Source organism: Salmo salar, chromosome 05 (genome assembly GCF_965601325.2).
Source record: "Salmo salar chromosome 05, fSalSal1, whole genome shotgun sequence".
Lineage (NCBI taxonomy): Eukaryota > Metazoa > Chordata > Actinopteri > Salmoniformes > Salmonidae > Salmo > Salmo salar.
In genome coordinates, this window is record NC_138295.1 from 76,880,889 (window position 1) to 76,951,837 (window position 70,949).

The following is a 70,949-nucleotide window of genomic DNA, read 5'->3' on the forward strand; positions in this document are numbered from 1 at the left end:
TGCTTACCTTGACTTGTCTGTTTCAAGTAGCTTAAACCAAGAAAAATCTAGAGACAGATACTATTTTCAATGAGTTTTAATTACAAATTCATTAACAACAACAAAAGTTTTCATACCGTAACAAAAAGGACGTCAATCAAAAATATGGATCTGTAGACAAGCAGTTTGAAACAAGTGCTGAGTACATGGGGATGATGTAGGGAATGTAGAGACATGATTCTGGCTAGATCCCAAACTGCTTCCTTTCCTCCACCCCAGGCCTCATGACTGCTGAGAACAGTGTATGGATGGGCTGGGTAGGTCTCCGGCTATCTATACTGCTGAGAGATGTCCAGTCCTTGGAGATCAGTGATCATAGAGTTAAGAAGTCAAGGAAAATATGTAAGAATGCTGGTTGGACGACCTACAAAAAGGAAACTGGGGTACGCTGTCATTGGCTAAGCTACACCATTTCTCCCTTGCCTGGTTAGCCGTTGTAGTGGATGCTGATTGGATGACGGTATGAAAGTTTGATCTAACTAGTGACTTAGTTCTTTTTCTTGCCCTTGCTGGCAGCCTTGGCTGGCATTACCGTGGGAACGGCTGCCTGGTACAGAGCAGCAGACACTTTGTTGATGTAGTAGAGGGCGAACAGAGAGAATATCAGACTGGAGAGAGAGAACAAAATGAAACAGTCAGCACAGCACAATATGGTTTGAGAAGGAAAAAAAACTTCACCCCAAGTTCATTGATAGTAGTACTGTTACTATCATCACTATTCCTTTTTTCCTATAAGATGTTATTTTATCAACAAAACATACACAAACAAACGACGACATCATACAAACATCAACTACATCACTCCTGCCCAGACCCACTAATCTCCAGCGCCTGTATCACTTTCCGCCACATGGCCTCAAACGGCACCAATTTGGTTCTCTGTCACCTGCGCACTTTCCATTTTAAGATAGTAAAGCATTTGACCTTTCCATTGCGTGAACAGCGGATGATTGGTTGATTTCCAGTTGAAGTATATGTTTTTTAAGATGATTGATGAGAAAAGTGTTGTCCTACCCATTGGGTATCTCACTGCACCCTCATATGCCATGTCTTTAAATATGCAGACGGACTAATTAAAAGCTTGTTTACATTGTAATACTTCTGAGCCGTCTTTCCAACTCCACCCATAACTTTTGGATTTTATAACATTTCCAGAAGGTCATGAATTAGAGTCATTAGTAGTTTTACACTTTAGACATCTCTGCTGTTGTCCTGTAGAATTTGTGAATTTTGTCTCTTGTATAATAAATTCAATACATGAGTTTATACTGGATTAAGCATACATTTTGTTAACTGTAATGTCATTAGTTATGTTCCAACATTACTTCCATCTTGTGCCAATATCAGTTATTTTTAAATCTTGGTTCCAATAGTTTCCATTTTTTTCTATGAGATTGTCAGTTGGATAGGCTCTCTGTTATTCCATAAATCCTTAATTTCATCACTGAGTTCAGATGTCAAGAGTTTCTGTGTTTGGTGCGCCTGGGTTTGTCAGTAGTCTGAGTTCATACTTACCATGTGGTGACACACACACGGTGCACCAGCCCAGAGGCAAACAGAGAGAGGCACAGGCACACCAGGACTGGTGGAGAGGAGAGAAATGAACACACGTTAAAACAGGACCGAGTGCGTGCTGAGCCGCTATACTACTCAGATGTACCCATACACATGACAAGAGGCTCAGTGAATGTGTGTGAAACACAGGAAATAGATTCTATGCATCACTCTGTAGTTGTGAAGACAGACTTACTCTCTGGGAAGATCTTGACCTGGAATCCCTTGCCGAAGATGAGGTTTTCCAGGTTATTGAAGGCCTGGTTGGAGAAAGGGTTAAGGAGAGAAACACACAGTGGGAGAGAAGAGACACCTAATGTGGTGGCTTTATTAGACCTTTAGACATTCAGTGATCCTTACTGTATTTATTTATCCCCATACTGTATTTATTCATCCCCATACTGTATTTATTTATCTTGCTCCTTTGCACCCCAGTATCTCTACTTGCACATTAATCTTCTGCACATCAATCACTCCCGTGTTTAATTGCTATATTGTAATTACTTCGCCACCATGACCTATTTATTGCCTTACCTCCCTTATCTTACCTCATTTGCACACACTGTATATAGACTTTTTTTCCTACTGTATTATTGACTATGTTTGTTTATTCCATGTGTAACTCTGTTGTTGTATGTGTCGAACTGCTTTGCTTTAGTCTTGGCCAGGTCGCAGTTGTAAATGAGAACTTGTTCTCAACTAGCCTACTTGGTTAAATAAATGTGAAATAAAAAATCCTGCCACCATGACTCACAGTGCTGCAGGTGGACTATAGAACCAACCAACTGACTGTCTGCTTCCATCACTTGGGAACTCAAGGGAGCACAGAACATAAACAAAGACTTTAGCTGTCTTGCTTTACAAACAGCTTACTCTGACAAGTTTACAACCCTAAGCCTATCTGAGGTCTACCTAGACTGCATTGTATGCAGTGCTGCTATGTTGTGGTGTGTTTTGGTGTAAGGAGGATACAGTGAGGGAGCAGATGAAGAGGACAGAGCCCAGGAAGCCTCCCAGGATGGTGAGCAACTCTGTAGAGCCCAGCTGTCTGCTGAACATCTGCATCCCAGCAAACACCAACACAGAGAACAGACTGGACAGAACCAGGGACGTGCCTGTGTTCACCGCTGGAGGGAGGGGAGAGGCAGATTACACATAGTTTGTGACAGTAGTAGCACAATCATCTAAGGGGCTGCAGCTGGACTGAAGATGCCAGATTCTAACAGAATAATAATATCAACAATTGGGTTTATATTTCATATTTGAGTGAGAAACATAAAATAACTAGCCTATACGAAACATTTCACTGCATCCTAACAGCAATCTTTACGCCACGTCAGTGTACTCTTGAAAGATTCCGTGTGGAAACACCCTCTCTCGAATACTGAAAATACCTAGCTAGGTAGCTACAAGAAAACTTTATCATACATTTTGACAACACAGCCTACCTACCGTTAAACTGAAGAAATATATATTGTTGGCAAGTGTATTCTGCACAAAATAGCCTACGTAACTAACAAAGTTAGCAATGAATTGCAAACTTACCGTTACACAGCTAGCTATCGTTAGCTAGATACCTTTACGTTTTCTATCACTCAATACTTATTTTCAACGCACAAACATTTATCAAAATTAAACAGTAGCCTTGCAGAACTTACCCATCTTTTGATATTTAATCAATAATTACGTTTCTGACACAAAAGATCATGCGTTTTCGATATCCTTTCAAAACACAGGCAGCTCCAGGAACAAGCTCCGTTTCTGCTACCCGGAACTGGTGAGAGGTGGCACACGTAGGAGTCGCATGTGAAGTGCCAATCAGACTCTAGCAACGCAAAACGTGCGTCAAGACTGACACACCCACTGCACACATTTTTCAAGGGGGGTTTATGAAATAAATACTAGATTACACAGGTAAAATACTTTAATCATAAAAAAAGAATAACACTGACATATAGGGGTGTAGCTACCATCAGATATCACCACATTTTAGATTCATTTAAAAAGCATCTTAAAAGGAAGGAATGGATTACAAGTGACTCTACAATGAAATGCAAAACAAACTGGGATAGCTACAGCTTGATTAAACATATTTTTTTTAGGTAAACGTTTTAAAAAGGTGGTACTAAAATCCTATGGTACACAGGACCATTTAGCATGGTGAAGAGAAAAATGGTTACTTGTGTCTATACATTCAGAGTAGCAACTGGGTTCACTACGCTGGAGTTTTTAGAAATCGTCCTCTCTGCCTTGGTACATACAGTAGCTCTGTTTCCATCTACAACATCCACAGTCCACAAAACCGTTGAATCCTGAAACACAGACCACAGCTTAAAATAAATAAATTGATGGATAGATAGAGAAAGGTTGTGTCAAAAGTCAGATTCAAACCTATGCTGTCACCGTATCGGATGCTGCAGCTTAGACCACCCACATCTTAACCAGCTCTTTTGTCTTTGTCACTACGATCACCATCCAACATCACTAACATCCGCTATGTCTCCTTGACACTGTTGAACAGTTACAATGTGTCACACACTTGGACAGGTGTGTACAAGTGCTGGGAAGGATGGACACTACATTCCAGACCGAACATCGATGTGAAACACTGCTCTCGGTTATAGTGGCTTCTTCTTCAGTCCGAACACTGCGATGAAGAGTAGGATCTCCACAAACGCAGGGAGAACACTACAGGAGATAGAGAGGATGGCAGCATTATAAGCAAAGTATCAACCTGCACGATGCAAAAATGACCCAAATAACTCCAGGACACACACACGATGTCTGTCTGTCTGTCACACATACACAAACCTGCAGAAGGCAAAAATAACCCAGTATGTCCAACACTCCCATCTCTGGAAGACAAAGAAAGACAGGGAGACAGATGCACTGCCAACGCTGGAGGACACATCAGTCAGGGAAACAAAATCTCTGAGAATCACACACACACACACACACACACACACACACACACACACACACACACACACACACACACACACACACACACACACACACACACACACACACACACACACACACACACACACTGACCTGCAGAAAGCAAGGATCCACCAGTATATTTCACATGCCCATTGTTCAAACAGAAAGAACAGCAGAGCCACAGAGGCACTGGCATGGGCTGCAGTCGCTAGTGTGTGGATGGAGAGATGGATGAATGGATGGTGTATGGGGAGGGAGTCCTGAGTCAGGGAATCTTAACCAAACCAATAAAAAGATTACTTCGTCAACCTTATATCCGCGTCCATATTAATGTCCCCTTGCTGATCTGAAAGAAGGGTATAACTTCCTGCATATTGCTTACATCTATCGATTCCCTCCCATGTTCTTCACTATTCCTGGAGACACACTGTGTGCAGGCTTTCATTCTTGCCCAGCACCAACACTCAGCTACTCAACAAAACATCAAGACCTTGAGTAGCGTACTTGTTGATGTGACTGGCCACGCAAAATTAGTACTGAGCAAGAACGAAAGCAAACTGTAGTTCTCCAGGACTAGGACTGGTGACCACTGCTGTACTATGCATTATATGTACTTTGGTAATGTACAGGGTTTTGTGGAAGAGTTGAGAACAAGTAAAGGATACAGAGGAGGCCCTGGGTGCAGTTGAACATAGACACACCAGAGAAGAAGCCAGCCAGCTCTATAGCAAACAGACCCATGGTGACTGACAACGCTACCACCAACCTAGAAGAGAGAGACAGAGAAAGATAGAGAGGAGAGAAAAATAGAGGAGAGAAAGATAGAGTGTGTAAGACAAGTGATTTATCAAAACCTATAGCAGTTCTTTTTGGATAGACTGTGTGTGTGCAGGGTTAGGAGTCCTGTCCTGGGTGAAAGATGCTTACTTGGTGTCCTCCTTGTCGTATTGGTCCTGTGTGAAATCCAAAGGCAGGCAAGCTTCAACATTGTTCTCCTGTGGGACAATGAGTATGATTATTTCAGAGATAGATCTACACAGTGTCACTAGATTCTGAGCACGGTTCAAACACAATATATTATAGAAGAGCATGTTGATGATGTCGTGAACAACAACAGGTGTCTTCTAGATGCCAGATACAGACATGAGACATGTCACACACAGAGGATATGGTTTGTCCAGAACCTTGCCAGTACTCAGAACTCGTGAACATACCCGTGACCAGAAAATGGTGATGACGATGACGAGGTGAGCAGTGAGAGTCAGGAATCGAGCCGGGACAAGGCTGCTGACTGCAGACATTGCTCCAGCAAAGATGTGTCTGTATGGCTATTATGGTACCTAGAATAAAGAGGCGGAATAGGCAAACGTTGACAAGTAACGTTAATGTTAATATTGCCAATAGAAACAACAAAATCCGTGTGTTGACTTGAGCCTGCTACAATGCAATACAATATTGGCTGTAAATGTTAGCTAGTTAGCTAGACTACTAACGTTAACATTCATTTGAGTAGTCTTAACGTTAACAGCACGTTATATACAATTTGTAGACTAAGTAACGTTACTATTAGCAATTAAATAAGCTAAATTATCCGCACACTTACCTTGATAGTGCTAACTTAGCTAGCTAATGTACCCAATACAGGACATACGACGTTGTTCAACTCGTTAGTCAATATTTGTAGCCAAAAACTAGCCACATTTGATGATTTATTTACCATTAATTGAAACAACTGTGTCTAGGACTAGAAACAACAGACGCTGCAGGCATGGTTTAGCTCGTTGCTACAACAATTTAAATCTGGGGTGCGTTCAAGAACGTAGAGTTTCGTTAACGATTTATGACGGAAACAGACGAGGATGAGGAACACTTCTTCGTGAACGCATCATTTTAGTAGCGTTTTATAATCTCACGTCGCCATCTAGTGGCAAGAATAAAATCTAATTTTATTGGTCACACATATTTAGCAGATGTTATTGCGGGTATAGGGAAATGCTTGTGTTCCTAGCTCCAACAGTGCAGTAGTTTCTAACGATTCACAACAATACAGACAAATCTAAAAGTAAAATAATGGAATTAAGAATTATATAAATATTAGGATGAGCAATGTCGGAGTGACATTGACTAAAATACAGTAGAATAGAGTACAGTATATTCAGTTGTCCTGAGTCTGCACAACTCTACCAGGACCTAGGATTAAGGGAGACACTCAAGTGTTTTAGTACTATATCTCTTGACACAATTATGAAAATAATCATGGCCTCTAAACCTTCAAGCTGCATATTGGACCCTATTCCAACTAAACTACTGAAAGAGCTGCTTCCTGTGCTTGGCCCTCCTATGTTGAACATAATAAATGGCTCTCTATCCACCGGATGTCTACCAAACTCACTAAAATTGGCAGTAATAAAGCCTTTCTTGAAAAAGCCAAACCTTGAACCAGAAAATATAAAAAACTATCGGCCTATATCGAATCTCCCATTCCTCAATAAAAATAAAAAAAGCTGTTGCACTGCAACTCTGCCTTCCTGAAGACAAACAATGTATACGAAATGCTTCAGTCTGGTTTTAGCACTGAGACTGCACTTGTGAAGTTGGTAAATGACCTTTTAATGGCATCAGACCGAGGCTCTGCATCTGTCCTTGTGCTCCTAGACCTTAGTGCTGCTTTTAATAGGGGGGTTTTCCTAGCCACCGTGCTTCTACACCTGCATTGCTTGCTGTTTGGGGTTTTAGGCTGGGTTTCTGTACAGGACTTTGATATATCAGCTGATGTAAGAAGGGCTATATAAATACATTTGATTTATTCAACCCAAATTTGTTCCTATTTGTCTTTGTAACTTATTTTTGTTATTTATGAGTCTTATTTTTGTATTTATTTTTTATTTGAATATAGTTTTAAATGTTATGTTTATTTATTTGTGTTGTTCCAAATGTCAGAATAAAATTACCGTTTGGGGGGTGGGGGTGGGTTCGCCCAGGGAGGCATACAAGCTAGAACCGCCACTGCACACGCACACACACTAAGATAGAGCGAGAGAGAGAGCATTTGATCCTGTTTCACTCAGCAGAAATCACCACGCACGCTCTATCCCCCACTATTGAACATCACCTTATCAGCGCGAGCCCAGTGGAATGGGACAGAAGTCAACGCTGCGCACTCCAGACCATATACATCCGGTCAGACTAATATGCGATAGCCTATACCTTGGCTACATATGGTTGATTGACCAAGCTTTTAACGTTTTTCTTTATTCACCCTAGGACAACATATTTGAATATATTACTAGGCCTAGGCTACGATTGTGAATTTGACAGACCAGGCTACATTCGCATCGACACCGCGTTTTGATCCTAAAGGATGGCTGAAGCAGAACTACAGGCGTTTACGTCTATGATGGACGCACTCGTTCAAATCAGCGTAAGTGTGGTGATGATTAATTAGACCTATTTGTTTACCATAAATGTGATGTGGAGACTGGAGCCTATTTTGTTATTCTGTAGGCCACCAGACCTAGGCTATAGCAAACATAAATGTGTTAAGGTTACCTGTATTTCAACTGGCCGTTCAGAGAGAAATGCCTCAGCTAAGCTATATATATATAATGTTATTAATATTGCATAATGTTTTTAGTTAAACTGTGTTTTCAGCACGCCACGTAGGCTAGCCTATATAAGATATAGAGGCCTTCACATCCATTTTGGCATCAACATTTCATCATCCTTCATACATTATTCTTAGGCTATATTTTTCTTCAATGTGAAATGGTCTGCTTTTGTTCTTAGATTGACTAAAATTGAACCAGACATTCATTAATAAGTCTGAGCTATAAATTAGAAATGGGTGGTATTTGGCTCCAACACTTTGGCTTGACGCCAGCGGCTGGTCACTATTGGCTGGTTATTGACACACCTAGGTAGGAGGTAAAGGTGAAAGGAGGATTTAATAGATAGCCAATATATATATTTTTGAAGCCTATCGGTCGAATGCGTACCCCAGCATGCACAGACAAAAACAAGTGGTCCGATGATATGATTTGCTATCTCGCAACACCGTGAGCAGGGAACGGATGATGTTTGTCGCCATAGAAACGGGATTCAGGGAGCGCCAGCACGCGGCGGCGGTCTTGGCTCTCGCGCCACATAGGTGCAGAAACCCCCCAGAGCGCAGAAAGGAAAGGACCCGCTGACACCGGCTATTCTGGCCGAGCCAGGGAAAGAAAAACACATTGATAGACGAGAGAGAGAGGTGTAGTCATTCTTATTGAAGCCTAATCGATGTGAATGCAATTTTCCCGGTAGCCAGTAGCCTTGGCCTATCATGAATCCCATTGATATTTCTACATCCGGCCTAGGGAAGGTGAAGTCGACTAGACCTTGCCCGGTAATATAGCTTATTTTGTGCGTTGAAATCCAATTTAATGTAATTCATTGTTCCCATAAAATGAATCTCTTCTAACCATCATGGTGGCTTGTGTTAACTGAACTGAGGAAGGTTAGAATCAAGCAAATAGTTCTACAACAGAGCTATACTGGGTTTACATCATGCTGTTGGCCAGACAGAGCTGGAATGAAGTGATTAGACTCATATTTAAGGAGACTGGCTGTGGCGCCTTAGTCAGCCCTGGCCTGGGTATTTATACACACACACACACCTGCTTTCTCCTTTCATGTGTCCAACATAAATTCTAAACCAGGAATGGTTCAATAATGTAAGATGCTGTTTCTCTCTATCTCTCTCTCCCTCTCTCTTATCTCGTTCTCTCTCTCTCTCTCTCTCTCTCTCTCCTCTATTTAGAGCAGTTAAGTTATTCCTCTGCCTCATTCTCACTCCTGTTTTCACTTCCCCCTCTTTCCCCTCACACCCTCTCCCCTGCTCACTCACCCTTTATTTGCTTCCCCCCTCCCTGCTCCTCTAACTCCTCTCCCCATCTCTCTTCTATCTCCAACCCCTTATCCCCCCCTCCCTCCTTCTCTCCTCCTCCAGTCTAACATGAAGAGTATGGAGCGGGAGCTGCATTGCCCAGTGTGTACTGAGATGGTGAAGCAGCCCATCATCCTGCCGTGCCAGCACAGTGTGTGTCTGCTGTGTGCTGCTGAGGTGTTAATCCAGAGAGGATACCCTCCCCCAGACCTCCCCCCAGAGCCCAACTCCCCGGCCGCCTCCCCCAACACACGCTCCCCGCGCGGGGCACGCAGACCCCCGCCCAAGACCACCGACCGCCTGGACCGCGTCCTCAGACCAGGTGGGTTAACGTGTGTGTGAATGCTGATGTCGATCTCACTTGTGTGCCAGTGCCTGCAGATGAGAGTGACATCATCATCAGATCAGCATCTGACTTTGTTTTACTGGCCAGTGAAGATGGTTCATACCAAAGCCATATATATATATATATATATATATATATATATATATATATATATATATATATATATATATATATATATATACACTACCAGTCAAAAGTTTGGGGTCACTTAGAAATGTTCTTGTTTTTGAAAGAAAAGCACATTTTTTGTCCATTAAAATAACATCAAATTGATCAGAAATACAGTGTAGACATTGTTAATGTTGTAAATGACTATTGTAGCTGGAATCGGCAGAATATCTACATAGGCGTACATAGGGCCATTATCAGCAACCATCATTCCTGTGTTTCAATGGCACGTTGTGTTAGCTAATCCAAGCTTAACCTTTTCAAAGGCTAATTGATCATTAGAAAACCCTTTTGCAATTATGTTATCACAGCTAAAAACTGTTGTCCTGATTAAATATGCAATAAAACTGACCTTCTTTAGACTAGTTGAGTATCTGGAGAATCAGCATTTGTGGGTTCGATTACAGGCTCAAAATGTCCAGAAACAAAGAACCTTCTTCTGAAACTCGTCAAGTCTATTCTTGTTCTCTATGGCCAGGGCGTTACATATATACAGGGGGTACCAGTACAAAGTCAATGTGTGGGGGCACCGGTTAATTGAGGTAATTGAGGTAATATGTACATGTAGGTAGAGTTAAAGTGACTATGCATAGATTATAAACAGAGTAGCAGCAGCGTAAACGAGGGGTCTGGGTAGCCCTTTGATTAGCTGTTCAGGAGTGTTATGGCTTGGGGGTAGAAGCTGTTAAGAAGCCTTTTGAACCTCGACTTGGTGCTCCGGTACCGCTTGCCATGCGGTAGCAGAGAAAACAGTCTATGACTAGGGTGGCTGGAGTATTTGACAATTTTTAGGGCCTTCCTCTGACAACGCCTGGTATAGAGGTCCTGGATGGCAGGAAGCTTGGCCCCAGTGATGTACTGGGCCGTACGCACGACCCTCTGTAGTGCCTTGCGGTCGGAGGCCGAGCAGTTGCCATACCAGGCAGTGATGCAACCAGTCAGGATGAATCATGTAGTAAGCAAAAAAGTGTTAAACAAATCAAAAATATATTTTATATTTCAGATTCTTCAAAGTAGCTACCCTTTGCGTTGATGACAGCTTTGCACACTCTTGGCATTCTCCCAACCAGCTTCACCTGGAATGCTTTCCCAACAGTCTAGAAGGAGTTCCCACATATGCTGAGCACTTGTTGGCTGCTTTTCCTTCACTCTGCGGTCCAACTCATCCCGAACCGTCTAAATTGGGTTGAGGTCATCACTCTCCTTCTTAGTCAAATAGTCCTTACACAGTCTGGAGGTGTGTTGGGTCATTGTCCTGTTGAAAAACAAATAATAGTCCCACTAAGTGCAAAACAGATGGGATGGCATATTGCTGCAGAATGCCGTGGTAGCCATGCTGATTAAGTGTGCCTTGAATTCTAAATAAATCACAGACAGTGTCACATGCAAAGCACCATCACACCTCCTCCACACATACGGAGATCATCCGTTCACCTACTCTGCGTCTCACAAAGACACGGCGGTTGGTAACAAAAATCCCAAATTTGGACTCTGTCAAGTGTCAGTGTGCAGCGGGTAGGACGGAGTCAGGCGCAGGACACAGAACTGAGTAAAAAAACTTCCTTTACTCGAATAAAACAACAAAATAATTCCACGCAGGGAAACACACCAGCTCACAGAAATCTCGACCACTTAACAACGAACAAACACGCACAAAAACCATGGGGAAAACAGAGGGTTAAATAATGAACATGTAATTGGGGAATTGAAACCAGGTGTGTTAGACAAAGACAAAACGAAAGGAAAATTAAAAGTTGATCGGCAATGGCTAGAAGACCGGTGACGTGGACCGCCGCTCGCCGCCGGAACAAGGAGAGGGACCGACTTCGGCGGAAGTCGTGACAGACTCATCAGACCAAAGGACAGATTTCCACCGGTCTAATGTCCATTGCTCGTGTTTCTTGGCCCAAGCAAGTCTCTTCTTATTATTGGTGTCCTTTAGTAGGGGTTTCTTTGCAGCAATTTGACCATGAAGGCCTGATTCACGCAGTCTCCTCTGAACAGTTGATGTTGAGATGTGTCTGCTACTTGAACTCTGCGAAGCATTTATTTGGGCTGCAATCTGAGGCTGGTAACTCTAATGAACTTATCCTCTGCAGCAGAGGTACCTCTGGGTCTTCCTTTCCTGTGGCGGTTCTCATGAGAGCCAGTTTCTTCATAGCCCTTGATGTTTTTTGCGACTGCACTTCAAGAAACTTTCAAAGTTCTTGAAGTTTTCCGGATTGACTAACCTTCAAGTATTAAAGTAATGATGGACTGTCATTTGTCTTTGCTTATTTGAGCTGTTCTTGCCATAATATGGACTTGGTATTTTACCAAATAGGGCTATCTTCTGTATACCACCTCTACCTTGTCACAACACAACTGATCGGCTCAAACACATTAAGAAGGAAATAAATTCCACACATTAACTTTTAATAAAGCACACCTGTTAATTGAAATGCATTCCAGGTGACTACCTCATGAAGCTGGTTGAGAGAATGCCAAGAGTGTGAAAAGCTGTCATTAAGGCAAAGGGTGGGTACTTTGAAGAATCTCAAATATTAAATATATTTTGATTTGTTTAACACTTTTTTGGTTACTACATGATTCCATATGTGTTATTTGATAGTTTTGATGTCTTCACTATTATTCTACATTGTAGAAAATAGTAAAAATAAAGAAAAACCCTTGAATGAGTAGGTGTGTCTAAAAGTTTGACTGGAACTGTATATCAAACAGTTCGGCCAGGTTTTAGAACATCTGCCATGTTAGCGTATTTATTCTCTAAATGTTGATGATGTAACAATATGAGAGCTCCTCCTATAGTTCCCTATGAAATGACCTGCTGTAAACAAACAAAACAGAACTGTGAATTTAAAATACGTTTTTATTGATTACCATTCTGCATAATGTGCATCCAAGTCTGTACAGTGTTGGTGTGTCTTCGTTGGTTTTGAAAAAATAAAAAACACAATTTGGAAGTGTCAATTATCACTTACCAATAGCCATAGTTGAAGTCGGAAGTTTACATACACCTTAGCCAAATACATTCAAACTCAGTTTTTCACAATTCCTGACATTTAATCCTAGTAAAAATTCCCTGTCTTAGGTCAGTTAGGATCACCACTTTATTTTAAGAATGTGAAATGTCAGAATAATAGTAGAGAGAATTATTTATTTCATCTTTTATTTCTTTCATCACATTCCCAGTGGGTCAGAAGTTTACATAAACTCAATTAGTATTTGGTAGCATTGCCTTTAAATTGTTTATCTTGGGTCAAACGTTTCAGGTAGCCTTCCAAAAGCTAACCACAATAAGTTGGGTGAATTTTGGCCCATTCCTCCTGACAGAGCTGGTGTAACTGAGTCAGGTTTGTAGGCCTGATTGCTCGCACACGCTTTTTCAGTTCTGCCCACAAATTTTCTATTGGATTGAGGTCAGGGCTTTGTGATGGCAACTCCAATACCTTGACTTTGTTGTACTTAAGCCATTTTGCCACAACTTTGGAAGTATGCTTGGGGTCATTGCTGTTATTCTGAGATTGATTTGCACTTTTCGCACCAAAGTACGTCCATCTCTAGGAGACAGAACGTGTCTCCTTCCTGAGCGGTATGGCGGCTGCGTGGTCCCATGGTGTTTATACTTGCGTACTATTGTTTGTACAGACGAACGTGGTACCTTCAGGCGTTTGGAAATTGCTCCCAAGGATGAACCAGACTTGTGGAGGTCAACAATTTGTTTTCTGAGCTCTTTGCTGAATTCTTTTGATTTTCCCATGATGTCAAGCAGAGGTACTGAGTTTGAAGGAGGCCTTGAAATACATCCACAGGTACACCTCCAATTGACTCAAATTATGTCAATTAGCCTATCAGAAGCTTCTAAAGCCATGACATCATTTTCTGGAATTTTCCAAGCTGTTTAAAGGCACAGTCAACTTAGTGTATGTAAACTTCTGACCCACTGGAATTGTGATACAGTGAATTATAAGTGAAATAATCTGTCTGTAAACAATTGTTGGAAAAACTACTTGTGTCATGGACAAAGTAGATGTCCTAACCGACTTGCCAAAACTATAGTTTGTTAACAAGACATTCGTGGAGTGGTTGAAAAATGAGTTTTAATGACTCCAACCTAAGTGTATGTAAACTTCCGACTTCAACTGTATGTAGGAGAAAGAGTCGCTCTCGGAACATTCAACTGCAATGGCCCAACTCTCTATATACACAGAGTATACTAAACATTAGGAACCCCCTTTTGCCCTCAGAACAGCCTTTAATTCAAGGTGTCGAAAGCATTTCACTTGGATGCTGGTCCGTGTTGACTCCAATGCTTTCCACAGTTGTGTCAAGTTGGCTGGATGTCCTTTGGGTGGTGGACCATTCTTGAATCACACAGGAAACTGTTCAGCGTAAAAACCCAGAAACGTTGCAGTTCTTGACACAAACTGGTGCGCCTGACACCTACTACCATACCCCGTTTAAAGGCACTTAAATCTTTTGTCTTGCTCATGCACCCTCTGGATGGCACACATACACAATCCATGTCTCAATTGTCTCAAGGATTACAATCCTTCTTTAACCTGTCTCCTCCCCTTCATCTACACTGATTGAAGTGGATTTAACAAGTGACATCAATAAGGGATCATATCTTTCACCTGGATTCACCTGTTCAGTCTATGTCAGGGAATGAGCAGGTGTTCCTAATGTTTTGTAGATGCAGTGTATATGACTGGTTCATACATCACAACACTTCAAAGACACATGAAATGTTCATATGACATATTTATTATTTATGTTGAGAGAGAGTTGGGGGGCAGTAGAGTGTGTGTGTGTGTGTGTGTGTGTGTGTGTTTGAACTAGCAGGTGTTCTAGGTGTGAAGCAGCCGTTTCTGTCTGTGTCAGCATGTAGTGTGCAGTGCAGTCAGGGGATAGAAAAGTATGGCTGTAGTTCTATCAAACTGTGTTGGAACTATCACACTCATACTGATTACTTTCTGTCTCCTCTCTCCCTCTCCAAACGTACCCCCTCCTCTCCCCTCCTCCCCCCACCTCTCAGGTTTTGGGACGTACCCTGGGCGTCGTCGTAAGGACATGTCTCCTGCCCCCATGCTGTTCCCCTGTCCGTCCTGTCACAAAGAGGTGGAGCTGGGGGAGAGAGGACTGACCGATTGCCTCAGGAATCTCACCTTGGAACGCATCGTAGAGAGGTACACACACACACACACACACACACACACACACACACACACACACACACACACACACACACACACAGATAAACGGACAGACAGACAGACAAACAGACACGTAGAGAGAGTTGCTCACTTACTTACAGAGGAATGTAGGTTCTGAACCAATCCTGCAGGAAAAAAAGATAAGCACAGAAAGAAGGAAAAGTCAATAGTGCTTTATAAATGGGACAGAAAATCATTGTTTTTGGTATGGGGAGAATCCCCCCCCCCGAAGCTGGGCCTAACGAGCTGAGTGTGTGGGAACTGGGAAGCTGAGGTGACTTCATAATTCACACGAACATCAAATGGACTTTCTGAACAACAAGTTGAAGTTCTGAATGCTTCAAGAGACAAACACATAGACATTGTGATTCTCATAAATAGCCTCCTTTCCTTGTTTTCTTTCCTTCATTAGTAGTGATCTGAAAAAGAGGAAGAGAGGAGGCCTTTATAGACTACTGAGATTCACAGAGAGAGGATGGAAGAGAGATTTGGGAGAGGTATAGGGAGAGAGTAGGAAAGAATTGGGATGAAAGAGAGAGAGAAGGAGGGAGGGAGAATAGCCATTGTTGTTTGAGAGGAGTTTGCAGCAGCTGCTCTCTCTCTCCCCTGGAGGATGGGTTGTCTCTGTCAGTAAAGCGTGACTGGGCATGTTGAGAGTCCATAGCTCACTGGAAGTAGAAACAGTGCAGTCTGCAGGAACACAGAACACAGCTGAAGGATCCAGGTCAGGAAGTTGGATAACATTTAAAACAACATACATCTGAAAGCAGAGCAGAAGAGGACAGAACAGAACGTACAGTACCACATTTAGCTCATTCCCCCTCTCTTTCTCACCTCTCATCCCCCCTTCCTAATTTACCTAACCCACGTCCAATCTCTCTCTCTCTCTCTCTCTCTCTCTCTCTCTCTCTCTCTACAGTGATCTTGGACAGTGACATCATTATGGCTTAATGTTGCTCTGTGTTCTCTCACTCTCCTCTTTTTGTATCAACCCCCACCCTCTCCACTGTTTCTCCCCCCTGTCTGCCTCCAGGTACAGACACACAGTGAGCCTGGGCAGCGTGGCTATAATGTGTGGCTTCTGTAAGGCTCCTCAGTCCTTGGAGGCCACTAAGGGCTGTGCTGACTGCAGGTCCAACTTCTGCAACGAGTGTTTCAAGCTCTACCACCCCTGGGGTACGCTCCGCTCCCAGCACGAACACATACTGCCCACCAACAACTTCAGACCCAAGGTATGTGTGTGTGTGTGTGTGTGTGTGTGTGTGTGTGTGTGTGTGTGTGTGTGTGTGTGTGTGTGTGTGTGTGTGTGTGTGTGTGTGTGTGTTTACGTAGTATTTGGGGGTGTATGTAAGGGTTAACTATGTTCATGAAATTGCTGTTTTTGTCCTGTATTTCCCTCTTCTCTGTATCTATAACTATCTCTATAACTTCTTTACCTGTTTCATCTACAGTACCTGTCTCTTTCTCTCTTCACCTGTTTCCTCTACAGTCACTATCTCTATAACTTCTTTACCTGTTTCATCTACAGTACCTGTCTCTTTCTCTCTTCACCTGTTTCCTCTACAGTCACTATCTCTATAACTTCTTTACCTGTTTCATCTACAGTACCTGTCTCTTTCTCTCTTCACCTGTTTCCTCTACAGTCACTATCTCTATAACTTCTTTACCTGTTTCATCTACAGTACCTGTCTCTTTCTCTCTTCACCTGTTTCCTCTACAGTCACTATCTCTATAACTTCTTTACCTGTTTCATCTACAGTACCTCTCTCTCTTTCTCTCTTCACCTGTTTCCTCTACAGTCACTATCTCTATAACTTCTTTGTCTGTTTCATCTGCAGTACCTCTCTCTCTCATTCACCTGTTTCCTCTACAGTCACTATCTCTATAACTTATTTAGCTGTTTCCTCTACAGTCACTATCTCTATAACGTCTTTACCTGTTTCCTCTACAGTCACTATCTCTATAACTTCTTTACCTGTTTCATCTACAATACCTCTCTCTCTCTCCTTACCTATTTCATCTACAGTCACTATCTCTATAACTTCTTTACCTGTTTCATCTGCAGTACCTCTCTCTCTTCTTCACCTGTTTCCTCTACAGTCACTATCTCTATAACTTCTTTAACTGTTTCCTCTACAGTCACTATCTCTATAACTTCTTTACCTGTTTCATCTACAGTACCTCTCTCTCTCCTCCACCTGTTTCCTCTACAGTCACTATCTCTATAACTTCTTCACCTGTTTCCTCTACAGTCACTATCTCTATAACTTCTTCACCTGTTTCCTCTACAGTCTCTATCTCTATAACTTCTTCATCTGTTTCCTCCACAGTACCTCCCTCTCTCTCTCTCTTCACCTGTTTCCTCTACAGTGCCTCTCTCTTTCTCCTTCACCACCTGTTTCCTCTACAGTACCTCTCTCTCTGGCCTGCACCTGTTTCCTCCACAGTACCACTCTCTGGCCTTCACATGTTTCATCTACAATACCTTCACATGTTTCATCTACAATCTCTATAACTTCTTTACCTGTTTCATCTACAATACCTCTCTCTCTCTCCTCACCTGTTTCATCTACAGTCACTATCTCTATAACTTCTTTACCTGTTTCATCCGCAGTACCTCTCTCTCTCCTAAACCTGTTTCCTCTACAGTCACTATCTCTATAACTTCTTTACCTGTTTCATCTACAGTACTTCTCTCTCTCCTCACCTGTTTCCTCTACAGTCACTATCTCTATAACTTCTTTACCTGTTTCCTCTACAGTCACTATCTCTATAACGTCTTTACCTGTTTCATCTACAGTCACTATCTCTATAACTTCTTCATCTGTTTCCTCTACAGTACCTCTCACTCTCTCTCTATTTTTCTCTTCACCAGTGTCCTCTACAGTCACTCTCTCTCTCTCCTCTACCTGTTTCATTTACATTTGACATTTAAGTCATTTAGCAGACGCTCTTATCCAGAGCGACTTACAAATTGATGCATTCACCTTATGATATCCAGTGGAACAACCACTTTACAATAGTGCATCTAAATCTTTTAACCTTTTACATCTAGACGTTCCGCTAGCGGAACACCTGCTCCAATAGCCAATGATGGGCGTGGCGCGAATTACAAATTCCTCAAAAATACAAAAACTTCAATTTTTCAAACATATGACTATTTTACACCATTTTAAAGACAAGACTCTCCTTTATCTAACCACACTGTCCGATTTCAAAAAGGCTTTACAACGAAAGCAAAACATTAGATTATGTCAGCAGAGTACCCAGCCAGAAATAATCAGACACCCATTTTTCAAGCTAGCATATAATGTCACATAAATCCAAACCACAGCTAAATGCAGCACTAACCTTTGATGATCTTCATCAGATGACACCCCTAGGACATTATGTTATACAATACATGCATGTTTAGTTCAATCAAGTTCATATTTATATCAAAAACCAGCTTTTTACATTAGCATGTGACGTTCAGAACTAGCATACCCCCCGCAAACTTCCGGTGAATTTACTAAATTACTCACGATAAACGTTCACAAAAAACATAACAATTATTTTAAGAATTATAGATACAGAACTCCTCTATGCACTCGCTATGTCCGATTTTAAAATAGCTTTTCGGTGAAAGCACATTTTGCAATATTCTCAGTAGATAGCCCGGCATCACAGGGCTAGCTATTTAGACACCCAGCAAGTTTAGCACTCACCAAAGTCAGATTTACTATAAGAAAAATGTTATTACCTTTGCTGTTCTTCGTCAGAATGCACTCCCAGGACTTCTACTTCAATAACAAATGTTGGTTTGGTCCCAAATAATCCATTGTTATATCCAAATAGCGGCGTTTTGTTCGTGCGTTCAAGACACTATCCGAATGGTAAATAAGGGTGACGAGCACGACGCATTTCGTGACAAAAAAATTCTAAATATTCCATTACCGTACTTTGAAGCATGTCAGCCGCTGTTTAAAATCAAATTTTATGCAATTTTTCTCGTAAAAAAGCGATAATATTCCGACCGGGAATCTGCGTTTAGGTAAAAAGACGAAAGAAAATAAAGCATGGGGTCGACTCGTGCATGCGCCTAAGCCCATTGTCCTCTGATCGGCCACTTACCAAAGGCGATAATGTGTTTCAGCCAGAGGCTGCCTCGATATCATTCAGCTTTTTCCCGGGTTCTGAGAGCCTATGGGAGCCGTAGGAAGTGTCACGTTACAGCAAAGATCCTCAGTCTTCAATAAAAAGAGCCAAGATGAACAAGAACTTGTCAGACAGGTCACTTCCTGTATGGAATCTTCTCAGGTTTTTGCCTGCCATATGAGTTCTGTTATACTCACAGACACCATTCAAACAGTTTTAGAAACTTTAGGGTGTTTTCTATCCAAAGCCAATAATTATATGCATATTCTATTTTCTGGGCAGGAGTAATAATCAGATTAAATCGGGTACGTTTTTTTATCCGGCCGTGAAAATACTGCCCCCTAGCCATATCAGGTTAAGGGGGGGGGGGGGGTTTTAGAAGGATTACTTTATCCTATCCTAGGTATTCCTTAAAGAGGTGGGGTTGGGTTTCAGGTGTCTCCGGAAGGTGGTGATTGACTCCGCTGTCCTGGCGTCGTGAGGGAGCTTGTTCCACCATTGGGGTGCCAGAGCAGCGAACAGTTTTGACTGGGCTGAGCGGGAACTGTGCTTCCTCAGAGGTAGGGAGGCGAGCAGGCCAGAGGTGGATGAACACAGTGCCCTTGTTTGGGTGTAGGGCCTGATCAGAGCCTGAAGGTACGGAGGTGCCGTTCCCCTCACAGCTCCGTAGGCAAGCACCATGGTCTTGTAGCGGATGCAAGCTTCAACTGGAAGCCAGTGGAGAGAGCGGAGGAGCGGGGTGACGTGAGAGAACTTGGGAAGGTTGAACACCAGACGGGCTGCGGCGTTCTGGATGAGTTGTAGGGGTTTAATGGCACAGGCAGGGAGCCCAGCCAACAGCGAGTTGCAGTAATCCAGACGGGAGATGACAAGTGCCTGGATTAGGACCTGCGCCGCTTCCTGTGTGAGGCAGGGTCGTACTCTGCGAATGTTGTAGAGCATGAACCTACAGGATCGGGTCACCGCCTTGATGTTAGTGGAGAACAACAGGGTGTTGTCCAGGGTCACGCCAAGGTTCTTAGCACTCTGGGAGGAGGACACAATGGAGTTGTCAACCGTGATGGCGAGATCATGGAACGGGCAGTCCTTCCCCGGGAGGAAGAGCAGCTCCGTCTTGCAGAGGTTCAGCTTGAGGTGGTGATCCGTCATCCACACTGATATGTCTGCCAGACATGCAGAGATGTGATTCGCCACATGGTTATCAGAAGGGGGAAAGGAGAAGATTAATTGTGTGTCGTCTGCGTAGCACTGATAGGAGAGACCACGTGAGGATATGACAGAGCCAAGTGACTTGGTGTATAGCGAGAATAGGAGAGGGCCTAGAACAGAGCCCTGGGGGACACCAGTGGTGAGAGCACGTGGTGCGGAGTCAGATTCTCGCCATGCCACCTGGTAGGAGCGACCTGTCAGGTAGGACGCAATCCAAGCGTGGGCCGCGCCGGAGATGCCCAACTCGGAGAGGGTGGAGAGGAGGATCTGATGGTTCACAGTATCAAAGGCAGCCGATAGATCTAGAAAGATGAGAGCAGAGGAGAGAGAGTTAGCTTTAGCAGTGCGGAGCGCCTCCGTGACACAGAGAAGAGCAGTCTCAGTTGAATGACCAGTCTTGAAACCTGACTGATTTGGATCAAGAAGGTCATTCTGAGAGAGATAGCAGGAGAGCTGGCCAAGGACGGCACGTTCAAGAGTTTTGGAGAGAAAAGAAAGAAGGGATACTGGTCTGTAGTTGTTGACATCGAAGGGATCGAGTGTAGGTTTTTTCAGAAGGGGTGCAACTCTCGCTCTCTTGAAGACGGAAGGGACATAGCCAGCGGTCAAGGATGAGTTGATGAGCGAGGTGAGGTAAGGGAGAAGGTCTCCGGAAATAGGGTTAAGCGGGCAGGTTGTTGGGCGGCCGGCCGTCACAAGATGCGAAATTTCATCTGGAGAGAGAGGGGAGAAAGAGGTCAAAGCACAGGGTAGGGCAGTGTGAGCAGGACCAGCGGTGTCGTTTGACTTAGCAAACGAGGATCGGATGTCGTCGACCTTCTTTTCAAAATGGTTGACGAAGTCATCCGCAGAGAGGGAGGGGGAGGGGAGGGGAGGGGGAGGAGGATTCAGGAGGGAGGAGAAGGTGGCAAAGAGCTTCTTAGGGTTAGAGGCAGATGCTTGGAATTTAGTGTGGTAGAAAGTGGCTTTAGCAGCAGAGACAGAAGAGGAAAATGTAGAGAGGAGGGAGTGAAAGGATGCCAGGTCCGCAGGGAGGCGAGTTTTCCTCCATTTCCGCTCGGCTGCCCGGAGCCCTGTTCTGTGAGCTCGCAATGAGTCGTCGAGCCACGGAGCAGGAGGGGAGGACCGAGCCGGCCGGGAGGATAGGGGACATAGAGAGTCAAAGGATGCAGAAAGGGAGGAGAGGAGGGTTGAGGAGGCAGAATCAGGAGATACGTTGGAGAAGGTTTGAGCAGAGGGAAGTGATGATAGGATGGAAGAGGAGAGAGTAGCGGGGGAGAGAGAGCGAAGGTTGGGACGGCGCAATACCATCCGAGTAGGGGCAGAGTGAGAAGTGTTGGATGAGAGCGAGAGGGAAAAGGATACAAGGTAGTGGTCGGAGACTTGGAGGGGAGTTGCAATGAGATTAGTGGAAGAACAGCATCTAGTAAAGATGAGGTCAAGCGTATTGCCTGCCTTGTGAGTAGGGGGGGACGGTGAGAGGGTGAGGTCAAAAGAGGAGAGGAGTGGAAAGAAGGAGGCAGAGAGGAATGAGTCAAAGGTAGACGTGGGGAGGTTAAAGTCACCCAGAACTGTGAGAGGTGAGCCATCCTCAGGAAAGGAACTTATCACGGCGTCAAGCTCATTGATGAACTCTCCAAGGGAACCTGGAGAGCGATAAATGATAAGGATGTTAAGCTTGAAAGGGCTGGTAACTGTGACAGCATGGAATTCAAAGGAGGCGATAGACAGATGGGTCAGGGGAGAGAGAGAGAGAATGTCCACTTGGGAGAGATGAGGATCCCAGTGCCACCACCCCGCTGACCAGAAGCTCTCGGGGTGTGCGAGAACACGTGGGCAGACGAGGAGAGAGCAGTAGGAGTAGCAGTGTTATCTGTGGTAATCCATGTTTCCGTCAGCGCCAAGAAGTCGAGGGACTGGAGGGTAGCATAGGCTGAGATGAACTCTGCCTTGTTGGCCGCAGACCGGCAGTTCCAGAGGCTGCCGCTCCTTTGTAATGTATTTTGTTTCTACAATGCTGGTCGTCGGTAATAGTTGGCTAGGTTTGGAAATGACGTCGCGGGGGACGAAAATAGCTGGCCAGCTAACCTCGATAATTACTCTAAACTACACAATTATCAAACTATGACAAACTATGACAAAGACAACTTATTGACTAAAAATGACTAAAATGATACAGTACTGCTGGCTGGTAAAGTAGGCTAGCTAGCAGTGGCTGCGTTGTTGACTTTGTTTGAAAGTGTAGCTGGCTAGGTAACCTCGATAGTTTCAGTGCTACACCTTATCATGATACAGAGGCAACTATGTAGCTAGCTAACACTAGCTAACCTGGCGAGCTAACCTCGATAATTACTCTAAACTACACAATTATCTTAGATACAAAGACAGCAAAGACAACTATGTAGCTAGCTAACACTACACTAATCAAGTCGTTCCGTTGTAATGTATTAGTTTCTACAGTGCTGCTAGTCGGTAGAAGTTGCTAGCTAGCAGTGTTGACTAAGTAGGAGAACGGTGGCGCGGCGGACGAAAATAGCTGGCTAGCTAACCTCGATAATTACTCTAAACTACACAATTATCTTAGATACAAAGACAGCAAAGACAACTATGTAGCTAGCTAACACTAGACTAATCAAATCGTTCCGTTGTAATGTATTAGTTTCTACAGTGCTGCTAGTCGGTAGAAGTTGGCTAGCTAGCTAGCAGTTGTTGACTAATAGCTGGCTAGCTAACCTCGATAATTACTCTAAACTACACAATTATCTTTGATACAAAGACAGCTAAGTAGCTAGCTAAAAAATTGCTCAGATCAAACAAATCAAACCGTTGTAATGTAATGAGATGTAATATTACCTGCGGAGCGGAGTGCAGCACGACTACTCGCTCCAAACCCGGAATGTTTCCTCTACAGTCCCTCTCTCTCTCTCCTTCGTCTGTTTCCTCTACAGTCCGTCTCTCTCTCTCTCCTTCACCTGTGTCCTGTACATCACCTCTCTCTCTCTCTCCCTTTCTCCTTCACCTGTTTCCTCTTCAGTCCCTCTCTCTCTTTCCTTCACCTGTTTCCTCTTGAGTCCCTCTCTCTTTCTCCTTCACCAGTTTCCTCTACAGTCCCTCTGTCTCTCTCCTTCACCTCCTGTTTCCTCTATAGTACCTCTCTCTTTCTCCTTCACCACCTGTTTCCTCTACAGTACCTCTCTCTGTCCTCCTACCTGTTTCCTCTACAGTGCCTCTCTCTCTCCTTCACGTTTCCTCTACAGTCCCTCTCTCTCTCTCCTTCACCTGTTTCCTCCACAGTACCTCTCTCTCCTTCACCTATTTCCTCCACAGTACCTCTCTCTCTCCTTCACCTGTTTCCTCTACAGTTCCTCTCTCGCTCCTTCACCTGTTTCCTCTACAGTACCTCTCTCTCTCCTTCACCTGTTTCCTCTACAGTACCTCTCTCTCCTTCACCTATTTCCTCCACAGTTCCTCTCTCGCTCCTTCACCTGTTTCCTCTACAGTACCTCTCTCTCTCCTTCACGGTTCCTCTACAGTACCTCTCTCTCTCCTTCACCTGTTTCCTCTACAGTACCTCTCTCTCTCCTTCACCTATTTCCTCCACAGTACCTCTCTCTCTCCACCTGTTTCCTCTACAGTACCTCTCTCTCTCCTTCACCTATTTCCTCCACAGTACCTCTCTCTCTCCACCTGTTTCCTCTACAGTACCTCTCTCTCTCCTTTACCTGTTTCCTCTACAGTACCTCTCTCTCTCCTTCACGTTTCCTCTACAGTACCTCTCTCTCTCCACCTGTTTCCTCTACAGTACCTCTCTCTCTCCTTTACCTGTTTCCTCTACAGTACCTCTCTCTCTCCTTCACGTTTCCTCTACAGTACCTCTCTCTCTCCTTCACCTGTTTCCTCTACAGTACCTCTCTCGCTCCTTCACCTGTTTCCTCTACAGTACCTCTCTCTCTCCTTCACGGTTCCTCTACAGTACCTCTCTCTCTCCTTCACGGTTCCTCTACAGTACCTCTCTCTCTCCTTCACCTGTTTCCTCTACAGTACCTCTCTCTCTCCTTTACCTGTTTCCTCTACAGTACCTCTCTCTCTCTCCTTCACGTTTCCTCTACAGTACCTCTCTTTCCTTCACATTTCCTCTACAGTACCTCTCTCTCTCCTTCACCTGTTTCCTCTTGAGTCCCTCTCTCTTTCTCCTTCACCAGTTTCCTCTACAGTCCCTCTGTCTTTCTCCTTCACCTCCTGTTTCCTCTATAGTACCTCTCTCTTTCTCCTTCACCACCTGTTTCCTCTACAGTACCTCTCTCTGTCCTCCTACCTGTTTCCTCTACAGTGCCTCTCTCTCTCCTTCACGTTTCCTCTACAGTCCCTCTCTCTCTCTCCTTCACCTGTTTCCTCCACAGTACCTCTCTCTCCTTCACCTATTTCCTCCACAGTACCTCTCTCTCTCCTTCACCTGTTTCCTCTACAGTTCCTCTCTCGCTCCTTCACCTGTTTCCTCTACAGTACCTCTCTCTCTCCTTCACCTGTTTCCTCTACAGTACCTCTCTCTCCTTCACCTATTTCCTCCACAGTTCCTCTCTCGCTCCTTCACCTGTTTCCTCTACAGTACCTCTCTCTCTCCTTCACGGTTCCTCTACAGTACCTCTCTCTCTCCTTCACCTGTTTCCTCTACAGTACCTCTCTCTCTCCTTCACCTATTTCCTCCACAGTACCTCTCTCTCTCCACCTGTTTCCTCTACAGTACCTCTCTCTCTCCTTCACCTATTTCCTCCACAGTACCTCTCTCTCTCCACCTGTTTCCTCTACAGTACCTCTCTCTCTCCTTTACCTGTTTCCTCTACAGTACCTCTCTCTCTCCTTCACGTTTCCTCTACAGTACCTCTCTCTCTCCACCTGTTTCCTCTACAGTACCTCTCTCTCTCCTTTACCTGTTTCCTCTACAGTACCTCTCTCTCTCCTTCACGTTTCCTCTACAGTGCCTCTCTCTCTCCTTCACGTTTCCTCTACAGTCCCTCTCTCTCTCTCCTTCACCTGTTTCCTCCACAGTACCTCTCTCTCCTTCACCTATTTCCTCCACAGTACCTCTCTCTCTCCTTCACCTGTTTCCTCTACAGTTCCTCTCTCGCTCCTTCACCTGTTTCCTCTACAGTACCTCTCTCTCTCCTTCACCTGTTTCCTCTACAGTACCTCTCTCTCCTTCACCTATTTCCTCCACAGTTCCTCTCTCGCTCCTTCACCTGTTTCCTCTACAGTACCTCTCTCTCTCCTTCACGGTTCCTCTACAGTACCTCTCTCTCTCCTTCACCTGTTTCCTCTACAGTACCTCTCTCTCTCCTTCACCTATTTCCTCCACAGTACCTCTCTCTCTCCACCTGTTTCCTCTACAGTACCTCTCTCTCTCCTTCACCTATTTCCTCCACAGTACCTCTCTCTCTCCACCTGTTTCCTCTACAGTACCTCTCTCTCTCCTTTACCTGTTTCCTCTACAGTACCTCTCTCTCTCCTTCACGTTTCCTCTACAGTACCTCTCTCTCTCCACCTGTTTCCTCTACAGTACCTCTCTCTCTCCTTTACCTGTTTCCTCTACAGTACCTCTCTCTCTCCTTCACGTTTCTTCTACAGTACCTCTCTCTCTCCTTCACCTGTTTCCTCTACAGTACCTCTCTCGCTCCTTCACCTGTTTCCTCTACAGTACCTCTCTCTCTCCTTCACGGTTCCTCTACAGTACCTCTCTCTCTCCTTCACGGTTCCTCTACAGTACCTCTCTCTCTCCTTCACCTGTTTCCTCTACAGTACCTCTCTCTCTCCTTTACCTGTTTCCTCTACAGTACCTCTCTCTCTCTCCTTCACGTTTCCTCTACAGTACCTCTCTTTCCTTCACATTTCCTCTACAGTACCTCTCTCTCTCCTTTACCTGTTTCCTCTACAGTACCTCTCTCTCTCCTTCACGTTTCCTCTACAGTACCTCTCTTTCCTTCACATTTCCTCTACAGTACCTCTCTCTCTCCTTCACCTGTTTCCCATACAGTACCTCTCTCTCTCTCCTTCACCTGTTTCCTCTACAGTACCTCTCTCTCTCCTTTACGTTTCCTCCACCGTGACTCTCTCTGAGTTTGGCTGGTGACCTCCTTTTCTTCCTCCTCCTGTTATATCTTCTCCCTCTCTCCTCCCTGCCCACCCCTGTATCTACACCTCTACTGTACCTGTCTTCCTCCTCCTGTTATATCTTCTTCCTCTCTCCTCCCTGCCCACCCCTGTATCTACACCTCTACTGTACCTGTCTTCCTCCTCCTGTTATATCTTCTTCCTCTCTCCTCCCTGCCCACCCCTGTATCTACACCTCTACTGTACCTGTCTTCCTCCTCCTGTTATATCTTCTTCCTCTCTCCTCCCTGCCCACCCCTGTATCTACACCTCTACTGTACCTGTCTTCCTCCTCCTGTTATATCTTCTTCCTCTCTCCTCCCTGCCCACCCCTGTATCTACACCTCTACTGTACCTGTCTTCCTCCTCCTGTTATATCTTCTTCCTCTCTCCTCCCTGCCCACCCCTGTATCTACACCTCTACTGTACCTGTCTTCCTCCTCCTGTTATATCTTCTTCCTCTCTCCTCCCTGCCCACCCCTGTATCTACACCTCTACTGTACCTGTCTTCCTCCTCCTGTTATATCTTCTTCCTCTCTCCTCCCTGCCCACCCCTGTATCTACACCTCTACTGTACCTGTCTTCCTCCTCCTGTTATATCTTCTTCCTCCTCCCCTCTCCCCTCCTCTCCTGCCCTCTCCCCCTCCTCCCCTCTCTCCTCCTCTCCGTTCCTGCCCTCTCCCCTTCTCTCCCCCTCCTCCCCTCTCCCCTCCTCCCCTCTCCTCTTCCCTCCTCTCCCCTCCTCCCCTCCTCTCCGCTCCTGCCCTCTCCTTTCCCCTCTTCACCCCCTCAACCCTCTCCCCCTCCTCCCTTCTCCTCTCCCCTCCTGCCCTCTCCTCTCTCCTTCTCCTCTCCTCTCCCCCTCCTCCCCTCTTGCCCTCTCTCCTCTCCTCCTCTCCTCCTCTCCCCCGTTCTTCCCTATTAGGTCCTAACGTGTCTGGAGCATGAGCAGGAGAGGTTGTTGTGGTACTGTCGCTCCTGCCAGAGGCTGCTGTGTCCGCTCTGTAAGCTCCGCAGAGTCCACCACGGCCACAAGGTGGCGCCCATCGCACAGGCCTGCCAGGCACTAAAGGTATCTATCTATCTATCTATCTATCTATCTATCTATCTATCTATCTATCTATCTATCTATCTATCTATCTATCTATCTATCTATCTATCTATCTATCTATCTATCTATCTATCTATCTGTTAAAACATGAAACTACATGTTTGCTTGCTGATATTGTCATCTGTCTCTCTTAACACCTGAGGACAAAATCACCAAGGAGATCAACTACATTCTGGCCAATCAGGACACAGTAAAGGCTCAGATAACTCAGCTGGAGAGTGCCATCACACATATGGAGGTAAACTCTCTCTCCATCCTTTCTGTCTCTCTTTCATTCCAATCCACTACTTTCCTCCCTCTATCCTTCGATTGCCTCTTTCTCTCCAACACAGTATAACCTTCATGCTCTTCTTTCCCTCCCTCTACCCCCTCTCTTCTTCCCCTCTCTCCCTCTACCACATCCCCTTATACCCCCCTCTCTCTCCCTCTACCCCCTCCCTTATACCCCCTCTCAACTCCCTCTCTCTAGTTGAACAGTGCGTTGGCGAGGGAGCAGTTGTCCCAGTCTGTGAGGGAGCTGGGGGCGTCTCTAGCTGAGCGACAGGGAGCGTTGACCCTGGCCCTGGAGGGGGCCCGGCTGAGGAGGGGGGAGGCCCTGTTGGCCCAGGTGTCTGAGAGGAGGGGTCTGCAGGAGCACGGCGGGTTAATGGCCTACACACAGGAGCTGCTCAAAGAGACCGACCAACCCTGCTTCGTACAGGCCGCACGAATCACCCACAACAGGTACGGGTGGTAGATGCAAAACACACATGCTCACCCGCACACACACACTGTGGGTAAATAACAGGTGCAATATCAACGCTTAACACTTACCAGCCCCCCCCCCCTCTCTATTTTCTCTCTCACTCTTTCTCTCTTTTTCTCTGCCTCTGACTCTCTCTTTCTCTCTCTCCAGGCTGGTGAAAGCGATAGAGAATATGCAGTGTTTCTCTCTCTCGGCTGATCCCTCCTTCAGACACTTCCACATGGACGCCTCCAGAGAACTGAAAGTCATCAGCAACATGGAATACATAAGAGGTGTGTGTAAGAGGTTAGATCTGAAAGCTAACTCATCCCATCCACCAATATAACTCCCTTTTCTTCTCTGCCCCGCCCCTGCTACAGCCCCATTGGCTCCTGTGATTGACACTCAGCGGACGCTGGCCTATGACCAGCTGTTCCTGTGCTGGCGACTCCCCCAGGACTCCGCCCCTGCCTGGCACTTCTCCGTCGAGTTCCAGCAGCGAATGGGATTGACCGAGGCAGGCTGGGGAGGAGAGGTCAGGAGTCCCAATGCTCCAGTGGCGTGGCAACGCCTGGAGGAGGTGGGCGGGACTAGTGCTGTGATTGACAGGCTGGAGATGGACAGTGTGTACGTGCTAAGGGTGAAAGGAAGCAATAAGGCGGGGTTTGGAGAGTACAGCGAAGAGGTTTACCTGCACACACCACCTGCACCAGGTGAGACACACACACAGACACGATAATACGCAATTCATGATACAATTATTGTTGGGGAATTGTTTAACAAAGTCAATACCTCTTTTGTCCCAATCCATCCCTTCACCTTCTCAATTCCCTCATCTTCTCATCTTCTCTCTGCATAACCCTCTCCCTCTGTTCTGCAACCCAGCTCCACCCCCGGCCCTCTCTCCATCCGTCCATGCTCTCTCCATCCCCCATCCTCGCTCCATCCCTCAATCCTCTCTCCATCCCTCCATCCTCTCTCCATCCCTTTATCGCCCTATCTCTCCTTCCGCTCTTTCACCTTGCTAACCCTCTGTACTTGATTCAGAAGAATACTACCATCCCACTCTCTGTCCTTCTCCTACCTCTCTCTCTCTTTATCGACATCTCTCCCTCTCTGTCCTTCTCCTACCTCTCTCTCTCTTTATTGACATCTCTCCCTCTCTGTCCTTCTCCTACCTCTCTCTCTTTATCGACATCTCTCCCTCTCTGTCCTTCTCCTACCTCTCTCTCTCTTTATCGACATCTCTCCCTCTCTGTCCTTCTCCTACCTCTCTCTCTCTTTATCGACATCTCTCCCTCTCTGTCCTTCTCCTACCTCTCTCTCTCTTTATCGACATCTCTCCCTCTCTGTCCTTCTCCTACCTCTCTCTCTCTTTATCGACATCTCTCCCTCTCTGTCCTTCTCCTACCTCTCTCTCTTTATCGACATCTCTCCCTCTCTGTCCTTCTCCTACCTCTCTCTCTTTATCGACATCTCTCCCTCTCTGTCCTTCTCCTACCTCTCTCTCTTTATTGACATCTCTCCCTCTCTGTCCTTCTCCTACCTCTCTCTTTATTGACATCTCTCCCTCTCTGTCCTTCTCCTACCTCTCTCTCTCTTTATCGACATCTCTCCCTCTCTGTCCTTCTCCTACCTCTCTCTCTCTTTATCGACATCTCTCCCTCTCTGTCCTTCTCCTACCTCTCTCTCTCTTTATCGACATCTCTCCCTCTCTGTCCTTCTCCTACCTCTCTCTTTATTGACATCTCTCCCTCTCTGTCCTTCTCCTACCTCTCTCTCTTTATTGACATCTCTCCCTCTCTGTCCTTCTCCTACCTCTCTCTCTTTATCGACATCTCTCCCTCTCTGTCCTTCTCCTACCTCTCTCTCTCTTTATCGACATCTCTCCCTCTCTGTCCTTCTCCTACCTCTCTCTCTCTTTATCGACATCTCTCCCTCTCTGTCCTTCTCCTACCTCTCTCTTTATTGACATCTCTCCCTCTCTGTCCTTCTCCTACCTCTCTCTCTTTATTGACATCTCTCCCTCTCTGTCCTTCTCCTACCTCTCTCTCTTTATCGACATCTCTCCCTCTCTGTCCTTCTCCTACCTGTCTCTCTCTTTATCGACATCTCTCCCTCTCTGTCCTTCTCCTACCTCTCTCTCTCTTTATCGACATCTCTCCCTCTCTGTCCTTCTCCTACCTCTCTCTCTTTATCGACATCTCTCCCTCTCTGTCCTTCTCCTACCTCTCTCTTTATTGACATCTCTCCCTCTCTGTCCTTCTCCTACCTCTCTCTCTCTTTATCGACATCTCTCCCTCTCTGTCCTTCTCCTACCTCTCTCTCTCTTTATCGACATCTCTCCCTCTCTGTCCTTCTCCTACCTCTCTCTCTCTTTATTGACATCTCTCCCTCTCTGTCCTTCTCCTACCTCTCTCTCTTTATCGACATCTCTCCCTCTCTGTCCTTCTCCTACCTCTCTCTCTCTTTATCGACATCTCTCCCTCTCTGTCCTTCTCCTACCTCTCTCTCTTTATCGACATCTCTCCCTCTCTGTCCTTCTCCTACCTCTCTTTATTGACATCTCTCCCTCTCTGTCCTTCTCCTACCTCTCTCTCTTTAGCGACATCTCTCCCTCTCTGTCCTTCTCCTACCTCTCTCTCTTCATCGACATCTCTCCCTCTCTGTCCTTCTCCTACCTCTCTCTTTATCGACATCTCTCCCTCTCTGTCCTTCTCCTACCTCTCTCTCTCTTTATTGACATCTCTCCCTCTCTGTCCTTCTCCTACCTCTCTCTCTTTATCGACATCTCTCCCTCTCTGTCCTTCTCCTACCTCTCTCTCTCTTTATCGACATCTCTCCCTCTCTGTCCTTCTCCTACCTCTCTCTCTCTTTATCGACATCTCTCCCTCTCTGTCCTTCTCCTACCTCTCTCTCTTTATTGACATCTCTCCCTCTCTGTCCTTCTCCTACCTCTCTCTTCATCGACATCTCTCCCTCTCTGTCCTTCTCCTACCTCTCTCTCTTTAGCGACATCTCTCCCTCTCTGTCCTTCTCCTACCTCTCTCTCTTTATCGACATCTCTCCCTCTCTGTCCTTCTCCTACCTCTCTCTCTTCATCGACATCTCTCCCTCTCTGTCCTTCTCCTACCTCTCTCTTCATCGACATCTCTCCCTCTCTGTCCTTCTCCTACCTCTCTCTCTTTAGCGACATCTCTCCCTCTCTGTCCTTCTCCTACCTCTCTCTCTTTATCGACATCTCTCCCTCTCTGTCCTTCTCCTACCTCTCTCTCTTCATCGACATCTCTCCCTCTCTGTCCTTCTCCTACCTCTCTCTCTTTATTGACATCTCTCCCTCTCTGTCCTTCTCCTACCTCTCTCTCTCTTTATCGACATCTCTCCCTCTCTGTCCTTCTCCTACCTCTCTCTCTCTTTATCGACATCTCTCCCTCTCTGTCCTTCTCCTCCCTCTCTCTCTTCATCAACATCTCTCCCTCTCTGTCCTTCTCGTACCTCTCTCTCTTCATCGACATCTCTCCCTCTCTGTCCTTCTCCTACCTCTCTCTCTTTATCGACATCTCTCCCTCTCTGTCCTTCTCCTACCTCTCTCTCTTCATCGACATCTCTCCCTCTCTGTCCTTCTCCTACCTCTCTCTCTTTATTGACATCTCTCCCTCTCTGTCCTTCTCCTACCTCTCTCTCTCTTTATCGACATCTCTCCCTCTCTGTCCTTCTCCTACCTCTCTCTCTCTTTATCGACATCTCTCCCTCTCTGTCCTTCTCCTCCCTCTCTCTCTTCATCAACATCTCTCCCTCTCTGTCCTTCTCGTACCTCTCTCTCTTCATCGACATCTCTCCCTCTCTGTCCTTCTCCTACCTCTCTCTCTTTATTGACATCTCTCCCTCTCTGTCCTTCTCCTACCTCTCTCTCTTTATCGACATCTCTCCCTCTCTGTCCTCCTACCTCTCTCTCTCTTTATTGACATCTCTCCCTCTCTGTCCTTCTTCTACCTCTCTCTCTCTTTAGCGACATCTCTCCCTCTCTGTCCTCACACTGTCCATACTGTATAAACATTCCCCCTGTCTCCTGTGTTATTAAGTGTTCATGCAACTTACTAAAGGAGATTCATTTATTTCTCAAAAACTGATCAGTGATCAGCAGTCGTATCTGTATTGGGCTAGGTTTCTCTCCCTCTTTAGACCTCTCTCTCTCTCTCTCTCTCTTATTTCCTGCTCTCCTCATTCCCTCTTTCCTATCCTCTCTTTCCTGGGGTGTATTTATTCCTCCAGAAGACATCAGTTTCCTGTAGATGTAAGCAGCTCTGCTCCTCTGCTCCTCTCCCTGATGCTATATCTAACCCTTCCCCTTCCTCCCCCTTCTCCCTCCTCCTCCTCTCACTGTCCCTCCTCTCCCTGATGCTATATCTAACCCTTCCTCTTCCTCCCCCTCTCCTTTTCCCTCCTCCTCCTCTCACTGTCCCTCCTCTCCCTGATGCTATATCTAACCCTTCCCCTTCCTCCCCCTCTCCTTTTCCCTCCTCCTCCTCTCACTGTCCCTCCTCTCCCTGATGCTATATCTAACCCTTCCCTTCCTCCCCCTCTCCTTCTCCCTCCTCCTCCTCACTGTCCCTCCTCTTCCTCCCCCTCTCCTCTTCCTCTCCTCCTCTCCTTCTCCCTCCCTCCCTCCCTCCTCCCCCTCTCCTCCTCCCCCTCTCCCTCTCCTCCTCTCTTCCTCCTCCCCCTCTCCCTCCTCCGTCAGTGTTGTGTTTCTCTCTGGACTCTCGCTGGGGTTTGCATGCTGACCGACTGGCGCTGGGTAAAGGTCAGACGTATGCCCGCAGCGTGCCTGGCCTCTCCCTTCTGCAGGCCGCCGACCGCTCCCTCACTTCCTGTCACCTGACCTCTGACCTCCTCATAGGCGACCTGGCCATTACCCAAGGAAGGCACTACTGGGCATGCTCGGTGGAGCCCGGCTCCTACCTGGTCAAGGTGAGAAAGAGAGATGTGTGTGTGTGTGTGTGTGTGCGTGCGTGCGTGCGTGGATGTGTATAATTTACTCAATCTAACATGTTATTTTTCTCTCTGCGTTCCTCAGGTGGGAGTTGGACAGGAGGCCAAGCTCCAGGAGTGGTTCCACCTTCCCCAGGACATGGCCAGCCCCCGGTGAGAGAGGAGAGAGGGGGGGAGAGGGAGGGAAGGAGAGGGAGGGGGACAGAGGGAGGTAGAGGGGACAGAGGGAGGGAGGTAGAGGGAGGGATGGAGAGGGAGGGGGGGACAGAGGGAGGTAGAGGGAGGGATGGAGATGGAGGGGGGGACAGAGGGAGGTAAGGGTAGGGGGGAGAGAGGGAAGGAGAGGGAGGGGGGGACAGAGGGGGTAGAGGGAGGGAAGGAGAGGGAGGGGGGGACAGTGGGAGGTAGGGGGGACAGAGGGAGGTGGAGGTAGGGGGGACAGAGGGAGGGAGGGGGGACAGAGGGAGGTGGAGGTAGGGGGGACAGAGGGAGGTAGGGGGGACAGAGGGAGGTAGAGGTAGGGGGGACAGAGGGAGGTAGAGGTAGGGGGGACAGAGGGGGGTAGAGGTAGGGGGACAGAGGGAGATAGAGGTAGGGGGGGCAGAGGGAGGTAGGCGGGACAGAGGGGGGTAGAGGTAGGGGGACAGAGGGAGGTAGAGGTAGGGGGGCAGAGGGAGGTAGGGGGGCAGAGGGAGGTAGAGGGAGGTAGAGATAGAGGGAGGTAGGGGGGACAGAGGGAGGTAGAGGTAGAGGGGACAGAGGGAGGTAGAGGTAGGGGGGCAGAGGGAGGTAGAGGGAGGTAGAGATAGAGGCGACAGAGGGAGGTAGGGGGGACAGAGGGAGGTAGAGGGAGGGATGGAGATGGAGGGGGGACAGAGGGAGGTAGAGGGAGGGGGGACAGAGGGAGGTAGAGGTAGGGGGCAGAGGGAGGTAGAGGTAGAGGGGACAGAGGGAGGTTGGGGTAGGGGGGACAGAGGGAGGTAGAGGGGACAGAGGGAGGTAGAGGGGACAGAGGGAGGTTGGGGTAGGGGGGACAGAGGGAGGTAGAGGGGACAGAGGGAGGTAGAGGTAGAGGGGACAGAGGGAGGTTGGGGTAGGGGGGACAGAGGGAGGTAGAGATAAAGGTGACAGAGGGAGGTAGGGGGGACAGAGGGAGGTAGAGGGAGGGATGGAGATGGAGGTAGAGGGAGGGGGACAGAGGGAGGTAGAGGTAGGGGGCAGAGGGAGGTAGAGGTAGGGGGACAGAGGGAGGTTGGGGTAGGGGGGACAGAGGGAGGTAGAGGGGACAGAGGGAGGTAGAGGGGACAGAGGGAGGTTGGGGTAGGGGGGACAGAGGGAGGTAGAGGGAGGTAGAGATAGAGGTGACAGAGGGAGGTAGGGGGGACAGAGGGAGGTAGAGGGAGGGATGGAGATGGAGGTAGAGGGAGGGGGACAGAGGGAGGTAGAGGTAGGGGGGATAGAGGGAGGTAGAGGTAGGGGGACAGAGGGAGGTAAGGGGAACAGAGGGAGGTAGAGGGGACAGAGGGAGGTAGAAATAGGGGGACAGAGGGAGATAGAGGTAGGGGGGGCAGAGGGAGGTTGGGGTAGGGGAGACAGAGGGAGGTAGAGGGGACAGGGGGAGGTAGAGGTAGAGGGGACAGAGGGAGGTAGAGGTAGGGGGGACAGAGGGAGGTTGAGGGAGGTAGAGATAGAGGTGACAGAGTGAGGTAGGGGGACAGAGGGAGGTAGAGGGAGGGATGGAGATGGAGGGGGGACAGAGGGAGGTAGAGGTAGGGGGGACAGAGGGAGGTAGAGGGGACAGAAGGAGGTAGAGGGGACAGAGGGAGGTAGAGGTAGGGGGGACAGAGGGAGGTAGAGGTAGGGGGGACAGAGGGAGGTAGAGGTAGGGGGGACAGAGGGAGGTAGAGGTAGAGGGGACAGAGGGAGGTAGAGGTAGGGGGGTAGAGGTAGGGGGGACAGAGGGAGGTAGAGGGGACAGAAGGAGGTAGAGGTAGGGGGACAGAGTGAGGTAGAGGTAGGGGGGACAGAGGGAGGTAGAGGGGACAGAGGGAGGTAGAGGGGACAGAGGGAGGTAGAGGTAGGGGGACAGAGTGAGGTAGAGATAGAGGTAAGGATGGAGAGGGAGGGTGGACAGAGGGAGGTAGAGGTAGGGGGGACAGAGTGAGGTAGAGGTAGGGGGACAGAGGGAGGTAGAGGTAGGGGGGACAGACGGAGGTAGAGGTAGGGGGGACAGAGGGAGGTAGAGGTAGGGGGGGACAGACGGAGGTAGAGGTTGGGGGGACAGAGGGAGGTAGAGGTAGGGGGGACAGAGGGAGGTAGAGGTAGGGGGGACAGACGGAGGTATAGGTAGGGGGACAGAGGGAGGTAGAGGTAGGGGGGACAGAGGGAGGTAGAGGTAGGGGAGACAGACGGAGGTAGAGGTAGGGGGGACAGAGGGAGGTAGAGGTAGGGGGGACAGACGGAGGTAGAGGTTGGGGGGACAGAGGGAGGTAGAGGTAGGGGGACAGAGGGAGGTAGAGGTAGGGGGGCAGAGGGAGGTAGAGGGAGGTAGAGATAGAGGTGACAGAGGGAGGTAGGGGGGACAGAGGGAGGTAGAGGGAGGGAGGTAGAGGTAGGGGGGACAGACGGAGGTAGAGGTAGGGGGGACAGAGGGAGGTAGAGGTAGGGGGGACAGACGGAGGTAAAGGTTGGGGGGACAGAGGGAGGTAGAGGTAGGGGGGACAGACGGAGGTAGAGGTTGGGGGGCCAGAGGGAGGTAGAGGTAGGGGGACAGACGGAGGTAGAGGTAGGTGGGACAGAGGGAGGTAGAGGTAGGGGGGCAGAGGGAGGTAGAGGGAGGTAGAGATAGAGGTGACAGAGGGAGGTAGGGGGGACAGAGGGAGGTAGAGGGAGGGATGGAGATGGAGGGGGGACAGAGGGAGGTAGAGGTTGGGGGGACAGACGGAGGTAGAGGTAGGGGGGACAGACGGAGGTAGAGGTAGGTGGGACAGAGGGAGGTAGAGGTAGGGGGGACAGAGGGAGGTAGAGGTAGGGGGGACAGAGGGAGGTAGAGGTTGGGGGGACAGACGGAGGTAGAGGTTGGGGGGACAGACGGAGGTAGAGGTTGGGGGGACAGAGGGAGGTAGAGGTAGGTGGGACAGAGGGAGGTAGAGGTAGGGGGGCAGAGGGAGGTAGAGGGAGGTAGAGGTAGGGGGTAGTAAAGAAGTTGTTCCAATGACAATAAAACGAAGTAAACTCAGTCTCCCCTTGTCCTCCCTCTTCCTCACTCACTCGATCCCCCCCTCTCTCTTCCCCTTCCCCCCTTCTCTCTTCCCGTTCCCCCCTCCACTCTCTCCCCCTTCCCTCCTCCCCCTCCCCTCTCTCTCCCCTCCCCCTTCCCTCTCTCCAGCTATGACCCAGACAGTGGCCATGACAGTGGGGCTGAGGATTCCCCAGACTCCTCCCCTCCCTTCTGCTTCCTGACCATGGGCATGGGAAAGGTCCTCTTACCCCAGGGGGCAGCAAACTTACACCACAATACCCACAGTACCCATGGGAACAACCATGGCCCCCCTACTGCCCCCCTGCCCCCGCGCCTGGGGGTTTGTCTGGACTTCGAGAAGGGGCGGGTCACGTTCTACGACGCCCACTCGCTGCGCACCCTGTGGGAGGGGCATGTGGATTGCTCTGCCCCTGTGTGCCCGGCCTTTTGTTTCATTGGTGGAGGGGCACTGCAGCTGCAGGAGCTGGTGGCCAATCGGAGCACAGAGGAGCCACCGCACAGAAGGGTCACCATCCAATCACACGCCACCAATTTAGGTAACTGAAGAAGTATGGAGTGGAATGATGTGGAAAGAACCTTTATCAACTTGATGTTTACTTTTTTATATATAGGTTTCATTTGTAATGTCTGCAACTGTTGATGATGTACATTGACACATGAGTGGGACGTTTATCGTTAAATGACTCATGAGTGGGGGGTTTACTGTTAAATGACTCATGAGTGGGACGTTTACCGTTAAATGACTCATGAGTGGGGCGTTAACTGTTAAATGACTCATGAGTGGGGGGTTTACTGTTAAATGACTCATGAGTGGGACGTTTATTGTTAAATGACTCATGAGTGGGATGTTAACTGTTAAATGATTCATGAGTGGGATGTTTACTGTTAAATGGCTCATGAGTGGGACGTTTACTGTTAAATGACTCATGAGTGGGACGTTTACTGTTAAATGACTCATGAGTGGGACGTTTACTGTTAAATGACTCATGAGTGGGACGTTTACTGTTAAATGACTCATGAGTGGGACGTTTACTGTTAAATGACTCATGAGTGGGACGTTTACTGTTAAATGACTCATGAGTGGGACGTTTACTGTTAGGACTCATGTTACCTGCACTTCACATAGATCTTATTGTTTGAAACCAAACCAAAATGCTCACATTGTGGAAGATTGTCTCATAAGCTTCAAACATGTATTACAAATCAAGAGGGTAGAAATATCTAGTCTATATTTTGAGAAAATAGAGATGAATGGGATTTACACATTATGGATAGAAAGGATTTTGCGTAAATCATGTGTTGATGTCAATGGGAAGATTTAGGATGTGTGTGTATTCACCTGAATTAAAATTATAATGCTTGTTTTATCATTCTCATCTGAGCTGGCTGAATATTTATACTGTTTTATAGCTTTTTATTCATAGCTTTTATGATTATTATGACTGGCAATAATACATTTTTACTCAACAGATTATTACTAAAAAGATAGATCTTACAGGGTCGAGGCTCAGACTGTCAGTATTCATACAGTATATTGAATGTGTGTGTGTGTATGTGAGAGTGTGTATATTTACTTGAATGCATGTGTGCATGTGTGTGAGAGAGAGAGAGCGAGAGACAGAGAGAGAGGGAGATATATACAGTACGTGTCAAAAGTGTATTTTTTCTTATTTTCTACATTGTAGAATAATAGTGAAGACATCAAAACTATGAAATAACACATTTGGAATCATGTAGAAACCAAAAAAGTGTTAAACAAATATATTTGTGGAGGCCAGGTTATCTGATGCAGCAGTCCATCATTCTTGATCAAATAGCCCTTTCACAGCCTGGAGGTGTGTTGAGTCATTGTCCTGTTGAAAAACAAATGATAGTCCCACTAAGCCCAAACCAGATGGGATGGTGTATCGCTGCAGAATGCTGTAGTAGCCATGCTGGTTAAGTGTGCCTTGAATTCTAAATAAATCATAGACAATGTCACCAGCAAAGCACCCCACACCATCACATCTCCTCTTCCATGCTTCACAGTGGGACCAACACATGCAGAGATCATCCGTTCACCTACACTGTGTCTCACAAAGACACTGCAGTTGGAACCAAAAATTTCTAATTTTGACTCATCAGACCAATGGACAGATTTCCACCAGTCTAATGTCCATTGCTCATGTTTCTTGGCCCAATCAAGTCCCTTCTTCTTATTGGTTTCCTTTAGTAATGGTTTCTTTGCAGCATTTCGACCATGTAGGCCTGATTCACGCAGTCTCCTCTGAACACAACTGATTGGCTCAAACGCATTAAGAAGGAAATAAATTCAACAAATTAATTTTTAACAAGACACAACTGTTAATTGAAATGCATTCCAGGTGACTACCTCATGATGCTGGTTGAGAGAATGCCAAGAGTGTGCAAAGCTGCCATCAAGGCAAAGGGTGGCTACTTTGAAGAATCTAAAATATTAAATATATTTTGATTTGTTTAACACTTTTTTGATAACTACATGATTCCATATGAGTTATTTCATAGTTTTGATGTATTCACTATTATTCTACAATGTAGAAAATAGTAAAAATAAAGAAAAACCCTTGAATGAGTTTGTGTGTCCAGACTTGACTGGTACTGTATATATTAGTAGAGCCTGCTGAGGGGAGAACGGCTAATAATAATGGCTGGAATGGAGTGAATGGAATGGTATCAAGAACACGGTTTTCATGTGTTTGATACCACTCCATTCCAGTCATTATTATGAGCCGTCCTCCCCTCAGCAGCCTCCACTGGTATATATATAGAGAGAGTCCGGTCCAATCCAATCTGTTGCTCGGAGGTCTCGCTGTAACAACCATGCTTTCTGTTCTGTCTGTCCTGAATGATCTGGTTGTAAAATGCAGTTGTCTTTTACCTTACAGCACTTGAATGACTTTAGACTGTAGCATCTCCCTCATTTAGACTTTGCCATGCTGGCAGAATGTTTGTAAAACGTCATGAGAAAAAGGAATAAACAATTCAACAGTTACATTGAGGTGTTATGTGAATGATGTTCTGTTTCAGGAACATATCAGTAATGAGGACCAGACAGGGAGAGGAATCACTGGGCCGTTCAACAACCCTGCATACTTTTGTCGTCATCTAGAAAATGAGGTCAAATTTAGAACATAGAACAGAAGACACTGGTCATTAGTTATTACATCACGTTGAATGGACGGGTTGTTATGAGAAAACTCATGGCTCTGATTTCATCACAGCTTTTGTTTTGGTTCTCTCTGCCCTCACATAGAGGAGAGCAGGAAGACACTGAAGGGGCAACATTTATTTGAATCTTCATTGAGACCATAGCCTGAGGGAAGGTACATGTAGATTAAGTCCCCCTGCTCCAGACTCACTGCATTAGATACATACTGATGCCCTTCCTGGCTATTGTACTGATTTGACAATATTTAATGCTGATTATTCTTAAATAAGGATACACCCATATATGCCGATGTGCGGGCGTCCATGCCAGAGAATCTGAAGTAGTAGACTCCTCTCAATGGGACTGTGAAGACATCTGCATCAGAGGAAAGGAGGGAGAGATCAACACTGTCTGTATCTCATAAACACTGGAGCAGCCTGTTAGTGATGTAGGTGTCTGTAACTAATGTCATATATGTAGCAGCAGTACCTGTATGATGGTTGTAGGTGTCTGTAACTAATGTCATATACGTAGCAGCAGTACCTGTATGATGGTTGTAGGTGTCTGTAACTAATGTCATATACGTAGCAGCAGTACCTACCTGTATGATGGTTGTAGGTGTCTGTAACTAATGTCATATACGTAGCAGCAGTACCTGTATGATGGTTGTAGGTGTCTGTAACTAATGTCATATACGTAGTAGCAGTACCTGTATGATGGTTGTAGGTGTCTGTAACTAATGTCATATACGTAGCAGCAGTACCTACCTGTATGATGGTTGTAGGTGTCTGTAACTAATGTCTTATACGTAGCAGCAGTACCTGTATGATGGTTGTAGGTGTCTGTAACTAATGTCATATACGTAGCAGCAGTACCTACCTGTATGATGGTTGTAGGTGTCTGTAACTAATGTCATATACGTAGCAGCAGCCTACCTGTATGATGGTTGTAGGTGTCTGTAACTAATGTCTTATACGTAGCAGCAGTACCTGTATGATGGTTGTAGGTGTCTGTAACTAATGTCATATACGTAGCAGCAGTACCTACCTGTATGATGGTTGTAGGTGTCTGTAACTAATGTCATATACGTAGCAGCAGTACCCCTGTATGATGGTTGTAGGTGTCTGTAACTAATGTCATATACGTAGCAGCAGTACCTGTATGATGGTTGTAGGTGTCTGTAACTAATGTCATATACGTAGCAGCAGCCTACCTGTATGATGGTTGTAGGTGTCTGTAACTAATGTCATATACGTAGCAGCAGTACCTGTATGATGGTTGTAGGTGTCTGTAACTAATGTCATATACGTAGCAGCAGTACCTGTATGATGGTTGTAGGTGTCTGTAACTAATGTCATATACGTAGCAGCAGTACCTGTATGATGGTTGTAGGTGTCTGTAACTAATGTCATATACGTAGCAGCAGTACCTGTATGATGGTTGTAGGTGTCTGTAACTAATGTCATATACGTAGCAGCAGTACCTACCTGTATGATGGTTGTAGGTGTCTGTAACTAATGTCATATACGTAGCAGCAGTACCTGTATGATGGTTGTAGGTGTCTGTAACTAATGTCATATACGTAGCAGCAGTACCTGTATGATGGTTGTAGGTGTCTGTAACTAATGTCATATACGTAGCAGCAGTACCTGTATGATGGTTGTAGGTGTCTGTAACTAATGTCATATACGTAGCAGCAGTACCTACCTGTATGATGGTTGTAGGTGTCTGTAACTAATGTCATATACGTAGCAGCAGTACCTGTATGATGGTTGTAGGTGTCTGTAACTAATGTCATATACGTAGCAGCAGTACCTACCTGTATGATGGTTGTAGGTGTCTGTAACTAATGTCATATACGTAGCAGCAGTACCTACCTGTATGATGGTTGTAGGTGTCTGTAACTAATGTCATATACGTAGCAGCAGTACCTGTATGATGGTTGTAGATGTCTGTAACTAATGTCATATACGTAGCAGCAGTACCTGTATGATGGTTGTAGTTGTCTGTAACTAATGTCATATACGTAGCAGCAGTACCTGTATGATGGTTGTAGGTGTCTGTAACTAATGTCATATACGTAGCAGCAGTACCTGTATGATGGTTGTAGGTGTCTGTAACTAATGTCATATACGTAGCAGCAGTACCTACCTGTATGATGGTTGTAGGTGTCTGTAACTAATGTCATATACGTAGCAGCAGTACCTACCTGTATGATGGTTGTAGGTGTCTGTAACTAATGTCATATACGTAGCAGCAGTACCTGTATGATGGTTGTAGATGTCTGTAACTAATGTCATATACGTAGCAGCAGTACCTGTATGATGGTTGTAGGTGTCTGTAACTAATGTCATATACGTAGCAGCAGTACCTACCTGTATGATGGTTGTAGTTGTCTGTAACTAATGTCATATATGTAGCAGCAGTACCTGTATGATGGTTGTAGGTGTCTGTAACTAATGTCATATACGTAGCAGCAGTACCTGTATGATGGTTGTAGGTGTCTGTAACTAATGTCATATACGTAGCAGCAGTACCTGTATGATGGTTGTAGGTGTCTGTAACTAATGTCATATACGTAGCAGCAGTACCTGTATGATGGTTGTAGGTGTCTGTAACTAATGTCATATACGTAGCAGCAGTACCTACCTGTATGATGGTTGTAGGTGTCTGTAACTAATGTCATATACGTAGCAGCAGTACCTCCTGTATGATGGTTGTAGGTGTCTGTAACTAATGTCATATACGTAGCAGCAGTACCTGTATGATGGTTGTAGGTGTCTGTAACTAATGTCATATACGTAGCAGCAGTACCTGTATGATGGTTGTAGGTGTCTGTAACTAATGTCATATACGTAGCAGCAGTACCTACCTGTATGATGGTTGTAGGTGTCTGTAACTAATGTCATATACGTAGCAGCAGTACCTGTATGATGGTTGTAGGTGTCTGTAACTAATGTCATATACGTAGCAGCAGTACCTACCTGTATGATGGTTGTAGGTGTCTGTAACTAATGTCATATACGTAGCAGCAGTACCTACCTGTATGATGGTTGTAGGTGTCTGTAACTAATGTCATATACGTAGCAGCAGTACCTGTATGATGGTTGTAGGTGTCTGTAACTAATGTCATATACGTAGCAGCAGTACCTGTATGATGGTTGTAGTTGTCTGTAACTAATGTCATATACGTAGCAGCAGTACCTGTATGATGGTTGTAGGTGTCTGTAACTAATGTCATATACGTAGCAGCAGTACCTGTATGATGGTTGTAGGTGTCTGTAACTAATGTCATATACGTAGCAGCAGTACCTGTATGATGGTTGTAGGTGTCTGTAACTAATGTCATATACGTAGCAGCAGTACCTACCTGTATGATGGTTGTAGGTGTCTGTAACTAATGTCATATACGTAGCAGCAGTACCTGTATGATGGTTGTAGGTGTCTGTAACTAATGTCATATACGTAGCAGCAGTACCTGTATGATGGTTGTAGGTGTCTGTAACTAATGTCATATACGTAGCAGCAGTACCTGTATGATGGTTGTAGGTGTCTGTAACTAATGTCATATACGTAGCAGCAGTACCTGTATGATGGTTGTAGGTGTCTGTAACTAATGTCATATACGTAGCAGCAGTACCTGTATGATGGTTGTAGGTGTCTGTAACTAATGTCATATACGTAGCAGCAGTACCTACCTGTATGATGGTTGTAGGTGTCTGTAACTAATGTCATATACGTAGCAGCAGTACCTACCTGTATGATGGTTGTAGGTGTCTGTAACTAATGTCATATACGTAGCAGCAGTACCCTGTATGATGGTTGTAGGTGTCTGTAACTAATGTCATATACGTAGCAGCAGTACCTGTATGATGGTTGTAGGTGTCTGTAACTAATGTCATATACGTAGCAGCAGTACCTGTATGATGGTTGTAGGTGTCTGTAACTAATGTCATATACGTAGCAGCAGTACCTGTATGATGGTTGTAGGTGTCTGTAACTAATGTCATATACGTAGCAGCAGTACCTGTATGATGGTTGTAGGTGTCTGTAACTAATGTCATATACGTAGCAGCAGTACCTGTATGATGGTTGTAGGTGTCTGTAACTAATGTCATATACGTAGCAGCAGTACCTACCTGTATGATGGTTGTAGGTGTCTGTAACTAATGTCATATACGTAGCAGCAGTACCTGTATGATGGTTGTAGATGTCTGTAACTAATGTCATATACGTAGCAGCAGTACCTGTATGATGGTTGTAGGTGTCTGTAACTAATGTCATATACGTAGCAGCAGTACCTGTATGATGGTTGTAGGTGTCTGTAACTAATGTCATATACGTAGCAGCAGTACCTGTATGATGGTTGTAGGTGTCTGTAACTAATGTCATATACGTAGCAGCAGTACCTGTATGATGGTTGTAGGTGTCTGTAACTAATGTCATATACGTAGCAGCAGTACCTACCTGTATGATGGTTGTAGGTGTCTGTAACTAATGTCATATACGTAGCAGCAGTACCTGTATGATGGTTGTAGATGTCTGTAACTAATGTCATATACGTAGCAGCAGTACCTGTATGATGGTTGTAGTTGTCTGTAACTAATGTCATATACGTAGCAGCAGTACCTGTATGATGGTTGTAGGTGTCTGTAACTAATGTCATATACGTAGCAGCAGTACCTGTATGATGGTTGTAGGTGTCTGTAACTAATGTCATATACGTAGCAGCAGTACCTGTATGATGGTTGTAGGTGTCTGTAACTAATGTCATATACGTAGCAGCAGTACCTGTATGATGGTTGTAGTTGTCTGTAACTAATGTCATATACGTAGCAGCAGTACCTGTATGATGGTTGTAGGTGTCTGTAACTAATGTCATATACGTAGCAGCAGTACCTACCTGTATGATGGTTGTAGTTGTCTGTAACTAACGTCATATACGTAGCAGCAGTACCTACCTGTATGATGGTTGTAGGTGTCTGTAACTAATGTCATATACGTAGCAGCAGTACCTGTATGATGGTTGTAGGTGTCTGTAACTAATGTCATATACGTAGCAGCAGTACCTGTATGATGGTTGTAGGTGTCTGTAACTAATGTCATATACGTAGCAGCAGTACCTACCTGTATGATGGTTGTAGGTGTCTGTAACTAATGTCATATACGTAGCAGCAGTACCTACCTGTATGATGGTTGTAGGTGTCTGTAACTAATGTCATATACGTAGCAGCAGTACCTGTATGATGGTTGTAGATGTCTGTAACTAATGTCATATACGTAGCAGCAGTACCTGTATGATGGTTGTAGTTGTCTGTAACTAATGTCATATACGTAGCAGCAGTACCTGTATGATGGTTGTAGGTGTCTGTAACTAATGTCATATACGTAGCAGCAGTACCTGTATGATGGTTGTAGGTGTCTGTAACTAATGTCATATACGTAGCAGCAGTACCTGTATGATGGTTGTAGGTGTCTGTAACTAATGTCATATACGTAGCAGCAGTACCTACCTGTATGATGGTTGTAGGTGTCTGTAACTAATGTCATATACGTAGCAGCAGTACCTGTATGATGGTTGTAGATGTCTGTAACTAATGTCATATACGTAGCAGCAGTACCTGTATGATGGTTGTAGTTGTCTGTAACTAATGTCATATACGTAGCAGCAGTACCTGTATGATGGTTGTAGGTGTCTGTAACTAATGTCATATACGTAGCAGCAGTACCTGTATGATGGTTGTAGGTGTCTGTAACTAATGTCATATACGTAGCAGCAGTACCTACCTGTATGATGGTTGTAGGTGTCTGTAACTAATGTCATATACGTAGCAGCAGTACCTGTATGATGGTTGTAGGTGTCTGTAACTAATGTCATATACGTAGCAGCAGTACCTGTATGATGGTTGTAGGTGTCTGTAACTAATGTCATATACGTAGCAGCAGTACCTACCTGTATGATGGTTGTAGGTGTCTGTAACTAATGTCATATACGTAGCAGCAGTACCTGTATGATGGTTGTAGTTGTCTGTAACTAATGTCATATACGTAGCAGCAGTACCTGTATGATGGTTGTAGGTGTCTGTAACTAATGTCATATACGTAGCAGCAGTACCTACCTGTATGATGGTTGTAGTTGTCTGTAACTAACGTCATATACGTAGCAGCAGTACCTACCTGTATGATGGTTGTAGTTGTCTGTAACTAATGTCATATACGTAGCAGCAGTACCTACCTGTATGATGGTTGTAGGTGTCTGTAACTAATGTCATATACGTAGCAGCAGTACCTGTATGATGGTTGTAGTTGTCTGTAACTAATGTCATATACGTAGCAGCAGTACCTACCTGTATGATGGTTGTAGGTGTCTGTAACTAATGTCATATACGTAGCAGCAGTACCTGTATGATGGTTGTAGGTGTCTGTAACTAATGTCATATACGTAGCAGCAGTACCTGTATGATGGTTGTAGTTGTCTGTAACTAATGTCATATACGTAGCAGCAGTACCTACCTGTATGATGGTTGTAGGTGTCTGTAACTAATGTCATATACGTAGCAGCAGTACCTGTATGATGGTTGTAGGTGTCTGTAACTAATGTCATATACGTAGCAGCAGTACCTGTATGATGGTTGTAGGTGTCTGTAACTAATGTCATATACGTAGCAGCAGTACCTGTATGATGGTTGTAGGTGTCTGTAACTAATGTCATATACGTAGCAGCAGTACCTACCTGTATGATGGTTGTAGGTGTCTGTAACTAATGTCATATACGTAGCAGCAGTACCTGTATGATGGTTGTAGTTGTCTGTAACTAATGTCATATACGTAGCAGCAGTACCTACCTGTATGATGGTTGTAGGTGTCAGTAACTAATGTCATATACGTAGCAGCAGTACCTGTATGATGGTTGTAGGTGTCTGTAACTAATGTCATATACGTAGCAGCAGTACCTACCTGTATGATGGTTGTAGGTGTCTGTAACTAATGTCATATACGTAGCAGCAGTACCTGTATGATGGTTGTAGGTGTCTGTAACTAATGTCATATACGTAGCAGCAGTACCTACCTGTATGATGGTTGTAGGTGTCTGTAACTAATGTCATATACGTAGCAGCAGTACCTGTATGATGGGTTGTAGGTGTCTGTAACTAATGTCATATACGTAGCAGCAGTACCTGTATGATGGTTGTAGGTGTCTGTAACTAATGTCATATACGTAGCAGCAGTACCTACCTGTATGATGGTTGTAGGTGTCTGTAACTAATGTCATATACGTAGCAGCAGTACCTGTATGATGGTTGTAGGTGTCTGTAACTGATGTCATATACGTAGCAGCAGTACCTACCTGTATGATGGTTGTAGGTGTCTGTAACTAATGTCATATACGTAGCAGCAGTACCTACCTGTATGATGGTTGTAGGTGTCTGTAACTAATGTCATATACGTAGCAGCAGTACCTGTATGATGGTTGTAGGTGTCTGTAACTAATGTCATATACGTAGTAGCAGTACCTGTATGATGGTTGTAGGTGTCTGTAACTAATGTCATATACGTAGCAGCAGTACCTGTATGATGGTTGTAGGTGTCTGTAACTAATGTCATATACGTAGCAGCAGTACCTGTATGATGGTTGTAGGTGTCTGTAACTAATGTCATATACGTAGCAGCAGTACCTGTATGATGGTTGTAGGTGTCTGTAACTAATGTCATATACGTAGCAGCAGTACCTGTATGATGGTTGTAGGTGTCTGTAACTAATGTCATATACGTAGCAGCAGTACCTGTATGATGGTTGTAGGTGTCTGTAACTAATGTCATATACGTAGCAGCAGTACCTGTATGATGGTTGTAGGTGTCTGTAACTAATGTCATATACGTAGCAGCAGTACCTGTATGTGGGTTGTAGGTGTCTGTAACTAATGTCATATACGTAGCAGCAGTACCTGTATGTGGGTTGTAGGTGTTGCCGATGTTGGTGAAGACGTTGGTGTAGATCATTTGGGTCTCAGTATTGAAAGGTCCTACTTTCCTGAGTTAGTCACACCAGCAGAGAAGGCCAGCTTGGGTCTGTCACTGAGCACAAAATTGTTCTATAAGTTTCTGTATGTTGAGTAAGATAAATTCATAAAATGAACATATTCCCACAACACATTAGATACAATGAGTTTCTGAAAGTCTGTGTTTGTCTTACCTGTGTTCTCTCTCTTCAGCCCCTCCACTTCTCCTTTCAGTTCCTCCACCTCTCTCTCGCTGGCTGTCACTCTGGTCCCCATGGCTGACAGTTCAGCTGCTTGGGCTAGAATTATGGGAATAATATCTAGAGCTCTTGATCTGATGTCTAGAGCTGAAATAAACTGATGATGAATTCAACACACTCTTCCTGACTACAATAGTCAAATAAACTGATGACTACAATAGTCAAATGAAAGGAAGCTGCCTCATGTTCGCTGCATTCTCTCCCTCTCCAGTTCCTCCACCTTGTTCTTGTGGAACTGCTGTTCAGTCACAGTGACACTTCGCTCTTTGGTTCACCATCTCCTTCTGCAGCTCCTCCACCTCTCCTTTCAGCTCCTCCACCTCTCCTTCTGCAGCTCCTCCACCTCTCCTTCTGCAGCTCCTCCACCTCTCCTTTCAGCTCCTCCACCTCTCCTTTCAGCTCCTCCATCTCTCCTTCTGCAGCTCCTCCACCTCTCCTTTCAGCTCCTCCATCTCTCCTTTCAGCTCCTCCACCTCTCCTTCTGCAGCTCCTCCACCTCTCCTTTCAGCTCCTCCACCTCTCCTTCTGCAGCTCCTCCACCTCTCCTTCTGCAGCTCCTCCACCTCTCCTTTCAGCTCCTCCACCTCTCCTTCTGCAGCTCCTCCACCTCTCCTTCTGCAGCTCCTCCACCTCTCCTTTCAGCTCCTCCACCTCTCCTTCTGCAGCTCGTCCACCTCTCCTTTCAGCTCCTCCACCTCTCCTTCTGCAGCTCCTCCACCTCTCCTTTCAGCTCCTCCATCTCTCCTTCTGCAGCTCCTCCACCTCTCCTTTCAGCTCATCCACCTCTCCTTTCAGCTCTTCCATCTCTCCTTACAGCTCCTCCACCTCTCCTTTCAGCTCCTCCATCTCTCCTTTCAGCTCCTCCATCTCTCCTTTCATCTCCTCCATCTCTCCTTCTGCAGCTCCTCCACCTCTCCTTTCAACTCCTCCACCTCTCCTTTCAGCTCCTCCACCTCTCCTTCTGCAGCTCCTCCACCTCTCCTTTCAGCTCCTCCACCTCTCCTTTCAGCTCCTCCATCTCTCCTTTCAGCTCCTCCGCCTCTCCTTTCAGCTCCTCCATCTCTCCTTCTGCAGCTCCTCCACCTCTCCTTTCAGCTCCTCAATCTCTCCTTTCAGCTCCTCCATCTCTCCTTTCAGCTCCTCCACCTCTCCTTTCAGCTCCTCCATCTCTCCTTTCAGCTCCTCCATCTCTCCTTTCACCTCCTCCATCTGTCCTTTCAGCTCCTCCATCTCTCCTTCTGCAGCTCCACCACCTCTCCTTTCAGCTCCTCCACCTCTCCTTTCAGCTCCTCCACCTCTCCTTTCAGCTCCTCCACCTGGCTCTCCACCTGGCTCAGTCTGGTCTCAAACTACAATAACATTAGGCTTTTTAATCTCTGCTGAATGAAAAAGGAGCTAACCCACATGCAATAAACATAGTGTAGTGCCCGTAATACAAACGTTTGGATCTCTTGGTGTAATGGCTAAGACGTTGGACTGACACTTACAGGGACTCGGGTTGGAGTCCCAATTGCACTACATCCTGAATTTGCTATTATTATACATAAACACCCTTCTTTACCTGAGTTCTCTCTCTTCAGTTCCACCGCCTGACCCTCACTGGCTGTCACTCTGGCCCCCATGTTCCTCAGCTCCACTCCCTGTTCCACCACCATGTTCCTCAGCTCCACTCTCTCTTCCACCACCATGTTCCTCAGCTCCACTCTCTGTTCCACCACCATGTTCCTCAGCTCCACTCTCTGTTCCACCACCATGTTCCTCAGCTCCACTCTCTGTTGCACCACCATGTTCCTCAGCTCCACTCTCTGTTCCACCACCATGTTCCTCAGCTCCACTCTCTGTTCCACCACCATGTTCCTCAGCCCCACTCTCTGTTCCACCACCATGTTCCTCAGCTCCACTCTCTGTTCCACCACCATGTCTCTCAGCTCCACTCCCTGTTCCACCACCATGTTCCTCAGCTCCACTCTCTGTTCCACCACCATGTTCCTCAGCTCCACTCTCTGTTCCACCACCATGTCTCTCAGCTCCTTCAGTTCAGTCCAGATGTCAGGCTGGGTGGTCAACGATTCAGCATCACTCTCCCTGCTCTCTCCTCCTTCGCTGTGACCCTGTAGAGTGATGTCATTCTCTCTAACCCCTCTACTTTCTGGTTTGAATCCCCGAGCCAATTAGGTGAAAAATCTATAGATTGCCCTTGAGCAAGGCACTTAACCCTAATTGCTCATGTAAGTCACTCTGGATAAGAGCGTCTGCTAAATTACTCAAAGGTAAGTAAATATAAAGCAGCAAGGTTTCAGAAATATCACCATAGTTACTGAAGGACTAGCTGCTGAAGCTGTTATTATTATTGAAGCTCCACTAAGCCTATTGGAGGTCTAGGTACAGTCATCACCATAGTTACTGAAGGACTAGCTGCTGAAGCTGTTATTATTATTGAAGCTCCACTAAGCCTATTGGAGGTCTAGGTACAGTCATCACCATAGTTACTGAAGGACTAGCTGCTGAAGCTGTTATTATTATTGAAGCTCCACTAAGCCTATTGGAGGTCTAGGTACAGTCATCACCATAGTTACTGAAGGGCTAGCTGCTGAAGCTGTTATTATTATTGAAGCTCCACTAAGCCTATTGGAGGTCTAGGTACAGTCATCACCATAGTTACTGAAGGACTAGCTGCTGAAGCTGTTATTATTATTGAAGCTCCACTAAGCCTATTGGAGGTCTAGGTACAGTCATCACCATAGTTACTGAAGGGCTAGCTGCTGAAGCTGTTATTATTATTGAAGCTCCACTAAGCCTATTGGAGGTCTAGGTACAGTCATCACCATAGTCTGTTCACCTAGATCCACAAGGTGGAGTTAACTTGAAGGGGAGGGAGAAGGGAGTGAGGGTTTAAAACAAAGCCCTGCCTCTGTGGCTGTTGTCAAAGCAACAGAGAAGGAGCAGGAAGTATCCAGGTAGTTAAATAGAACACACACACTCCCTCTGGTAACCTCCGGTCCTCACACCCTGAACAGCCACTCCACCACCTGACCAGCCTCATACAGGTAAGAGACACCTGCTGCTAGCTACACCTGATCTCCTCCTTCTCTGAGAAAATACATGAACCTGGGTATGTGTGTTCTCTCTTTCCCTGTCCTCTCTATCTCACACATCTGTCTCTGTTCTCATGTGTTCTCTCTTTCCCTGTCCTCTCTATCTCACACATCTGTCTCTGTTCTCATGTGTTCTCTCTTTCCCTGTCCTCTCTATCTCACACATCTGTCTCTGTTTTCATGTGTTCTCTCTTTCCCTGTCCTCTCTTTCTCACACATCTGTCTCTGTTCTCATGTGTTCTCTCTTTCCCTGTCCTCTCTATCTCACACATCTGTCTCTGTTCTCATGTGTTCTCTCTTTCCCTGTCCTCTCTATCTCACACATCTGTCTCTGTTCTCATGTGTTCTCTCTTTCCCTCTCCTCTCTTTCTCACACATCTCTCTCTGTTTTCATGTGTTCTCTCCCTGTGACCAAACAATGCCAATAGTATGTCTGTCATATAAGAATGTTCCAGATGGGCCCCTGGCATGGGCTATATTACAAAGTTGTCATGTTTTGATTGACTAATGGGACAATATATGTGGGGAATGGCTCTCAGCAATTGGCTTTGCCCAGTTTAAATGCCAGGTAAACAGGAGTGGTATTATCTGCGCATGTGTGTATATGCTGCCAGGCGCCAAACTGCCAGAACTGGATTGGCAGTGTATCCGCCCAGGCAGCCATTGTTCTGACAATCATTGTTCCACAGTCTCATAACGAGCCACCAGAATAGCTCAAGACACACCTGACTGTTGCATGTAACAATATAATGGTGTCACTGAGTAACATCATAATAATCACTGAGTAACACCATAATAATCACTGAGTATCATCATAATAATCACTGAGTAACACCATAATAATCACTGAGTAACACCATAGTAATCATTGAGTAACATCATAATAATCACTGAGTAACACCATAATAATCACTGAGTAACATCATAATAATCACTGAGTAACACCATAATAACACCATAATAACACTATAATAATCACTGAGTAACACCATAATAATCACTGAGTAACACCATAATAATCACTGAGTAACACCATAATAATCACTGAGTAACACCATAGTAATCATTGAGTAACATCATAATAATCACTGAGTAACACCATAATAATCACTGAGTAACATCATAATAATCACTGAGTAACATCATAATAATCACTGAGTAACACCATAATAATCACTGAGTAACACCATAATAATCACTGAGTAACACCATAATAATCACTGAGTAACATCATAATAATCACTGAGTAACACCATAATAATCACTGAGTAACACCATAATAATCACTGAGTAACATCATAATAATCACTGAGTAACACCATAATAATCACTGAGTAACACCATAATAATCACTGAGTAACACCATAATAATCACTCAGTCAGACAGAGTGATTATTATTCAAAAAAATTAAACATGACAAAAAGTATCTCATTCACAGAGAAAGGTTTATTTAGGCATACAGTTTGCATGATTAGTGAATAGTTAAAGTGTAAATTGCCTTCCTTGATGGCCCCTGAGATGATAATTAAAGTTGAATTTAATTATAATTTAAATGGAGGAGAAGGAGGAAGAGGAAGAGGTGGTTTGTGATAGGAATTTATCAGCACAGCGGCAGCCAGGTGAACACCAGCCAGGTGAACACCAGCCAGGTAAACATCAGCCAGGTGAATACCAGCCAGGTGAATACCAGCCAAGTGAACATCAGCCAGGTGAATACCAGCCAGGTGAACACCAGCCAAGTGAACATCAGCCAGGTGAATACCAGCCAGGTGAACATCAGCCAGGTGAATACCAGCCAGGTGAACACCAGCCAGGTGAATACCAGCCAGGTGAATACCAGCCAGGTGAATACCAGCCAGGTGAATACCAGCCAAGTGAACATCAGCCAGGTGGACACCAGCCAAGTGAACATCAGCCAGGTGAATACCAGCCAGGTGAACACCAGCCAGGTGAACACCAGCCAAGTGAACATCAGCCAGGTGAACACCAGCCAAGTGAACATCAGCCAGGTGAATACCAGCCAGGTGAACACCAGCCAAGTGAACATCAGCCAGGTGAACACCAGCCAAGTGAACATCAGCCAGGTGAATACCAGCCAGGTGAACACCAGCCAGGTGAATACCAGCCAGCTGAATACCAGCCAGGTGAATACCAGCCAGGTGAACACCAGCCAGGTGAACACCAGCCAGGTGGACACCAGCCAAGTGAACATCAGCCAGGTGAATACCAGCCAGGTGAACACCAGCCAGGTGAATACCAGCCAGGTGAATACCAGCCAGGTGAATACCAGCCAGGTGAACACCAGCCAGGTGAACACCAGCCAGGTGAATACCAGCCAGCTGAACACCAGCCAGGTGAACACCAGCCAGGTGAATACCAGCCAGCTGAACACCAGCCAGGTGAATACCAGCCAGGTGAAGACCAGCCAGGTGAACACCAGCCAAGTGAACATCAGCCAGGTGAATACCAGCCAGGTGAACAACCGGTCAGGTCCAAGTAAACACCAGCCAGGTCCAGGTGAACACCAGCCAGGTGAACACCAACCAGGTGAACATCAGCCAGGTGAATACTAGTCAGTTGAACACCAGCCAGGTGAACACCAGCCAAGTCCAGGTGAACACCAGCCAGGTCCAGGTGAACACCAGCCAGGTCCAGGTGAACACCAGCCAGGTCCAGGTGAACACCAGCCAGGTGAATACCAGCCAGGTCCAGGTGAACACCAGCCAAGTCCAGGTGAACACCAGCCAGGTCCAGGTGAACACCAGCCAGGTCCAGGTGAACACCAGCCAGGTCCAGGTGAACACCAGCCAGGTCCAGGTGAACACCAGCCAGGTGAATACCAGCCAGGTCCAGGTGAACACCAGCCAGGTCCAGGTGAACACCAGCCAGGTCCAGGTGAACACCAGCCAGGTCCAGGTGAACACCAGCCAGGTCCAGGTGAACACCAGCCAGGTGAATACCAGCCAGGTCCAGGTGAACACCAGCCAGGTCCAGGTGAATACCAGCCAGGTGAACACCAGCCAGCTGAATACCAGCCAGGTGAATACCAGCCAGCTGAACACCAGCCAGGTGAATACCAGCCAGCTGAATACCAGCCAGGTGAATACCAGCCAGATGAATACCAGCCAGGTGAATACCAGCCAGGTGAATGCCAGCCAGATGAATACCAGCCAGGTGAATACTAACACTTTGCTTTGAAGTGACCGAACAGGTTTTAATCTGTAAAACAGACGAGGAGGAAAAAGAGGAACAGTGAAACTAGCGAAAGTATTTCTCTCTGTCAAAGAGCTATATATATCTTATGTGAGGTTTTACAAATATTTTAGGTATGTTGGTACCTGTGTGTCTCAGTGAGTGTTATTGGGTGGTGTGATCTCAGTCTATCTTTTCATCAACTGTCTTGGGCTTTCATGTCCATCTTTGCACACATTTCTAACAATGAAGTTTCATAGACAACCATGCCCAACTTCAGACCCATTTTGAATATCTTTTGTCTTCTGCAGGTTACTGCAATGACATTTCTCCGCCACTTGGGGGCAGTGCTGGCTCTTTCTTGTCTTGTCTCCATGGCCCAAACTGAGAAAAGTGAGCAGTCAAAATAGTATCCTTATTTAACACAATTTTCTCTCCTCATGTATTTGTCTTTGCTGGATGGGAGGATGGACATTCCTAAGAGCAATAAGTGTCTCACCCCCTTCCCTCTTCTATCTCCCTCTCCCTCCAGCCACTCCGCAGGGCTCCAGCAGGCCTATGACTAGAGCTCTGTTCCTCAGCTACAGCTCAGATGGAGAATCCCTCACCACCGAGCAGCTCCGCAGCCTCCTCTCCAATGAGTTCAGCCAGGTCCAGGTGTGTGTGCTTGTGCTTGTGTGTGTACTGAGCTGAAAGGGCAGAATCCTAAACTGAGTCTCTCTCTCTCTCTCTCTCTCTCTCTCTCTCTCTCTCTCTCTCTCTCTCTCTCTCTCTCTCTCTCTCTCTCTCTCTAGGCGCTGAATGATCAGCTGCTGGAGGAGTTCATTGTGGCTTATGACGGAAATGGAGATCACAAGCTCGATATGATGGAGTTTGCAGATCTGGTCAAATTCATCACCAAAGACGGCCACTAGACAACACTGGAAATATATAATAATCCTGGGCTTATGATGGGCCTAACAATATCTGACACATAGAAAATGTAACATAGATCACAAAACCTGAAACATACACACACACACACACACCACACACTGTTCAGACAGGACCACTTCCTCAGAGAGTGTGTTTGTGTGTGTGTCTTGCTCTGCCCTGACTAGAAAAACATTATTGGTTCTCCACAAAGATGTAGCCTTTCCTGCAGTTAAATGACCTAGTAGCCTCATGGGTGGAATGTTATTCATATTTTTCATCATTTCGTAATTAATTAACAAAATCTGGTGTTTCTATGTCAAACGGTTTTGCTATATTTCAGTCTTCTGTGATGTATATAAAGTGTAATATTGGGATGCAAACTCAAAATGGAATACATTTTAACTCTATACCTGACATGGTACAGGGGTCTTCTTTGTTTTAAGCCCATAACCATGTGTATGAGGTGTGTATTTTAGTTTCACAGTAGATGTGTTTAAGACTACCTAGAAACACTCTGTGTGACCCTGATTTAACCCAGTGCAGTAACAACTGCTTTAAATCCTCTGTGTCTGTCAGCTCTTACAGCAGCCAGGTCAGAATATGTTGTTCAACCATGTTTCTCAAATGTTGAAGTTGTTCCAAAAGTCAAATTTCGATGTGTTTAAGGTTAAGGTTAGACATTAACTCAGAGTGTTTAAGGTTAGGGTTAAGTTAAGGTATTAACTTAGAGTTTTTAAGGTTAGGGTTAAGTTAAGGTATTAACTTAGAGTTTTTAAGGTTAGGATTATGTTAAGGTATTAACTCAGAGTTTTTAAGGTTAGGATTATGTTAAGGTATTAACTCAGAGTTTTTAAGGTTAGGGTTAAGTTAAGGTATTAATTCAGAGTTTTTAAGGCTAGGGTTATGTTAAGATATTAACTCAGAGTTTTTAAGGTTAGGGTTAAGTTAAGGTATTAACTCAGAGTTTTTAAGGTTAGGGTTATTTTAAAGTATTAACTCAGAGTTTTTAATGTTAGGGTTAAGTTAAGGTATTAATTCAGAGTTGTTAAGGTTAGGGTTAAGTTAAAGTATTAACTCAGAGTTTTTAAGGTTAGGGTTAAGTTAAGGCATTAACTCCAAATTCTTAAAGTTAGGCATTAATTAATTGTTAAGGTATTAACTCTGAATGGTTAAGGTAAGGGTTAAGGTTAGGCCATTAATGAATGGTTAAGGTAAGGGTTATGGTTAGGCATTAATGAATGGCTAAGGTAAGGGTTAATGTTAGGCATTAATGAATGGTTAAGGTAAGGGTTAAGGTTAGCAGACATAGAAACAGAGAGAGAGACAGACATAGAGACAGAGAGAGGAGAGAGGAGAGAGAGAGAGAGAGAGAGAGAGAGAGACAGACAAGAGACACAGAGAGAGACATAGAGAGACAGAGAGAGAGAGAGAGAGACAGACAAACATAGAGACATAGAGAGAGAGAGCGAGACAGACATAGAGACATATATATATAGAGAGAGAGACAGACATAGAGACAGACATAGAGAGATATATATATATAGAGAGAGAGACAGACATAGAGACAGAGAGAGAGAGACATAGAGACAGAGAGAGAGACAGAGAGACAGAGAGAGAGAGACAGAGAGACAGAGAGAGACAGACATAGAGACAGAGAGAAAGAGAGAGACAGACATAGAAACAGACATAGAGACAGAGAGAGAGACAGACAGACATAGAGACAGAGAGAGAGACAGACAGAGACAGAGAGAGAGACAGACATAGAGACAGAGAGAGAGAGCGAGAGAGACAGACAGAGACGTAGAGAGAGAGCGAGAGAGTGAGAGACAGACAGACATAGAGACATAGAGAGAGAAAGAAAGAGAGACATAGAGAGAGACATAGAGAGAGATACAGACATAGAGAGAGAGAGAGAGACAGAGACATAGAGAGAGAGACATAGAGACAGAGAGAGAGACATAGAGACATAGAGAGAGAGACAGACATAGAGAAAGAGAGAGAGAGCGAGACAGACATAGAGACAGGGAGAGAGAGAGAGAGCGAGAGAGAGACAGACAGAGACATAGAGAGAGAGACAGAGAGAGACAGACAGAGAGACAGAGAGAGAGAAAGAAAGAGAAACATAGAGAGACAGACAGAGACAGACAGAGAGACAGAGAGAGAGAGAGAGACAGAGACAGAGACAGAGAGACAGAGAGAGAGAGAGAGAGAGACAGAGACAGAGAGAGAGAGAGAGAGACAGAGAGAGAGAGACAGACAGACAGACAGACAGACAGACAGACAGACAGACAGACAGACAGACAGACAGACAGACAGACAGACAGACAGACAGACAGACAGACAGACAGACAGACAGACAGACAGACAGACAGACAGACACAGACAGACAGAGACAGAGAGAGAGAGAGTCAGACAGAGAGACATAGAGAGAGACAGACAGAGAGACAGAGAGACAGAGAGAGAGACAGACAGACAGACAGAGAGGCCTTCAGCTGTTTAACCTGTATGACCTGAGTGAAGAATGCTGATGAAAGTCAACAGAAAGAGAGCGGCATTCCAGTGACAGAACACTGGTTAAACTGGGAATAGAAACACACTGGCTGCTGCTGTCTGCACATTGTTGACCATAAATCCCTCCTGCAGCAACTGCACATGCACTTACATGGACAAGAGGAGGGACAGGAATGTCAGAAAAGTGAAGGTCAGAGTGTGTGTGTGTGTGTGTGTGTGTGTGTGTGTGTGTGTGTGTGTGTGTGTGTGTGTGTGTGTGTGTGTGTGTGTGTGTGTGTGTGTGTGTGTGTGTGTGTGTGTGTGTGTGTGTGTGTGTGTGTGTGTGTGTGTGTGTGTGTGTGTGTGTTAGTGTGTTAGTGTGTGTGTGTGACGAGACAGTTGGACACTGACAGCAGAAAAACAAAATGTCTGCCTCTTTAGACTGTGAAGTCTGACCTCCACTGTTACAGGAGCAACGGTCTGACCCCTACCCTCTCCCTGAGGTCATAGCCTGGCAGGTGTCAATCCCAGCTTTAAATGACCTATTAAATATCTGATGTGCAAAGAGGGGAACACAGCCAGCCTTGTCCATCACTACCAACAGACAACAGAGGGAGGACAAGACAAGACTATTAGCTGTCTAATTAAGAGAAGCAAAGATGCAAAAACAACACTTAAGAAAGGGAAGCATAGAAATAGAACAGATAGAACAGATCTACAGCTTTTTAGACTTGCTTTCAATGAGAATGACAGATCTATAACGTATGTGAATTTGTTCGGATCGGCCAAAAAGTTACATATTGCAGCTTTAACTATCTGTCTCTCAGTCTGTGTGACTACTGCGCTGTTCCAGGTACTACTGCACTGTTCCAGGTACTACTACACTGTTCCAGGTACTACTGCACTGTTCCAGGTACTACTGCACTGTTGGAGCTAGGAACACAAGAATTTCACTACACCCACAATAACATCTGCTAAATACGTGTATATGACCAATACAATTTCATTTGAGTTGTCAATCTCCTATCCAGAGGTGGCACCTCAGGTCCCAGAGTGGTGTGACGAAAAATGCATTCTGATCATTCCTGATCTGGTGAACTAACCAGGTGAAACTCCAGACCTTATACGGTATGACATGATTAATCTGTTTAATATGGGCTATGATGGGACCAGAGTTTTTCTAATAGTCACATGGCTTTAAAAAACTCCTGCGAAAACTCCTGGCCTTGTAGAGAATGAAAACCCTGTCAAACTGCAGCAACCTCGTACAGTCGTGGCCAAAAGTTTTGAGAATGACACAAATATACATTTTCACAAAGTTTGCTTATTTGCATATATGTATATTCAATTTGATATACTCCAGAATGTTATGAAGAGTGATCAGATGAATTGCAATTAATTGCAAAGTCCCTCTTTGCCATGCAAATTAACTGAATCCCCCAAAAACATTTCCACTGCATTTCAGCCCTGCCACAAAAGGACCAGCTGACATCATGTCAGTGATTCTCTTGTTAACACAGGTGTGAGTGTTGACGAGGACAAGGCTGGAGATCACTCTGTCATGCTGATTGAGATCGAATAACAGACTGGAAGCTTCAAAAGGAGGGTGGTGCTTGGAATCATTGTTCTTCCTCTGTCAACCATGGTTACCTGCAAGGAAACACGTGCCGTCATCATTGCTTTGCACAAAAAGGGCTTCACAGGCAAGGATATTGCTGCCAGTAAAATTGCACCTAAATCAACCATTTATCGGATCATCAAGAACTTCAAGGAGAGCGGTTCAATTGTTGTGAAGAAGGCTTCAGCGTGCCCAAGAAAGTCCAGCAAGCGCCAGGAACCATCTCCTAAAGTTGATTCAGCTGCGGGATCGGGGCACCACCAGTACAGAACTTGCTCAGGAATGGCAGCAGGCAGGTGTGAGTGCATCTGCACGCACAGTGAGGTGAAGACTTTTGGAGGATGGCCTGGTGTCAAGAAGGGTAGCAAAGAAGCCACTTCTCTCCAGGAAAAACATCAGGGACAGACTGATATTCTGCAAAAGGTACAGGGATTGGACTGCTGAGGACTGAGGTAAAGTCATTTTCTCTGATGAATCCCCTTTCCGATTGTTTGGGGCATCCGGAAAAAAGCTTGTCCGGAGAAGACAAGGTGAGCGCTACCATCAGTCTTGTGTCATGCCAACAGTAAAGCATCCTGAGACCATTCATGTGTGGGGTTGCTTAGCCAAGGGAGTGGGCTCACTCACAATTTTGCTTAAGAACACAGCCATGAATAAAGAATGGTACCAACACATCCTCCGAGAGCAACTTCTCCCAACCATCCACGAACAGTTTGGTGACGAACAATGCCTTTTCCAGCATGATGGAGCACCTTGCCATAAGGCAAAAGTGATAACTAAGTGGCTCGGGGAACAAAACATCAATATTTTGGGTCCATGGTCAGGAAACTCCCCAGACCTTAATCCCATTGAGAACTTGTGGTCAATCCTCAGGAGGCGGGTGGACAAACAAAAACCCACAAATTCTGACAAACTCCAAGCATGCAAGAATGGGCTGCCATCAGTCAGGATGTGGCCCAGAAGTGAATTGACAGCATGCCAGGACTGATTGCAGAGGTCTTGAAAAAGAAGGGTCAACACTGCAAACATTCACTCTTTGCATCAACTTCATGTAATTGTCAATAAAAGCATTTGACACTTATGAAATGCTTGTAATTATACTTCAGTGTTCCATAGTAACATCTGACAAAAATATCTAAAGACACTGAGGCAGCAGACTTTGTGAAAATTTATATTTGTGTCATTCTCAAAACGTTTGGCCATGACTGTACTTGTTCACATGAATTCTATTTTAAAGAAGGACTAGGGGGGTTTCCTACACACAGACACAGAGAAAGCAGCATGATTGGACAATAAAACACACTGGGTTTAGCATACTTTATGCAGGTTTGCATTATGTAGTCCTGCCTTATGCAACTGTAGGCCTAATTATACATGTACTCACAGTCTATGACAGCCATTGTGTTTATTGACTCATTCCACTTAATTCAGTTATGGGATGGCAGGTAGCCTAGTGGTTAGAGAGATGGACTAGTAACCAGCAGGTAGCCTAGTGGTTAGAGAGATGGACTAGTAACCAGCAGGTAGCCTGGTGGTTAGAGAGATGGACTAGTAACCAGCAGGTAGCCTAGTGGTTAGAGAGATGGACTAGTAACCAGCAGGTAGCCTAGTGGTTAGAGAGATGAACTAGTAACCAGCAGGTAGCCTGGTGGTTAGAGAGATGGACTAGTAACCAGCAGGTAGCCTAGTGGTTTGAGAGATGAACTAGTAACCAGAAGGTTGTGTGTTCAAATCCCCGAGCTGACAAGGTAAAAATCTGTCGTTCTGCCCCTGAACAAGAAAGTTAAACCACTGTTGCTAGGCTGTCATTGAAAATAAGAACTTGTTCTTAACTGACTTGCCTAGTAAAAATAACAAAAAAATAATTTTGAATTGAAAAAGTCTAGGTAGTCTAGTCTGCCCAAAGTTTGAATATAAACCAATTTGATCCCATTTATATTTTTCTCACAAACAAATGGGTTATAAATACAAAACGTTACCGCTTCATTTACCCTGGCCAGACGAACAGAGTACATAGTGGTATAGAATATGCAGCTGCTGTTGTTAGTAGACTACAGGTGGTCAGAGGGACAGGGTACATAGTAGTCTAGAATATGTAGCAGCTGTTGTTAGTAGACTACAGGTGGTCAGAGGGACAGGGTACATAGTAGTCTAGAATATGTAGCAGCTGTTGTTAGTAGACTACAGGTGGTCAGAGGGACAGGGTACATAGTAGTCTAGAATATGTAGCAGCTGTTGTTAGTAGACTACAGGTGGTCAGAGGGACAGGGTACATAGTAGTCTAGAATATGTAGCAGCTGTTGTTAGTAGACTACAGGTGGTCAGAGGGACAGGGTACATAGTAGTCTAGAATATGTAGCAGCTGTTGTTAGTAGACTACAGGTGGTCAGAGGGACAGGGTACATAGTATTCTAGAATATGTAGCAGCTGTTGTTAGTAGACTACAGGTGGTCAGAGGGACAGGGTACATAGTATTCTAGAATATGTAGCAGCTGTTGTTAGTAGACTACAGGTGGTCAGAGAGACAGGGTACATAGTAGTCTAGAATATGTAGCAGCTGTTGTTAGTAGACTACAGGTGGTCAGAGGGACAGGGTACATAGTAGTCTAGAATATGTAGCAGCTGTTGTTAGTAGACTACAGGTGGTCAGAGGGACAGGGTACATAGTAGTCTAGAATATGTAGCAGCTGTTGTTAGTAGACTACAGGTGGTCAGAGGGACAGGGTACATAGTATTCTAGAATATTCAGTTGCTGTTGTTAGTAGACTACAGGTGGTCAGAGGGACAGGGTACATAGTAGTCTAGAATATGTAGCAGCTGTTGTTAGTAGACTACAGGTGGTCAGAGGGACAGGGTACATAGTAGTCTAGAATATGTAGCAGCTGTTGTTAGTAGACTACAGGTGGCCAGACGGACAGGGTACATAGTAGTCTAGAATATGTAGCAGCTGTTGTTAGAAGACTACAGGTGGTCAGACGGACAGGGTACATAGTAGTCTAGAATATGTAGCAGCTGTTGTTAGTAGACTACAGGTGGCCAGACGGACAGGGTACATAGTAGTCTAGAATATGTAGCAGCTGTTGTTAGTAGACTACAGGTGGTCAGAGGGACAGGGTACATAGTAGTCTAGAATATGTAGCAGCTGTTGTTAGTAGACTACAGGTGGTCAGAGGGACAGGGTACATAGTAGTCTAGAATATGTAGCAGCTGTTGTTAGTAGACTACAGGTGGTCAGAGGGACAGGGTACATAGTAGTCTAGAATATGTAGCAGCTGTTGTTAGTAGACTACAGGTGGTCAGAGGGACAGGGTACATAGTAGTCTAGAATATGTAGCAGCTGTTGTTAGTAGACTACAGGTGGTCAGAGGGACAGGGTACATAGTATTCTAGAATATGTAGCAGCTGTTGTTAGTAGACTACAGGTGGTCAGAGGGACAGGGTACATAGTATTCTAGAATATGTAGCAGCTGTTGTTAGTAGACTACAGGTGGTCAGAGAGACAGGGTACATAGTAGTCTAGAATATGTAGCAGCTGTTGTTAGTAGACTACAGGTGGTCAGAGGGACAGGGTACATAGTAGTCTAGAATATGTAGCAGCTGTTGTTAGTAGACTACAGGTGGTCAGAGGGACAGGGTACATAGTAGTCTAGAATATGTAGCAGCTGTTGTTAGTAGACTACAGGTGGTCAGAGGGACAGGGTACATAGTAGTCTAGAATATGTAGCAGCTGTTGTTAGTAGACTACAGGTGGTCAGAGGGACAGGGTACATAGTATTCTAGAATATGTAGCAGCTGTTGTTAGTAGACTACAGGTGGTCAGAGGGACAGGGTACATAGTATTCTAGAATATGTAGCAGCTGTTGTTAGTAGACTACAGGTGGTCAGAGAGACAGGGTACATAGTAGTCTAGAATATGTAGCAGCTGTTGTTAGTAGACTACAGGTGGTCAGAGGGACAGGGTACATAGTAGTCTAGAATATGTAGCAGCTGTTGTTAGTAGACTACAGGTGGTCAGAGGGACAGGGTACATAGTAGTCTAGAATATGTAGCAGCTGTTGTTAGTAGACTACAGGTGGTCAGAGGGACAGGGTACATAGTATTCTAGAATATTCAGCTGCTGTTGTTAGTAGACTACAGGTGGTCAGAGGGACAGGGTACATAGTAGTCTAGAATATGTAGCAGCTGTTGTTAGTAGACTACAGGTGGTCAGAGGGACAGGGTACATAGTAGTCTAGAATATGTAGCAGCTGTTGTTAGTAGACTACAGGTGGCCAGACGGACAGGGTACATAGTAGTCTAGAATATGTAGCAGCTGTTGTTAGAAGACTACAGGTGGTCAGACGGACAGGGTACATAGTAGTCTAGAATATGTAGCAGCTGTTGTTAGTAGACTACAGGTGGCCAGACGGACAGGGTACATAGTAGTCTAGAATATGTAGCAGCTGTTGTTAGTAGACTACAGGTGGTCAGAGGGACAGGGTACATAGTAGTCTAGAATATGTAGCAGCTGTTGTTAGCAGACTACAGGTGGCCAGACGGACAGGGTACATAGTAGTCTAGAATATGTAGCAGCTGTTGTTAGTAGACTACAGGTGGTCAGAGGGACAGGGTACATAGTAGTCTAGAATATGCAGCTGCTGTTGTTAGTAGACTACAGGTGGTCAGAGGGACAGGGTACATAGTAGTCTAGAATATGTAGCAGCTGTTGTTAGTAGACTACAGGTGGTCAGAGGGACAGGGTACATAGTAGTCTAGAATATGCAGCTGCTGTTGTTAGTAGACTACAGGTGGTCAGAGGGACAGGGTACATAGTAGTCTAGAATATGTAGCAGCTGTTGTTAGTAGACTACAGGTAGTCAGACTGATAAATAGTCTCGTTTCCATGCAGTCCACGTCTGATCACTAATGTTTAGGTGTGTAGGCTGCTACACTTACGTAAGAGTTTTTGCTTGTGTCTGTCGAAAGTGGTGTTATCACGCTTGCTAAACAAATACCAGAGGAAAGTGGTGTTATCACGCTTGCTAAACAAATACCAGAGGAAAGTGGTGTTATAATGCTTCCTAAACAAATACCAGAGGAAAGTGCTGTTATCACACTTCCTAAACAAATACCAGAGGAAAGTGGTGTTATCACACTTCCTAAACAAATACCAGAGGAAAGTGGTGTTATCACGCTTCCTAAACAAATACCAGAGGAAAGTGGTGTTATAACGCTTCCTAAACAAATACCAGAGTAAAGTGCTGTTATCACACTTCCTAAACAAATACCAGAGGAAAGTGGTGTTATCACGCTTCCTAAACAAATACCAGAGGAAAGTGGTGTTATCACGCTTGCTAAACAAATACCAGAGGAAAGTGCTGTTATCACGCTTCCTAAACAAATACCAGAGGAAAGTGGTGTTATCACGCTTCCTAAACAAATACCAGAGGAAAGTGGTGTTATCACGCTTGCTAAACAAATACCAGAGGAAAGTGGTGTTATCACGCTTGCTAAACAAATACCAGAGGAAAGTGCTGTTATAACGCTTCCTAAACAAATACCAGAGGAAAGTGCTGTTATCACGCTTGCTAAACAAATACCAGAGGAAAGTGGTGTTATCACGCTTGCTAAACAAATACCAGAGGAAAGTGCTGTTATCACGCTTCCTAAACAAATACCAGATGAAAGTGGTGTTATCACGCTTCCTTAACAAATACCAGAGGAAAGTGGTGTTATAAAGCTTGCTAAACAAATACCAGATGAAAGTGGTGTTATAAAGCTTGCTAAACAAATACCAGAGGAAAGTGGTGTTATCACGCTTGCTAAACAAATACCAGATGAAAGTGGTGTTATCACGCTTCCTTAACAAATACCAGATGAAAGTGGTGTTATCACGCTTCCTTAACAAATACCAGAGGATAGTGGTGTTATCACGCTTGCTAAACAAATACCAGAGGAAAGTGGTGTTATCACACTTCCTAAACAAATACCAGAGGAAAGTGGTGTTATAACGCTTCCTAAACAAATACCAGAGGAAAGTGGTGTTATCACGCTTCCTAAACAAATACCAGAGGAAAGTGGTGTTATCACGCTTGCTAAACAAATACCAGAGGAAAGTGGTGTTATCACGCTTCCTTAACAAATACCAGAGGTAAGTGGTGTTATCACGCTTCCTAAACAAATACCAGAGGAAAGTGGTGTTATCACGCTTGCTAAACAAATACCAGAAGAAAGTGGTGTTATCACGCTTGCTAAACAAATACCAGAGGAAAGTGGTATTATCACGCTTCCTAAACAAATACCAGAGGAAAGTGGTGTTATCACGCTTCCTAAACAAATACCAGAGGAAAGTGGTGTTATCACACTTCCTAAACAAATACCAGATGAAAGTGGTGTTATCACGCTTCCTTAACAAATACCAGAGGAAAGTGGTGTTATAAAGCTTGCTAAACAAATACCAGATGAAAGTGGTGTTATAAAGCTTGCTAAACAAATACCAGATGAAAGTGGTGTTATAAAGCTTCCTAAACAAATACCAGAGGAAAGTGCTGTTATCACACTTCCTAAACAAATACCAGAGGAAAGTGCTGTTATCACACTTCCTAAACAAATACCAGAGGATAGTGGGGAGCGTGCCTTCAGCTTTGTGCCCAGCCCGCGCGACCTGCGATTTCCATGACGCCTCATGTTCAACAGATGCGTCAAACTGTTTGCGTTTTGGCAGAGGTCATTCATTGTCAATGGAGCAGTCCGCAACGCAACGAAATGGGTGTCACACTAGGCTGCGGTGCGTTCTGTGTACCGCATGCAGTTCAATATTTTCAATTCGGTTGTTGCTTTACCTTGTGGTGGTACAAACATGGAAGGACACACACAGAATACAACTAGCTAGCTTTTAGCTAGTTGAAAATTGAAGCACATGTGCGTCAAGTACGGAAAATACGGGTTAGACTTCCAGCAACATGTACAGTATATGCATCTCTGGTGGGCATCGGGCATGAGTCTGATTGGTCAAGACATGCAAACAGCCTGCAGCAGTACTCCAATGTGAAGGACAGAGAAATTGTGCACAAGTTGACAAATCATAAGGCAAATCATCCTTTTTAACACTTTGCATCAATATACTATAAAAGTAGTTAAATGTCCCTCACCACACGTTTTCCGGCTGCTCTGCTCCTACAGCATCTCACACCTACCTCTCTATCAGTCTGCCCTGCTCCTACAGCATCTCACACCTACCTCTCAATCAGTCTGCCCTGCTCTTACAGCATCTCACACCTACCTCTCTATCAGTCTGCCCTGCTCCTACAGCATCTCACACCTACCTCTCTATCAGTCTGCCCTGCTCCTACAGCATCTCACACCTACCTCTCTATCAGTCTGCCCTGCTCCTACAGCATCTCACACCTACCTCTCTATCAGTCTGCCCTGCTCCTACAGCATCTCACACCTACCTCTCTATCAGTCTGCCCTGCTCCTACAGCATCTCACACCTACCTCTCTATCAGTCTGCCCTGCTCCTACAGCATCTCACACCTACCTCTCTATCAGTCTGCCCTGCTCCTACAGCATCTCACACCTACCTCTCTATCAGTCTGCCCTGCTCCTACAGCATCTCACACCTACCTCTCTATCAGTCTGCCCTGCTCCTACAGCATCTCACACCTACCTCTCTATCAGTCTGCCCTGCTCCTACAGCATCTCACACCTACCTCTCTATCAGTCTGCCCTGCTCCTACAGCATCTCACACCTACCTCTCTATCAGTCTGCCCTGCTCCTACAGCATCTCACACCTACCTCTCTATCAGTCTGCCCTGCTCCTACAGCATCTCACACCTACCTCTCTATCAGTCTGCCCTGCTCCTACAGCATCTCACACCTACCTCTCTATCAGTCTGCCCTGCTCCTACAGCATCTCACACCTACCTCTCTATCAGTCTGCAGGTGTCTGAGGTTGGGGCTTCACTCCTGACATGTGTGTTGTTTAAGATGATCTGTGTTGTGTCTACTGTCTCTTATCTCTCTCTATTTCAAATCACTTTCAATTTTCAATTCAAGGGGCTTTATTGGCATGGGAAACATATGTTTACATTGCCAAAGCAAGTCAAATAGATAATTAACAAAAGTGAAATAAACAATACAAACTTTACAGTAAACATTATACTCACGAAAGTTCCAAAATAATAAAGACATTCCTTTGTGTGTGTTGTGTGTGTGTGTGTGTTGTGTGTGTGTGTGCTGTATAAGTCAATCACAGCACCCCTCTGCTATCTCTCTATTTTACATGCAGGAACACAGACATGCATTCAGACAGGCATGCAGACAGGCATGCAGACAGGCATGCAGGCAGGCAGACAGGAATGCAGGCAGGCAGGCATGTACACACACATAGATACACAAACACACACACACACAAACACACCACACCACACACACACACACACACACACACACACACACACACACACACACACACACACACACACACACACACAGAGAGAGAGAGAGAGATGATCAAGATAAAGGAAAGTCAGCGGTAATAACAAGGCAGAGCGAGACAGTTGGACACTGACAGCAGAAAAACAACATGTCTGCCTCTAGACTCTGTGACGTCTGACCTCCACTGTTACAGGAGCAACGGTCTGACCCCTAGCCTCTCCCTGAGGTCATAGCCTGGCAGGTGTCAATCCCAGCTTTAAATGACCTATTAAATATCTGATGTGCAAAGAGGGGAACACAGCCAGCCTTGTCCATCACTACCAACAGACAACAGAGGGAGGACAAGACAAGACTATTAGCTGTCTAATTAAGAGAAGACATTAGCCTATAAATACATGAACAGAATCTGAAATCTCACAAAAATCTCTCTATCAAAAACTAGGTATCAAATCAGATTCCCACCCAGAGTGAGTAATCAATCAATTTGCCAAATGTCCACAGACACAATCATCAGTACTGTTGAAGAGAGACCACGTGGATCATAATTGGTTGAATGTGATCTACGACAACAACATGATTTAACTAAAGGTACAATATGCAGAAATCGCTCCACCATTTCCTGGTTGCTAAAATACTGATAGTTCACCTCATTTCAGTTTGTGACAAAACAAGCACTCGGAGTGTAGGGAATCATTGTACCATCTAAACCGCTGTGAAATATAGATAAATAACCAAACATATTGTATTTTCAACTGTTTGAAGCTGCTGAACAAAACTGAAAGTAAAAGATGCAAAAACAACACTTAAGAACGGGAAGCATAGAAATGGAGCAGATAGAACAGATCTACAGCTTCTTAGACTTGCTTTCAATGAAAATGAAAACGCATGTAAATTTGGTCAGGTCGCCCAAAAATGTACATAGTGCAGCTTTAACTATCTGTCTCTCAATCTGTGTGACTTGTCAATCTCCTATCCAGAGGTGGCACCTCAGGTCCCATAGTGTGGTGAAAAATGCATTCTGGGGCCCGTAGTTGTTCCTGATCTGGTAACCTAACCAGGTGAAACTCCAGACCTTATACGGTATGACATGATTAATCTGTTTAATATGGGCTATGATGGGACCAGAGTTTTTCTAAGCCACATGGTTTAAAAAAACTCCTGGCCTTGTAGAGGATGAAAACCCTGTCAAACTGCAGCAAACTTGTACTTGTTCAAATGAATTCTATTTTAAAGAAGGACTAGGGGGGTTTCCTACACACAGACACAGAGAAAGCAGCATGATTGGACAATAAAACACACTGGGTGTAGCATGCTTTATGCAGGTTTGCATTATGTAGTCCTGCCTTATGCAACCGTAGGCCTAATTATACATGTACTCACAGTCTACGACAGCTATTGTGTTTACTGATTCATTCCACTTAATCATTTTGAATTGAAAAAGTCTAGGTATTCTAGTCCGCCCAAAGTTTGAATATAAACCAAATTTGATCCCATTTATTTTTCTCACAAATAAATGGGTTATAAATACAAAATGTTTATTGTTCACCCAAAGGCACTCGTTACATTTTGAATGCTTTCCAGGACAGGAAAATTGTCTATTTCACACACTCATCAAGAGAACATCCCTGGTCATCTCTACTGCCACTGATCTGGCGGACTCACTAAACACAAATGCTTTGTTTGTAAATGATGTCTGAGTACTGAACTGTGCCCCTAGCTATCCCTAAATGAAAAAAAAAAAAAAATTGTGTTGTCTGGTTTGCTTAATATAAGGAATAAAAAATTATTTATACTTTTACTTTTGATACTTAAGAACATTTAAAACCAAAAACTTTTCGACTTTTACTCAAGTTGTATTTTACTGGGTGACTTTCACTTTTACTTGAGTCATTTACTTTTGAAGGTATCTTTACTTTTACTCAAGTATGAAAATTGGGATATTTTTCCACCACTGCTCTTATCTCTCTCTCTCTGTGTGTGTGTGTGTGTGTGTGTGTGTGTGTGTGTGTGTGTGTGTGTGTGTGTGTGTGTGTGTGTGTGTGTGTGCATGCATTGTATAAGTCAATCACAGCAGCCCTCTGCTACGCACGCACACACACACACACACACACACACACACACACACACACACACACACACACACACACACACACACACACACACACACACACACACACACACACACACACACACACCACACATACACACACACACACACACCCACACAGATGATCAAGATAAGGGAAGGTCAGGAGTAACAACAAGGAAGAGGGAGACAGAACTAACATCTGACAAGTAAAAACATATAAGAAGGAAACAGAGAGAAACAGAGAGGAGGGGGTGAGGAGAGAGAAACAGAGAGGAGGGGGTGAGTAGAGAGAAACAGAGAGGAGGGGGTGAGTAGAGAGAAACAGAGAGGAGGGGGTGAGGAGAGAGAAACAGAGAGAAGGGGGTGAGTAGAGAGAGAGAGGAGGGGGTGAGGAGAGAGAGAGGAGGGGGTGAGGAGAGAGAAACAGAGAGGAGGGGGTGAGGAGAGAGAAACAGAGAGGAGGGGGTGAGGAGAGAGAGAGGAGGGGGTGAGGAGAGAGAAACAGAGAGGAGGGGGTGAGGAGAGAGAAACAGAGAGGAGGGGGTGAGGAGAGAGAAACAGAGAGGAGGGGGTGAGGAGAGAGAAACAGAGAGGAGGGGGGTGAGGAGAGAGAAACAGAGGAGGGGGTGAGGAGAGAGAAACAGAGAGGAGGGGGTGAGGAGAGAGAAACAGAGGAGGGGGTGAGGAGAGACAGAGGAGGAGGGTGAGGAGAGAGAAACAGAGAGGAGGGGGGTGAGGAGAGAGAGAGAGGAGGGGTGAGGGATGAGGAGAGACAGAGAGGGGGGGTGAGGAGAGAGGAGAGAGAGAGAGAGGTGAGGGGTGAGGAGAGAGAGAGAGAGGGGGGTGAGGAGAGAGAGAGAGGTGAGGGGTGAGGAGAGAGAGACAGAGAGGGGGTGAGGAGAGAGGAGAGAGAGAGAGAGAGGTGAGGGTGAGGA

General features: G+C 45.4%; 4 protein-coding genes and 1 pseudogene across 8 annotated transcripts; 2 read left to right on the top strand and 3 right to left on the bottom strand.

Moving 5' to 3' along the window:
* Positions 1–67: 67 nt before the first annotated feature.
* On the bottom strand, positions 68–3,372 carry kcp2 (Keratinocytes-associated protein 2). The gene is given in 5 exon segments (NM_001140758.2): positions 68–647; positions 1,555–1,621; positions 1,790–1,853; positions 2,566–2,720; positions 3,252–3,372. Coding segments are annotated over 5 exon segments (411 nt in total). The 5' UTR covers positions 3,256–3,372; the 3' UTR covers positions 68–526.
* A 127-nt stretch (positions 3,373–3,499) lies between these two features.
* On the bottom strand, positions 3,500–6,358 carry tm107 (Transmembrane protein 107). Of its 3 annotated transcripts, NM_001141010.1 has the most exon segments (7): positions 3,503–4,281; positions 4,405–4,448; positions 4,648–4,744; positions 5,202–5,302; positions 5,464–5,531; positions 5,751–5,876; positions 6,140–6,338. In NM_001141010.1, coding segments are annotated over 6 exon segments (450 nt in total). In that variant the 5' UTR covers positions 5,838–5,876; positions 6,140–6,338; the 3' UTR covers positions 3,503–4,228.
* A 1,187-nt stretch (positions 6,359–7,545) lies between these two features.
* LOC106590740 (tripartite motif-containing protein 46) lies at positions 7,546–39,779 on the top strand. Of its 2 annotated transcripts, XM_082975592.1 has the most exons (12): positions 7,546–7,957; positions 9,524–9,782; positions 15,013–15,163; positions 16,224–16,422; positions 27,606–27,752; positions 27,934–28,029; positions 28,261–28,514; positions 28,687–28,808; positions 28,896–29,228; positions 33,257–33,486; positions 33,593–33,660; positions 36,896–39,779. In XM_082975592.1, the coding sequence occupies exons 1-12, from the start codon at positions 7,898–7,900 to the stop codon at positions 37,311–37,313; spliced, it is 2,337 nt and encodes a 778-aa protein (XP_082831718.1). In that variant the 5' UTR covers positions 7,546–7,897; the 3' UTR covers positions 37,314–39,779. The 2 variants fall into 2 exon arrangements, with proteins under 2 accessions (XP_082831718.1, XP_082831719.1); XM_082975593.1 differs by lacking the exons at positions 33,257–33,486; positions 33,593–33,660; positions 36,896–39,779 and adding an exon at positions 29,401–30,312 and having other exon boundaries at positions 7,548–7,957.
* A 253-nt stretch (positions 39,780–40,032) lies between these two features.
* LOC123743052 (complement C1q-like protein 3) lies at positions 40,033–49,320 on the bottom strand (annotated as a pseudogene).
* Positions 49,321–51,103: 1,783 nt separating this feature from the next.
* On the top strand, positions 51,104–55,812 carry LOC145879574 (uncharacterized). Of its 2 annotated transcripts, none has more exons than XM_082975594.1 (4): positions 51,104–51,242; positions 54,795–54,876; positions 55,016–55,140; positions 55,278–55,812. In XM_082975594.1, exons 2-4 carry the CDS (start codon positions 54,804–54,806, stop codon positions 55,395–55,397), a joined length of 318 nt encoding a protein of 105 aa, XP_082831720.1. In that variant the 5' UTR covers positions 51,104–51,242; positions 54,795–54,803; the 3' UTR covers positions 55,398–55,812. The 2 variants fall into 2 exon arrangements, with proteins under 2 accessions (XP_082831720.1, XP_082831722.1); XM_082975596.1 differs by lacking the exon at positions 51,104–51,242 and adding an exon at positions 51,284–51,307.
* The last annotated feature ends 15,137 nt before the right edge of the window (positions 55,813–70,949 follow it).

Excerpts from the sequence above, each read along its gene's own strand:
- tm107 (XM_014201552.3), bottom strand. The coding sequence starts at position 5,837 with ATGTCTGCAGTCAGCAGCCTTGTCCCGGCTCGATTCCTGACTCTCACT. Across the intron at positions 5,532-5,750 it reads TCACCATTTTCTGGTCACGG|GAGAACAATGTTGAAGCTTG; the intron begins GTATGTTCACGA and ends ATTGTCCCACAG. Across the intron at positions 4,745-5,201 it reads CTGCACCCAGGGCCTCCTCT|CGACTGCAGCCCATGCCAGT; the intron begins GTATCCTTTACT and ends TCCACACACTAG.
- LOC106590740 (XM_082975592.1), top strand. The coding sequence starts at position 7,898 with ATGGCTGAAGCAGAACTACAGGCGTTTACGTCTATGATGGACGCACTC. Across the intron at positions 7,958-9,523 it reads ACGCACTCGTTCAAATCAGC|TCTAACATGAAGAGTATGGA; the intron begins GTAAGTGTGGTG and ends CTCCTCCTCCAG. Across the intron at positions 16,423-27,605 it reads CCAACAACTTCAGACCCAAG|GTCCTAACGTGTCTGGAGCA; the intron begins GTATGTGTGTGT and ends CTTCCCTATTAG.
- LOC145879574 (XM_082975594.1), top strand. The coding sequence starts at position 54,804 with ATGACATTTCTCCGCCACTTGGGGGCAGTGCTGGCTCTTTCTTGTCTT. Across the intron at positions 54,877-55,015 it reads CATGGCCCAAACTGAGAAAA|CCACTCCGCAGGGCTCCAGC; the intron begins GTGAGCAGTCAA and ends CTCTCCCTCCAG. Across the intron at positions 55,141-55,277 it reads ATGAGTTCAGCCAGGTCCAG|GCGCTGAATGATCAGCTGCT; the intron begins GTGTGTGTGCTT and ends CTCTCTCTCTAG.